General features: G+C 40.6%; 7 protein-coding genes across 12 annotated transcripts; 2 read left to right on the forward strand and 5 right to left on the reverse strand.

Annotated features, from left to right (window-relative positions):
- Positions 1-9,800: 9,800 nt before the first annotated feature.
- LOC4340822 (uncharacterized membrane protein At3g27390) lies at positions 9,801-13,779 on the reverse strand. Of its 3 annotated transcripts, none has more exons than XM_015786291.3 (10): positions 13,652-13,779; positions 13,352-13,460; positions 12,961-13,153; positions 12,729-12,865; positions 12,077-12,365; positions 11,464-11,570; positions 11,170-11,338; positions 10,853-11,048; positions 10,498-10,738; positions 9,801-10,359 (listed from the first exon to the last, which is right to left on the reverse strand). In XM_015786291.3, exons 1-10 carry the CDS (start codon positions 13,743-13,745, stop codon positions 10,125-10,127), a joined length of 1,770 nt encoding a protein of 589 aa, XP_015641777.1. In that variant the 5' UTR covers positions 13,746-13,779; the 3' UTR covers positions 9,801-10,124. The 3 variants fall into 3 exon arrangements, with proteins under 3 accessions (XP_015641777.1, XP_015641778.1, XP_015641780.1); XM_015786292.3 differs by having other exon boundaries at positions 9,801-10,378; XM_015786294.3 differs by having other exon boundaries at positions 13,641-13,779.
- A 725-nt stretch (positions 13,780-14,504) lies between these two features.
- Positions 14,505-17,783, reverse strand: LOC4340823 (uncharacterized). The gene is made up of 6 exons (XM_015786059.3): positions 17,512-17,783; positions 17,344-17,409; positions 16,174-16,248; positions 15,567-15,696; positions 15,279-15,401; positions 14,505-14,974 (listed from the first exon to the last, which is right to left on the reverse strand). The coding sequence occupies exons 1-6, from the start codon at positions 17,712-17,714 to the stop codon at positions 14,825-14,827; spliced, it is 747 nt and encodes a 248-aa protein (XP_015641545.1). The 5' UTR covers positions 17,715-17,783; the 3' UTR covers positions 14,505-14,824.
- A 1,735-nt stretch (positions 17,784-19,518) lies between these two features.
- On the forward strand, positions 19,519-25,025 carry LOC4340824 (uncharacterized). The gene is made up of 8 exons (XM_015785703.2): positions 19,519-19,626; positions 19,840-20,048; positions 21,807-21,887; positions 22,256-22,304; positions 22,410-22,518; positions 23,298-23,350; positions 23,497-23,559; positions 24,340-25,025. The coding sequence occupies exons 2-8, from the start codon at positions 19,858-19,860 to the stop codon at positions 24,685-24,687; spliced, it is 894 nt and encodes a 297-aa protein (XP_015641189.1). The 5' UTR covers positions 19,519-19,626; positions 19,840-19,857; the 3' UTR covers positions 24,688-25,025.
- Positions 25,026-29,547: 4,522 nt separating this feature from the next.
- Positions 29,548-38,244, forward strand: LOC4340825 (enhancer of mRNA-decapping protein 4). 2 transcript variants are annotated; one of them, XM_015788092.3, is made up of 14 exons: positions 29,603-30,510; positions 31,154-31,203; positions 31,296-31,452; positions 31,540-31,758; positions 32,243-32,371; positions 33,444-34,017; positions 34,114-34,362; positions 34,447-34,973; positions 35,596-35,955; positions 36,028-36,147; positions 36,669-36,839; positions 36,964-37,122; positions 37,269-37,394; positions 37,602-38,244. In XM_015788092.3, exons 1-14 carry the CDS (start codon positions 29,740-29,742, stop codon positions 37,908-37,910), a joined length of 3,921 nt encoding a protein of 1,306 aa, XP_015643578.1. In that variant the 5' UTR covers positions 29,603-29,739; the 3' UTR covers positions 37,911-38,244. The 2 variants fall into 2 exon arrangements, with proteins under 2 accessions (XP_015643577.1, XP_015643578.1); XM_015788091.3 differs by having other exon boundaries at positions 29,548-30,510; positions 34,114-34,973.
- A 404-nt stretch (positions 38,245-38,648) lies between these two features.
- LOC107275577 (F-box/LRR-repeat/kelch-repeat protein At1g09650) lies at positions 38,649-43,068 on the reverse strand. Its single transcript, XM_066311371.1, has 6 exons — positions 42,936-43,068; positions 41,547-42,107; positions 40,881-41,326; positions 39,929-40,059; positions 38,868-38,919; positions 38,649-38,768 (listed from the first exon to the last, which is right to left on the reverse strand). Exons 1-6 carry the CDS (start codon positions 43,066-43,068, stop codon positions 38,649-38,651), a joined length of 1,443 nt encoding a protein of 480 aa, XP_066167468.1.
- A 4,061-nt stretch (positions 43,069-47,129) lies between these two features.
- On the reverse strand, positions 47,130-52,510 carry LOC4340826 (ERAD-associated E3 ubiquitin-protein ligase HRD1-like). 2 transcript variants are annotated; one of them, NM_001421558.1, is made up of 8 exons: positions 52,284-52,510; positions 51,565-52,130; positions 50,790-50,966; positions 50,558-50,707; positions 50,281-50,483; positions 50,064-50,205; positions 48,581-48,788; positions 47,130-47,609 (listed from the first exon to the last, which is right to left on the reverse strand). In NM_001421558.1, the coding sequence occupies exons 2-8, from the start codon at positions 52,095-52,097 to the stop codon at positions 47,520-47,522; spliced, it is 1,503 nt and encodes a 500-aa protein (NP_001408487.1). In that variant the 5' UTR covers positions 52,098-52,130; positions 52,284-52,510; the 3' UTR covers positions 47,130-47,519. The 2 variants fall into 2 exon arrangements, with proteins under 2 accessions (NP_001408487.1, XP_015644047.1); XM_015788561.3 differs by having other exon boundaries at positions 47,141-47,609; positions 50,064-50,199; positions 52,284-52,452.
- A 1,830-nt stretch (positions 52,511-54,340) lies between these two features.
- Positions 54,341-58,399, reverse strand: LOC4340827 (protein FATTY ACID EXPORT 1, chloroplastic). Of its 2 annotated transcripts, none has more exons than NM_001421557.1 (6): positions 58,044-58,354; positions 56,220-56,418; positions 55,159-55,326; positions 54,896-54,942; positions 54,778-54,818; positions 54,341-54,690 (listed from the first exon to the last, which is right to left on the reverse strand). In NM_001421557.1, exons 1-6 carry the CDS (start codon positions 58,215-58,217, stop codon positions 54,606-54,608), a joined length of 714 nt encoding a protein of 237 aa, NP_001408486.1. In that variant the 5' UTR covers positions 58,218-58,354; the 3' UTR covers positions 54,341-54,605. The 2 variants fall into 2 exon arrangements, with proteins under 2 accessions (NP_001408486.1, XP_015641039.1); XM_015785553.3 differs by having other exon boundaries at positions 54,442-54,690; positions 56,220-56,433; positions 58,044-58,399.
- Positions 58,400-69,297: the final 10,898 nt, after the last annotated feature.

Raw genomic sequence — 69,297 nt, forward strand, 5'->3', positions numbered from 1 at the left:
CTAAAAATAAACCCAATGTGTCATTAATAAAAAAAAGTTCATCTCTACTTCATACCATGTCTCACATGTATCCAAATCTATATATAAATATTTAAAAATACTGCTTCTACCAATTAATAAGAAAAAAATCATATATGAATACCCCTCTAAAAGCTGGGTGAAGCCGATTGTAGCCGCTAAGGCTTTTTCCTTCGATGCCTTGACTCATGGTCCCGCATTGATATAGTCGTGCTCCTCAAGAAAAGTGTGGAGTATAATTTTGTAAAGGATTGTATTCGTAAATAGGTCAGTTGAGCTCTATTGTCAACAATAACCTTTTACTCGGACCACCTCAACTCAACAATGCGTACTCCTGCCATAGTTATTTCAACATAGCCGGTTGAGATCCACGCTTGTTGCCCTTTTGGGTATGAGTGAAAGAAAATGGAGGTGATGAAAATAGTTTTTCTAATATCTTGAGTCGATTTATTGTATAGAGTAGATATAATATAATTTGTTTATGGTGTTAATTGATAGTACAAATATAATTTTCTCTTTAAAAGTTAGCAGAGTTGATAATTCGATTCTACTTCAAAAAAAAACTAATAGATTCTGTGGTGAGGACCACGTAAAAAATATTAACATAATTGTGATCCTTTGCTAACATACGAGTTAATTTGGGTTTAGATTTTTTTTTCTTGTTTATACATTTATTCACCTATGCTTTGTTCACGGTGATTAATATTTGATGGAATTTATCAAAACTATTTGTGCTAATTGTTAACACAATTTGGATGAGAACGACGTTGAGAAAGGGGATATAATGTAGTTAAGTGTATGTTTTTTTTCGAATAGTAGTCTCTCGTATAGATTTTGTTTTTTCTTTTTCTTTTAATGAATATTTGTCTATCATAGGGATAGGGTGTACATATGTGTACTCATGCATTTATATGAGCTTATGAAATTGCCTTTTACATCGGTCAGCAACGGGTTGCGTGAGGCGGTGCCATGGCGTGGCTTCTTTTACTTCCTCGCTAGGAGTGGTTGCTACGTATATGCTCAATTTGGGAAAAACCTTATAGCAAGAAAAAGAAAAGTACCAAATGGGACAGATCATATACACACTCTGTTTTTTTCTTTTTATATACGCTGCATACGTATGTACATAGGAGTTGTGTATGTATGTATGGACGGATTAGACGGCCTTTAGGATAGAGGAACTACTGTCATATATCTAATTTAATGGTTGAAAATAATGGATCGCCAATTTTGAGTGCAAATCGATTTATAGATGTTTTGCTTTTTATATTTTTTTCTTAGATTCTCGCTAATTAGAGGGTCGCGTGACATCTTATAAGCATTTATAGGAGTGTAGTGATATCTTATAAGTGTTTATATAGGAGTGTAGGAATGCTATTACTCATAGCCGCAATCTACTTGTAGTCAACTATTGTTTGCGGTGGATTGGTTGCATACTCTACTTAACTATCATTTGTTGACCGTTATGCACTTAGTATTGCGCTTTATCTTTGTGCTTGATGACACACGTGCTCATTAGACGGATTCCTCATAACTAATATGAAATATGACTTGGCAATTAGTGGATAGTGGCTTGTATATAAAACTTACAAACATGGGATCAGGGAGGACATACAATTGATATTTTAGGCTATTATTGACCAATTATATTGTAAACTACATAATATGTGTTTTATTACTTAAGTAATAAATTTAAGAGTGTGTTCTAAAGTGTTTATAGGATTAGATACTCCCTAACTTGTAGCGAACACATTTCTCGAACGGCTAAATGGTGCATTGCATGGTGCATGTTATTCAAATACTTTCTATATATAAGTTTCTTTTAAAAAAATTTCATTTTTTTAATATTTAATACTCAATTAATCTTGTGGTAATAATCTATATCATTTCGTGTGCATGGATAAGCTCACTTAATGAGCTAGATCGAACGAAGCCTAAGTAGGACATTAAAAACATGGACATGATATCAAAATAATATAGTTGACCTTTAATTTCTAATAATATATAAATAAATAAAACTTATACTATATGAAAATACGTTCATGATAAATTTTGTAATATTATTTTGATGTAACATTATTTTTTTTATAGTAGGGAGTGAGTAATTTTAGGAATTAATGTTACTCACAACTGGAGTTTTTTTTTTTGAAAATACAAATCTAATTCAACAAAACATGTTATTAAGTGATATACAATTATATAACTATATAATGTATATTATTCATTTATTTAGATTATGGATATTTCGATGACATGAGTATAGTACAATACAACTGAAAAAAACTTATATTTGTACAACTATAAGCTGGAACTATTAATTGGTTTTTATCTCATGTGAGTGAAAAAAGGAAAAAAGAGGATGGACGTGGGGCACTTTGTGAGAAGTACATACTCCTATGCACTCCTAAGAACTATATGGGCTGGAAATTATGTATTTTGTTTTTTATGTTAATTAGTGAGAAAGAAAAAAAAAGAAAATGAGGGGCATGGGGCCCACGTACAAAATATGTACGTGCATGCACGTACGCGTATCGATGTACGGGAGCTGCTATGGCTTTTTGAAGATATATATAGTTGGTTTCTTCAGCTACATCTAACGGTTAAAAATAATGGATCCACCAGATTAAATGAAAATCAATGGTTGGATGTTTTGTCTTTTTTTTCTTATAATTTCTCTAAATTTCTCTAATTTATAAGAGCGACACATGGCGGTGTAGGAGTGTTTGTAGGGTGCCACATGGCGGTTTGGGAGCGTTTATAGGAAGTTTAATTTACTTTTAGTAGTATATAATAGATAGATAGATGTGTTGTGGGGTTAATATTTGGTCTTGCTAGTGTAGATAACATCTTTATCAAAATCAAGATAGGAAGGTATATCTAATTAAAAATCTCATTAATGAAAAAGGACAGCTCATATTTGTATCTTATTTTTTTAAGGACAAAGCTTTAACCTGGTATGACCTAAGAAGAAAATGGGATGCCATCCATGTCGTAATGGTCATCCATGCATCTTTTCCCCTGACTCTAATTCTAAGTTATACCCATAGATATTATTATATATCGGATGTTTTTTATCTAGGGATATTACTATATGCCCGACATCCGACTAAAACGTATAGATGGTTAAAATATTTCAATAAAAAGCTTGATGCAATATTTGATAAAGAGAGGTGAAATTGTTCATGGAATGGTATAATAGTGGCATATTTCATATGATGTTCGATACAATATTTACAACCAACGTGTGAAACACTACTTTAAACAATGTGTAGCATTTGATTTAAAGTTGTACAAGAAATCAGTGGAACGTCTTTCAAATAACTGATCCAACATCACAGAAGAAAGTGAAAATTTTATAAAATAGTACATGCATTATCTAGATAAAAAGGAATGAAACATTCTAATGCAACAAAAGTAAAACCATCAAAATATGCAACAATCATGCACCTACGAGTCTAAATCATATTCTTCCTCTCATCCAATCTCAAGATCAAGGTTCTCTTTATGTCCTTGGCACCATGTAGCCGAACAAAAAATAGACTGTGAGTACGAGTAGTTAGAATGAGTAGTGAGAAATGGAACAATAGTGTAGTCGTGAAGTGTATGTAATAAGGAGCAGTGAAAGGCTAGGAAGATGCATCTTAATTATAGCTTCGATGGTGCATGTGGTACAGAGCAAAAGAGGGTAATGTATAAGCCGACTGAAGATTCTTCACGCATTAGCACCCTTATGTCCTTGCCCAATAGCACGAGCACTAGCCCTATAATAGTAGTAGTAGTCGTTGTCATCAATGGTACTGTAGCAAAAAAATCTTTATCTTGCATGGAAACTGAAGAGTGATCAGGAGGAGGGGCAGGTTGTACTTTATCCTCAAAGCCTTTTTGCACGGCTAAAGTAAAGTGGATGGATAAGGTATGTGGAGTGTAGTGTGCTTGAGCACAAAACTATAGTGAAATGTCCGAACAACCTACGTCGGATGCCGAACAAGAAGCATTGCTGACAAACCATAGTGCTATTCACCATTTTTCCTAGCTATATGATTATCACAGTGCTATTTGTCATTTTGTTCTAGTTATTTTCTCCTTCGTTGCTTCACTCTCTCCTTAAAGCTCTAATCTTTGATGCGAATCTTTTTTTCTCAAGGGCCATAGGTAGTTTCGTTGTTTGTGTCCTCCCATGTTCTACTTAACCACTCGCTACTACCTACCACTTCATCCTCTGCTTCAATGACTACGATTAGGATACATGGAAGCTAAGGAAAGAAAGAGAGGTTGCTAATCTTGGATCAGACGACACACGCCCTTACTAGCTAGTGATGAGTTTCACACACTCTAAGCCTGGACCGCATAAAAAGAAAATAACTAAATACATAGGATTGAGACTTTTCAAAAAAATCAAACAATGTTCGAGCCGCCTGTCATAGAGAAAAAGCATGTTAAGCATGTAAGACGTGATAATCGCATTTCCAGTTGAGCTTCGAAAAAAGAACAAGTAAAATTGAGTGACAAATAAGAGAACCTTTTGAATATGTAGAAAGCTCTATGTCGTTATTCGGTTGTTTCGACCGTTACCTGGTAGAGAGAAGCCCTGGTTCCAATACACTAGGCATGGTACTTGTAAGTTCAAGTGCCTTAATTTGGTTTTGGTGATTAATGACAAATCTAATTATATGAGACTAACATTTTTATGAGCTTTTCTTTGACTAGTCTCATTTGAATATGAAAGTAAAAATGACGAGAGGTATGTGTTAAACTTCATATATTCTAACTTGGTCTCTCTTGTGGATCCAAAATATAGTGTGAGCTCCCTCATTGATCTTGATTGATTATGTGCATATGTGTTCCTTTATATCCATATGTATGCACATCTTGAGGGGGAGGTTATTCTATATTTTGTTTATTATAAGATTTCTATCTTGATTTGAAATCATCTTTCATCTCATCTCTCTATATTGTTTATATCGGATTATTATCTATCACAAAAGAGAGAAAATATTGAAAAATCTGGATTAAACAATTTGTGTAATTGTTGCTTTGGTGATAGATGATAAACCGATGTTTATGGGATTAACCTCTCTTTTACATAAGTTTTCAACAAGGTTATTTCCCGATAATGAGATGTGATAGATATGCATTCTTTGGTGATGGACCTTAATCATGACAAGGATGAAATTCATGGAGATAAAGCGATATTCTCCTTTACATTGAGAACATGGAGATCATGAAGGTATGTGTTTTTGTTTATCTTTATCATTGCTACATGCCTTCTCCATGTGTATAGGATAAACCCCATTGATTCTTCATAACTTATGCATACACTTGCCTCTTTTGTATATTTATTTGTATACATATATTTAGGGGGAGCAAATCCTATACATTTGTTGTGCATGTTTTAGATCCATGTTGTTCACCTATTATTTATATTGGATCTTTGCATTTGAGCTTGCATACGAGTATACGACACTTGTGATGTTAATGAATTCTCAACAAACATATCCCTATCTTTCATATGCAACCGGTTGGTCACCAAGTGGAGGATGACAACCGATTTGTTGGGACTAATGTTTTCCTTTGAGCCGTGCAAAGGAATATGTCTAATTGTGATGAGGCTAATGGATGACACCATGGGTTGATGGTCACCAAGCCAAGGACATCGCCATGTCGACAAGAATGAAGTCAAGATTGTGATGAAAAGAAAGTCTTAACAAAGGATAGTCAAGACCTCGGCATAAACATGGTTCAAGCGAATGGTCACGAGTGTTGATCTTGACTCAAGCATTAACCCCAAGTTTGATGGCGCAAGGCAAAGGTATAATTGAACTAATAATGTTTTCGTAGTCTTTCCCCGGTCTTGGTGTTTGGTGTAGACCGGATTTTCTAGATAGGCGCCGTACTATCAAGAGGGGTCTATGAAGCGAGCATGTGGATGATCTTGTGCCATATTAGTTCATATGCATATAGGTGCATTTGTTGGGCTTGTCTAGACAAGTTTCGCGAGTTTTCTCAAGTCCCAAAAAAAAAGAGAGAAGTGGGCACATCCTATAGGTTTGGGTAGCCTCATGTGGTTTTGTCCGGTGGAGTATCCTTTGGAGTGTGAGCCCTTTCTCGCTGATAAAAGTTGTGTTTCTTGGATAAATTGTTCATGGGTTGGATAGCTCTTTGAATAAGCTTTCCATAGAGTCCAAGAATGTCAAATTCCGAGACCCAAGTCAAGAGATATCGCCGTTTTACTAACGGTCGGTTGAGCTGAAAAGTGACATGCGGTCTAACCGCCAACATTATGGTGGTCTGACCGAAGTATGTTGTCTGGTCTGACCGCCGATCCCATGGCGGTCTGACCGCTCATCCTGATTTTGAAGGAGGTCTCGTCTTAGCGATCCAGAGCCGCCAGAGCCGCAGTCGGTCAAACCGAGCCCCTGGCGGTCTGACCGAGCTGTGGACGGTCTGACCGGCCTCTACACTGCGGTCAAACCGGCCAGGTTGAGAGGGCTCAATGATTGCCCTGTAATGGCTAGTTTTCTAGCCGTTACAAAGTAGTCCGGTCTGACCGGCCACACTATGGCGGTCTGACCGGCAGAGCACAGAGTTGGGGATTTCGACCCCAACGGCTAGTTTTGGTGGTTGGGGGTATATATACCCACTCCCCAGCAACAAGGGTAAGGTTTTGGCACTCCATTGCATTATCTTGAACCCTTGTAAGAGCTCTCACACCCTTGTGCACTTAGTTTATCTAGTGAGGTGTTGGAGAGTGAGTTAAGCCAATCCAAGTGCATTGCTTCATTGTTAGAGCTAGTGTGGCACTTGATCATCCTCGGCAAGCATCCTAGGCTTATTACTCTTGGAGGTTGCCGCCTCCTAGACGGCTTGTGGAGGTGTTGCCCGGTGACCTCTCCGAGGAGATTGTGGAGGAGGCCCGGCGCCGGTTGTGAGTGGTTTGGAGTTCACCACCTTCGGAGTGAAGGAAGAACTACCCTTGTGATCGAGGCTTGGGTAGTCCTCTCCATGGGCCGGCTCCCACCTTACCCACCCCTTGATGAAGGGGGCGTGCGGTGGCTTCGTGGTTGAGCGGTGGAGTTGGGCTCGCCTCAACGGGGATTAGGAAACCGGCGAGTTTCCGAACCTCAGTGAAAAATCTCTTGTCTCTTGTCCTATTTATTTATTGCATTTACATTTGAGCAAGTTTACATACTAGAGCTTATTTGTGCTATTATCACCTAGGCTTGCAAACCTTAACATAGGCTAGCTTATTTGTGCACTTACTTGAGACTAGTTGATTTAGGTTTTGAATTGTGCAAAACCGTTTTGATTTACACTTCCGCATACAAAACTCGGTTTTAGCCAAAAGTTTTAAAACCGCCTATTCACCCCCCCCCCCAGTTAGCCTCCTTGATCCTACAGTACTCTACATGAATTGGTTATGACTACGATAGGGAAATGCCATCACTGGTAGGATGTGCTAAATACGCTAAGGAACTTCGGTCTTTAGCATCTTATTGTCAACAGCTTAATGGAAAATAACATAAGGGTATTGAAGAACCCCTTACCCAAAGGAGAACCCCTCAATGATTGCCTCTACGAGATATATGACAAAAGGTGGCTGAGAAAAGGAGGGTACGAGTGCCAATGGCAGCTAGAGAGGGGCATCGATGTGGAAAGACACAAATCACCACCACCAACTCACTATAGCAGGTGCATAACTCCACCCACATAGGTTCAAATCCCAGTGTCTATGAATATTACTCATACACATGTTCGCTTTCAATAGGAGGCTTGGGATGACGCTGGTCTCCGTCTCTTTAAGTATATACAGGACGTACTCACATATGCGTGGGTGTGTAATTCGTGTGTGGTGGTGTGTATGCATGCATGTTTGTTGGTATTTGATATGATCACAGAAAAATCCGCAAGCATACAGATACCGAAGTAGCACTTCACCTTAGAGTATTCCAAGGGTATCGAATTACAGGAAATGTATAATATAAGAAACATAATTTATCCAAGGACAACAACTAATGCTAGAGAGGATTGGTTAACTATCTTAATTTTAAGTTAAAGTAAAATTATATCAATTGTTGTGGGCACAAGCCCCCCCCTGTTCTGCCAAGAGAGTCTGACCTCCAACTCTATGATGTACCCGAACGTGAAGGATTAAGGACGAACAGGGCTGTCACTACCTACCGCTTACCTATACAACCTATTGAGCATACAACAAACGCAACTAACATCTAACCTAGACACCATGTATATGTTATTGATTATCATGTCGTGTACTCGCATATGATTGACTGGAGGTACATTTCATCGCATGTCAGGTGCATTTTCATCCAAAAACTCATGCATACAAACAATTCACCATACTCATGGAAATGGTTAGTAATAAACCCTACCAATATATTTGGTGTTTCATTTTGTTTAGTTTTATGCAAGAGTTAATGGTTAAATTTGGCATTTAAAGACCATCAACAATACCCCCCACACTTAGCCTTTACTCGCACCTAAGTGGTCATGGATTACAACAGATATAACTCCTCTTGAAGTGATACCAACATACAAGTTATTTCAAGTCATGCCTCCAAGAAGGATATGTCGATAAAACAGTGACAACATCTGATTCAAACAAATGAAAGGTTTTCACCCCGAAGAAATTCCTTGAGACGACAAAGAAACAAAGGCTCCATAGCAATGCCTTCAAGAAGGTGAACAGCGCTCGAGGGTGTCACCGTTGCTAGTGCCGGCAAGCCACACAAGGCTTTCGCCTTTAGAGTACCATCCAACCACCGCGTGCACGAGGAAAACCACCCAATGTACCTGCACACCCAAAGCCACCACCTGTCCAACACAGCCACCGACACCGGTGTTGGGTTTTCTTAGCCACCGGGCACCAAACTGTCAGAGGCGTCCGTCCGTCGCCCTGGTCAACTTCCATCACTGCACCACACCATGGAACTCCACGTGGAGAGGAGGGGAGGAGTTCCACAGAAAGAAGTGGGTCGAACGAAGAGCAGCCAAAGCTCCGGGACCGCTTGCCAAGATGACATGCGATGCCGCCGCCTGTCTTACACGAGTCTCCATGCTAAGCGACATAGCAAGCCCGTCAGAACTGCCGAACAACCACCAATTGGTAATCTAACCCGCTGGAAACCCAAGGCCTGGATTTGGAGAAGCCGATGGTGTCGACGGACGACCACGCAGGCCACCCAAACACCGCCAAGAAACCCCATTGTCGCTGCTGCCACCGAGGAGCCAGTCTCGCCAGATCTCCTCTGGGATGTGCCGGATCTAAACCTTGTGGGGCTAGATTCGGTCGTCCCCCTCGCCACCTTCACCACTACTGCCAGCCGCCGCCACAATAGGGGATCCAGCCTCTCGCGCCGGAGATACACTCGAATCCCACCGGAGACGCACCGGATCTGGACCTTAGTTGGCTAGGTCCAATCGTCCCCCTCGACGCCTTCGCTGCCGTCGCCGCCGCCTGCTCAAGAAAGGATGGAGGTGGCCGCCGGCGCCAGACGTGAGGAGAGCCAAGCTCGAGCCTTCTTGGTCGCCTCAAATCTGGAGAAAAGGGGAAGGAAGAAGAGGAAAGCAAGAGGGAGGGAGGGAGGCGCCGCCAGCAGCGGTGAGGCAGGCAAGATACGCTGTGGATGCTAGGGCGTCGGCCTTCGCCTCCCAGGTCGCCCAGAGAGGCGACACGGGAGTCAGTCACCTAGCTAGAATATTAGCCGCTGGTCTAGAGGTGTCATCGTTGCTTCCAGTCTAAACATCATTGGACCCGAACCAGCACAAAACTCCAAAATATGAACATTAGTTGATTTAAAATAAATTAAAGTGAATTAATAATCTAATCTTAATACAAAGTATGAACAGAAAGTCTCACATTAGCACCTAACCTAATCCCAGATCCAACTCCAAAATGTTTTGAAGTTAGATTTGAAGTTGGAGACTTGGAGGTGCCATACAGCCAAATAGGACCCTTTTCTGCCATCTCTTACAGAGTTACAGGATGTCTCCAGTACATTAACATGCATAGGCAGTTACCAGAAAAAAAAAAGGCCCAGCAGAATGCATGATGGAAGCCAGGTAAATTTCGTGTACACAAACAGTAGATATCACACTGCATCAATGCCCACTGCTGCTGCGCCCTTTGATGAGCCCTCCCCATCTTTGTCATCAAACTTGCTTCCAGGAGCAGAAGCAGCATCAGCCTCGATTTTGCGCTTCACGCTCCTTGAGCCGTCGATCGCGCCTGCCTCGACCGCCTCGAGATACAATGCCTTAACCAGATCGATGAATCGTCTCCTGAAGCTCGGTACCCACGACAAATTGACAACAATGCCTTGCAACCTGTTGATGATGAGTTTCTCTTGTATGTTCCAAGTAATTTGGTTCAATTTTACTAGCTACCAAAAGCTAACCTATAGAAAGAATTGATGCATAGTAACATTCTTTTTCAAATACTAGTGAATCAAGAGCATTGCGTACCTTCTGATTATCGCTTGCAGCCGAGCTCTCCTTATATTATCGCTTGACGGGAAACCACAATCGTCCCAGTCAGATGGTTTATCATTGTTATTTGTCATGATGAGCCTCCTTAAGCATAGTTCCTCATCTTCAGTTAGCTCTAATTGCTTCATTTGCTCCTTAATAACAAGAAGTGGTCCAAGCATCCAGTCAAACACTTTGTCTTTAGGCCAGTTGAAGTTTGTCACTTCAACATCGTCAGCTACAACGACAGAAGAATAAAAGAGAGATGGTGAATCATTAAGATCAGATTACTTAGGAATAAAACGCATTGAACCATGAATTTGAAAATACTATGGGTTGAATGCAGTCATACATATGAGCAAACCATGCGAATCATGTTTTGCAGATCGTATCAGGCATTGAAGGATGCACCAGGCAGGCAACTTTATGCTTAATTTCTTGCATTTTCCTTTGATGATACATTCTTCCATGTCCTCAGCACTAATCAATCCCTCACCCAGTAATATCCTTCCATTCAGCTCACAAGATCGGAAGAGCCAATCCCATATCTGAGGAAGTAAATAAAAGGGAAACAGATAAATTTAGAATTTTCAGCTGCGCCCTTAGTCCCTAGATTGTAGTTTTAGAACAGGGACTTAGATCATGCAGGAGGAAGAGAGATTCAAATACTTGAATTGGTCTAAGCCGCTGGATAGCTTCCATAAATGTCTTTGATCGCTGCAAAGCCTTCATGGTTTTATGGTGGTGTTTCTTTTCTCCCAATGGAGATGTAGCATTGCGCACTTCATTGTTCTGACCAGTCTCGTTATTCATCCTATCGGTTTTTCGGTACTTGGGCCTGTCTGTCAAAAGTAGTTTACTGGCAGCTAGAGTACATATCTATGCATGGACACAAATAAGTAAAGAGAGTTCACATATGAATGGTGTGTTGCAGTGGGAATATTTGTCAAAAAAAAGACGCACCTTGGAAAACATGAGCCTTCTCTTAAGTAAAGCATATCATTTGTGTATTCGTCGAACAATGCTACTGCTGAAACCATATATGCTAGTCCCATTTGGAGAGAAGCCTCCTGTGTGGATTCACAGAAGGTCACAACGATGCAAGTAAGTTTCATGTCACAGACCGAACATGTCACGTGCTAGGATTATTTGGGACAAAAAGGGGTGAAGCTGTGAAGGGAAACAGATTGGATTATAATAGACGAAGTAGCAGGGAATGGCCCTGAACCTATACGACATGACGCTCTCCGTCGTGTCGAGAAGGCAGGGCTGATGGAAACTAAGACAAATCTTGATCTAATGCCTAACTGACCTGGGATAGGATCCCTCCATATATAGATGGAAGACTCCTTAACCTAATCCTAACATACCCTGACTCTATCCAACTGAGCTACGTACTTATCGTGAGCGGTGGGGATATCGTTCCCATTGGGCCTAGGACTCCCAGACCCAAGCCCATGATATATATTTCCCTTCACCCCTTTTCATCCCAAATAATCCTAGCACGTGACAGAACATAAGAGTGCTTCGCAAAACGAAACGCTACTACTTTCATCGGAGAAAATGCTAACCATACCTGATAAGCAATTAATCCAGCACGCATACCAAAAAAGAAGCTGCTAAGAAATGAAGCAACTACTGCCCCAATTACAGCAAGTGGCCATAATATGATAGACAAACCAGCGAAAGGAACACAGACTGTTTCTAGAAACGGTCCTTCCCTTCCAACCAAGTCCTCGCACAGCCTTTGCCATCCTTTCAACAACATGCAGGGGCTTTTCCACAATGCCACTCCACTTATCATGAATACGTCGAAAGGAACAGCAATAAGAACAGCAAGCATGCTGTGTGGTAGATAAGACAGTCTTCACCAACAAAACAAATTGTATTAGTAAAAGAAGTGCTCAAGCCATTTGATACATGATGCAGGTTTGGCAGAATCAAGTCCAAAAGGATCTATGGGTACATGGTTAGCACTATATTCTTCTTCCGAAAACAACTGTGCATTCTGAATAAGATGAAAGTATGTCTGAATGGTCGTTTTAACTTATATAACAGATTATGAGTGAGTTGCTGTAAGACAGCATGATACGTTCATGTTTGCCTTAGTTTTTTATTTTCTTTTCTAGACTGTGCGTGTCCCTGGTTGACACTGAGGCCAGGTGTGATTTCATTTCTAATGAAATTCTTCCCATTATCTAAAAATATGACAGATAATGAGAACATACTTGATGTCAAGAGGAGTTTCATTATCTCCCAATTTTCTTATGAGCTCATCCATAAGAGAGAAGTATGAGTGGAAGCAGAAATCGGTAGCATCACGCACCACCGTGCAAGCTCCGGCTGTTGTACTGACCGTGCCATCCTAACATTATGCATCAATGTTAAACCACTACAAGATCTTCAGTTGTACATCTGAAAACTAATACATGTATCAGAACTTCAACGACGCCTACTTACCAAAAAACAATGGGTGAGCTTGTCCGCGACACCCTCACCCACAGCCTCGAAAGTTGCCATTAGTGGAATGAAAACTCCATATCCTATACCACCCAGAAGGCTCCCAGAAATAGCAAGTACTGGCAACAGGAGCAAAGGCAATGGCAGCAGTATCGCAGCAAGGATCTTCAAAACTAGTCCAATACGCTCCGCTCTGAAATCTCATAAGAATTTTTTGTAAAGACTAAAGCTCATAAGAATGACCCCATGATGCACACTAGGAATTAAACATTTGCTACAGTTTTACCACAATTCAAGACTATTGGCCACTACTTGACATTTCATATACTGAAACTAACTAACGAAGGATCAGCCGCAAGTATTGGTGCCAATGCAGAGGAAGTTACCATACTTCAGAACACAGTAGTATGTCCATATGAAATGAGCAGGCCACAGGCCGATAATAACAGCAGAATTCCCCAAAAAGATGATGGCGGCAGCAATTGGACCAATTAGCACAGCTGCACAAAAAAAAATTAAAAAACAATCAGAAGATCATTTCAGATTCCATCCATTCCACACCATCTGAGGGCTGAACAACTCCTGCTTGCTACAAAACAATAGCCACCGAGCAAAATACTACTACAACAAAAATAACCAGCAGCAAAATTGTCGATGTGAGTGTGTTTTTTTTTTTTTACCTGAAACCTACCTTTGATGGAACCAAGGAGGAGGAGCAAGAGGAAGAATGGCAGGAAGGAAACAAAGCTCCAGAGCTTGGAGAGAAAACCCACAGGAACCTGCATCCTGGAGAGGCAGGGACCGGTCCAAAACTCCCTTGCAGTTCAGGCTGCAGGGCAAGAGCTAGAAGCACACAGCCCTAGCTGGCTCGTTTCTAGAAGTTCCTAGAACCTTGTCTAGTTGTCTTCCTCCTCTTCTTTCTTTTGCCCTGGGAGAACAGCCAAGCATTGAAAGAAGCTGGAAGGAACAGCTGAAGTAAGGAGAAGAAAAAAATAGAGGGAAAGAAAAAATAGTGAACTTGCCTTGCCTTGGAGTTTGGTTGTACTGGTCGGCGAGAGGGGATGAGGAGGTGGCGTGTTCTGTAGCTGCTGGGAGTTGACACGTGTCGTCTTGCATGGTCCAGGTCCACATCCGCTGCTGGGACTCGGGCTTTCTATTCTTGGACGGCGTGGGGCCCACTGCAAACGGAAACAAAAAGAAAAGGCGGCCGCGTGGTTACCAAATTTGCCACAGTAGGTGCTCACAGATTTTTGGAATTCTAGAACAGCAGAATATTGAGCACTCATTCCATGATTCCATTGTTCAAGGGTGCCATCGTTTGGCATAACGGTGGAATAAGCCAAACGGCATATTTGTAAACGAAAAGTAATTTGTGAATAAAACTTTTATATATGTGTTCTTAGCGATCTACAAGCAAAGGCTGAAAAATAAACTTCGATGAAAAAACCTCAAAATCAGCTTCCAATTTAATGTTGAAAATTTAAATTTTGGCTGATAAGCATATGAATATGCCAAACGATGGGGAAGAATCTCAGAATTAAAACTAGAAACCCCAACAAAGGAAGGAGGGGCCAAAATGCCATGTTAATTATTTCACCAAGAATAATAGAACGGTAGTACATCATGTTAAAAATACAGCAGCTGGGAAAAAAGCCTACAAGGCTACAGGATTGCCATATGATTGACAAAAATGGGCAATACATCTATGTGGGTGTCTTTGGAGGAACACTTGATGAGTAATTTTCCTTGCCAATTGTGTTCAGGATGATAAGTGGTGGCAGGAAACTTGTACACAGGTCAAGCAACACAATGCTCATTGTTCAAACTTCAGAGTGTCCCAGCTTGCCCCAATCAGATAAAAGGGCTATCTTATGTGAATGATCATCTTGTTGAAGAAAGCCTTGTGCTCCGGAAAATACTCCAGTAACTCATCTTTGGTCACCCACACGTGGTCCTGGCATTTTCCGATATCATATTTCGTGGCACCGACCACTTGTGACTTAAAGAAGAATCGCTGCAAGAAGTATACTTGGATTATGGAACTATTACATATGACAACACATCCAACCAACGGTTGTATTCAAGCAGAGAAGTATAAACGGAATGCTAAAGCTGATGATGAAAAATTGGTAGGCAAACTAAGGTTAGAGTTCAAGATGGTGGCATGTGGATAGAATAGTCACTTTCAAGTATGCAAATAATTAAAACATCTGAACTCTTATGCTTTCAAGTAAAAGTTGTGCAAAGCCTATTCTCTTAAAAAAAACATAGTGCACAATGCATTTTTTCCCAAATGATGAAAAACAAGAAATAAGCACCTTGAATGATGAAATGCTTGAATCTTCCTTCTGGTCAACTACCATATGAGCCATTGGCGCGTTGCCAACAAAATACGTATTGTTGAGTCCACCAAGAACAGATTTTAATGCTGATTCAGCACACTGAAATAAAAAAAACATTATGTATAAGAAAATAATATGTGGAATTGGTTAGTGTGAGACAAAAATTCAAAATTTGATGTTCAACAGAATGAAAGATGATAACACAAAGAAATCAGAACCAGACTACAGCATAGATCAGATAATGGAAATTTTAGATGTGCATACCAATCGCAAAGTGTCTTCATTGTCATAAACTTTTTCTGGAAAATGCCAAACAGGCTTGTCATCAGGAGCCCCATAAGCCTTGCCATACAGAAGGAGATAGAGTCTATTATCAAGAGCTCGTTGTAGTGACCTACAGAAAACAATTGTTTAGTGCAAGCTAAGTGCTAGGCTGCCAAGACAATAAAATGAGCAACTCAGCAATCCCATGAGAGTATATTCATTAAACACATAAAGTTTTAAGTTTCAACACAATTTCATAATGCTGTGCTTATATGGAGAAGAAAAAAATAACCCGCACAAGAAGAGGATAGGATTTAGGTCATTTTGTATCCGTCAATATGGAACTTAGGTCATTTTGTATACTTTAAAACAGCTAAACAGATAACATAAGTTTCTGTAATATCCATTAAATTGCAGAACAAGACAAATACAGAACATACATGACACATAACTGTTTCAACAAAACTTAGCACATGCTTGCACAACAAGAGGGTGACACATATTATCAGTGTTAACAACAGCAAGGCATGACTTCATCAAGCTGGAACTGCCCAACAAGATAGAGAAACAGAGTATAGAACTACAGGAATGGGAGTTCAAGACTTACTTCCTGTCGTTTGTTTTGTCAGCGTCTGTGATTCTTGGAGCAGGCACATAATCTATCTGATAATCTCCCTTGCCCCTAAATGCAAAAACCATTTAGTTATCATGTTTCCACATATAACGTACAAAATATAGGGTTAGAAGTCTAGAACTGAATAAGGTCTATACACAAAGTATTCATGTATCAGATTAAATTTTTTGTATATTCCCAAATGCTAAAGAAAAGTATACAATCTATTTTTGAAGCAGATAGCTCTAATTGAAGATATCAATTTCTGTTTCTGCTAAGCTAATGCTTAATTCACATGAAATGGAATGTGCATCCTTTGCGGTTGGTCTCCTGAGCTCCGTTCCAGATTGTGAGATTGAAACAACAATATTTGAAACAACAATATTTTTCAAGAACAAGGTTTCTATTCAACATCAGTTGGTTGGCTCACTCAACCTCTCAAACCAGGACAAACTTGGTGATCACTTGACAGTTAACATTTATCCATTGGATCTTATTATCTACAGGTTGCAATAAGATATTAAGATGCAACTACTAAATAAAACAGTGTCTATTCGTTTATCAATTTTAATGCTCCATGTATGATGTCCATAGATCAGAATAAACTGTAAATTCCAAGAAACCCATATCATCATACTCACAAGGCACAACCAATCTAATTTGTTCACCGGTTTACAGACGCTAGTTGACAATGCTTACTCATAATTGTTTCCCATGCTTATTCATAAAGATGCTTAGCATATCATGTCAGTTTTTTGGTTTTCTCCACAGTTCCTGGGAGGTACAGTAAGGTATATGCACCTCATAGTGTTGGAGGTATATACATCTTAGTGGTAGTGTTATACAGTAACTTTTGTTACCAGGAATGTTGTACCTCACAATCAGCACCCAAAACCTACCCCCTAAGGACAGTAGAAACACTCTGATGGTGTTCCTTCTGCACATTCTACCTTCTCTATTTCCAAATCTTACACCAATTTAAACTTAAATTTGCTACTATCCGCAGCTACAAAGAAACAAAATACACAGCGCATTTACTTTACTGCATTATACACATGCACTTGTTGTCTATCCTAAATCAAATTCGATGTAACCAGAAATGGCAGTCATGCGAATTAGTTAAAAAAAACATATGATTGGAACAAGCGAGGGAGAAAAAATCACCTCGCGTCGGCCTTTCCCAGCACGTCGTCGGGGTACTTCCGTCTGTACTGCTGCCTCCACCGAAACCTAGCAGCAAAAATATATATATATATATATCCGAAGAGTCAGACTAACGGAAGCCATTCGACGCGGAGAACCGAGAGAGGGCACGGGTAGATCTGGGAGTACGAGAATTCTTGGAAGGCGTAGACGACGGGGTGGATCTTGGGGATGACGACGGGGAGGCGCTCGAACAGCACGGACGCCACGATCTTCCCGTCGTCCCCTTCCGCCGCGGTGGCGGCCGAGGGCGAGGCGGAGGAGATGAAGCCTCGCGCCCGCAGGAGCGAGCGGAGGTGGGGGCTCGACCTCGCCGGCGATCGCAGCAGCATGGTGCCGGAGTGAGAGGGGGAGGGGAGGGGAGGCGCCGCCGCAAGGGGGGGTGGTGCGTGTGTCAGTGTGGGGGAAGGAGGAAAGAGGAGAACCCCTGCTTAAACCCGGCCGGGCCGTCTGGGCCTTCTTCACGGGCCGAATGGGTCCTTCTTTTTTTCCTGTGTTTTCTGTATTTCTTTTTTCAGGCATCGTCTACAGGGATGCAGATCAGCAAGAACAATACTAGTAAACACACGTGGAGAACGTAAGAGAGAAGAGAGAAAAAGAGTGGACTACAGATTTATAGCCACTTGCATTACGGATTAGATGACGTTATACGTATATGAGATGTGGATCAGAGATATTAATGATGTAGTATATATTTATAAATAACTATTATATGAATAGGTTACTAAATTAGCTATAAATGATTTGGAGCTATTACTTGGCTATACTATTAAACTTGCTCTCATTAGTAGTCATGGCAAATATGTGGGTATAGGCCCAAGCGTCAGTGTATGATACTATACCAGTAATACTGCAGACAATTCCCACTGCATCGGAGACACCCAAAAATCTATCCCTGAAATTTTATTTTCAAGAATCCTAAACAGAATTTGGTGCATAAAAAAATTCTCCTTTTGAATATATATGGCCTAAAACCGAGAAATGAGTCCTAATAAACAATCCTACGAGCTCCCCTTAGATTCACGAATTAGGAACAGGGACTCTTGAGTTGTGGAGAGTGAGATATGTGAAGGTGGGGTTTTCAAATTTTGAGCACCTCTATAGGAAAACTATAGAGGTATGTGGATAGCGAGATATGCTGAGGTAGCCAGGTAGGGTTTTCAATTTTTGGGCATCCTTTTTCAAAAGAAATCCAAAAATCTATGAGTGGAAGTAGTATAGGATAGTTCATAGATGCACTGAAATTTTTTTAAAAATTTCTCATAAAAAACTTATAGATTCATAAAAAACTCATAAAAACATGTGCGATATTTTTCTTTCATTTTTTATAAGTTTTTTATGAGAAATTTTTAAAATATAAATGCACTGAAATTTTCATAATAAAATACCTCCGCTGACAGCTGAGAAAGATCGGGAGGAGATGACGGGTGGTCCCATGATTTTTCTATTTGTTTTTCTAACTAACTACACATCTACCATGTGATGCATTGTAGACAAATACCAGTTCAAATAGTCAACGTGTAGGTTAAAATCATTTTTATTTGGAAAAGAGGTGAATTATATAGTTTTAAAAGTTGTGTATGTTGGATATTCAGTTTTAAAGCTAAGGATGTAGTTTAATCAAAAGGATTGTATCATAGAGCTTCAAACATTAGTATGTTTTTTAATGTACCTTAGCTTGCTCTATTTTACTTTATTTTTAACAGTTTTATTGTGTTTTAGGTCCATCAAAGATGGACCAAGGTAGCCAAACAAACCCAAACATAAATGCTTGGGCCTATTCCAAAACAAAAGATTGCATATAACAAAATTCATGAGGAAATCTACTCAGACATTACACCTTACACCGTGACTTACAACGGTTTAAACTATGTTTATACTTGACTTTTGTTAGCACGTTTTTAAAACTGCTATACAATATATTTCGTACGAGAATTTCTTTCATAAAAAGTGTTTTCAAAGATAAAATAAATCCGTTTTAAAAATTTTAATTTTAATTATTAATACTCCATTAGCATTTAGTTATACTTCGTACTTACTCCGTATCACGTTTATTGTTTTGCGTGCGCCAAATAATCCCGTTCCAGAACGGCTCTTGGAAGGGAACAATCGAGCAAGTTCTTCACCCAAAAGGCCAGAACGCCCCCAAAACCAAAACCATTCCCCTTCCTACACCTCGCCACCTCCCGCACACCTCGTCGCCCTCCTCCTCCGCCGGCGCCGCCGCCGGCGACAAGGCTGCAGGTGAGCGCACTCCTCCGCTGCACCACCACGGACAGCCACTGTCCACCGCAGCAACCCCCGCCGTAACCCTAAATCTCGGGCACCTTGCGCCAGCGCCCTATCTGCTCTTCCCGCTTCTACGAACCCTAGCCGCAACCACCCCCCGGCCCGTGCGGTGCGGCGTCCTACTCCTGCGTGCTTGGTTCTGGCTAATAATTGCTCCCATCCTTGCAGTTACTCGAAGGGCTGGCAATGGAGGGTGCGGCGGTGGAGGACTCGGCGGCGGCGGCGCCCGTTGTGGCGCCGGAGTCCGCTGCCGAGGGAGACCAGCGTGTCGAGGGCGCGGCTGGGGAGGATTCGGTGGGGCCCGCTGTGGCGCCCGAAGCATCCGTCGATTCGGATCAGCATATCGAGGATGCAGCCACGGAGGACGGGAAGCATGGGTGAGTGATGCAAAATTACGCTGTTGTTGATTGGATCTGTAGAACTAGCTTTCAATGAGTGTTAGCTAGCGACTAGATGCGTATTTAGTTGGGCATTATAAGGATATCCATGTGGTGTGTGCGTAATGATTGAGTGCCAGCTGCTACTAATGGATTTGCGCGACGCTGTTTCTTTACATCGTGAAGTTAAACTGGCTAGATAGATGCATATCAGCAACCATGAATAGCGAATGCAAGAAAAGCGAGGAGTGACTGTAGGAAATCATGCAAGGTCATTTCATCATCAGCATGAGATGATTCTACCCATTGCATAGGCAAATAATGCACATATTTTCAGTACCCGATGGGTCTTTGTCGCATCCTTATTTTGTCTCCTCGCTTACAACATGGGTTGCAAATGAAGTGTACATCCAACACCTTTTCCAGTGGAGCTTCTTGTCTACTTTAATAGATTTATCAAACTGCGCCATCTATGCGCCACACATTCCTTTTGCATACCGAACCAAGATGAAATAGATGACGTTGTGTTTTTTTTTAAAATTTGCTTCCACTGTTGGCTTGTAGCTTTGTTCAGTATGCCTGAATGGGACTAATTTTCTACTTTCTAGGTTCCTCGCATCCAAAATGAGCTTGTATCTTATAGTAATTTCTATATATTTTTAACATATTCCCTACCGTTTAGGCTTTTAATTTGAATGAAGGATTATTTAAAATAGCATATGGCTTTATATCAAACTAAACACCTTTAGAGCATATTTACTCCATTTTATAATATGGGCACACAGTTTCTATGCAACTACTGAAAGCAGAAGAATCAGGAGTCTCCTCCTTTTCTTCATCAATTGTATTTGGTTAAATTTACTGAAATATGTAATGATTAGTGTACATTCCCAACTCACTATAAGCTGAACATTTTTTTCTTGTGTCACATCCAATAGATAATATGTCCAGTTAAATAGGGTGCTTCTTTCATAGTCTAGAAACTTCAACTTTGGCCACTGGTTTGCAATGACTTTCAGAATAGCAGTTTGATGCTGTTTTAGGATATGTTAATATCATTTTTCATATATTCAATGATATGTTGTAGGTTAAAATTCGAATACTTTGACTACATGCTTTCCACAGTGATACCTTTTTGTTGGAGGGGACACTTGCAATGTTTTCACGTTGTTGAATAATGTTGAAATTTCATAAATTCGAGATAAATCCATCTGGGCTACGGTGCTTGTTTGACTTCATATGAAATTGCATTGCTTGAAAACATATTCTTATACTAAATGCCTGTGCTTTGCTATGGATAAATTAAAGGTAAAATATCATAAAATTTCCTAAAATAAGCAATAACATTTTTTACATGAAATATATGTGTTACCCACTTTTTTTGCTATAGGGAGTACTCACCTTAATTTTATTTTATATGTGTCTATCGACTTAGTTTTAGTTTTTATATAATATTAAGAAGTCCAAGGGGTAATATGTAAAAACTACAATAGGAGTAGGTGGGGTGGCAGATTCACTGCCACCACCATTGGAGTCTTTTTAAGGAGTATAGAATTTCCTTATTAATATGGCAGCATAACTACTGTATTGGCGTTTCAATTTTGTTGATTCTTGGAAGTAAAGTAGATAATTTATTAACCTTACAGGTTTTGAAAAGCAAAAAAAAAAAAAATTCCACGTATTGGTTTACAATTAATTGTATCCAGCTCCTTCTTTTGGCTTTGTTTCTGAAAATTAGCAGAATGTATTTTGTTGCAGATCTACAGAGGAAAATTTCGATGTCTCTCCTGAGGAAATGAGATCAGTCATAGAAATTATAGCTGACACGGGAAAGTTCTGGTATTACTTGATCTACTGTCCCTTAGGTTTCATCCCTGGTCAAATTTGGATATCTTAGTCTTATTTAAAGGTCTTTGGATATTGAAAACAATGCATCTGCTAATCTGCCATAAAGATTTCAGTTTTATTCATCATCTTGAACAGATGATTTGTTATAATAGGTTGGTAGCTAGCAGCCTAGCACCTAGCATTTGAAAATCAGTACTAATTTCAGTGCTAGTTCTGCTGATGCTTAGTGAACCAAAAACACATTAAGCTGGTTTAGTTAAGTTTTAATTATCAAGAGATTGATGCTTGTTGATAGCATCAGGGAAAAAACAAGTAGTAGGGTATTTCTTTTCCCTTGAGATTAACTTCTTACTTTTCAGGCATGATTGGAGCTTTCTCAAGAGATTGCTGTCTCTCCAATTGAAGCAGGTATGGGGAGGTATGCCACCAAAAGGAGTTTATGTTGAGGATTATTGTTCTTAGTATGTTTAATCAAAGTACAGTACTTCAACATTCATTGTTCCTGGTATGAAGGTCTTGGCTGAATATTCTGAGGGTCAAGTGGTGAGCCAAGAGGATGGGCAGCTACAGAATTCTTTCTCTGGGGAGACATACTCCGAGCTTGTCATCTGGCTCAATGATGGTACTGTTATGAATCTTTAATCTATACTACTTAAAATATTAGTAGTGGTGGTGTTCATTCCCACATCACCTTTACCACTGACATGTGGGCCCCACAATCTATACTATTACATCACCTTTCAATGAGTTCTCCCTTTTCACTATTAGCTCTCCCCGAATTTCAAAATCACTTACTTTTTCCATAAGGAAAATCATAGTATTACTTGGACTAAATAAGTGCTTATTAATTGATTTAATAAGGTAGAAACTTTCGGTTGCAACGCATGGGCTCTAGGCTAGGCTAGTTTGTTAAATGTTCACATTTCTTCTCTCACTAAATGCAAGTTTAGATTCATCACGGTTTGTAATCTTACATTGATTGTCTTGTAGTTTTTGTGCATTACCGTAGCTTACAGTCATCAATAACTTGAAATACATTTTAACACTGAAGGACCAACGTTTGAAATATTGACTGTCTTGCATAACTTGATGCAAATTATATTTTGTTGTAAATGATTAAATAGCTTTTGTACTGTAATGCAGTGGTATATTGCATTGTTTTGTTCATTTATGTCGAGCATGGTTTAGATGGGAGTAGCATTTGGTGGATTTTGAATCTTTTTTGTTAGTATTCCATAGTGTGTTATACTAGTCCATTGAAAATTGTTCTTTACTGGAGGTCATACAAGACCTTGCACCTTTAGTGTTTTTTCTACAGGCCACCTTTCCATCATTCCTGACCTGCATTTTATCGAGCATACACAAATCACTAATTTCTTTTTAAAAAAAAAATGTTTGCAGCTCTCTTGAGGTTCGAAGAAGGTCCTCCATTTACACTGCAAAGGCTATGTGAGGTTATGAATAATCTATTTAAAAATTCTCTTTAGTGGTTCGATGTTGGTAGTGCAGTTATTTCGAAAGAATGTTCTGTTGTTTCATAATCTGTTTTGGACTTGCATTGCTTTGAATTCACATACTTACATTAGTTTTATATTTGCAGATTTTGTTGGATCCAAAAGGAACATATACTAAACTGCCAAAGCTTGCTTTGGCCTTGGAAAAGGTTTGTTAGCTGAGCTTTCTGTTTTGCAGAATATATCAGATTATGTGGTTCCTTTGTTATGTTGCAGTGCAATGTATGACTTTAATTTGTTGATCTAGAGCCCAATTAGATCTACCTAGTGAACTACACCTTGAAAATAATGTCTAATAGCTTACAACTCACTTCACTCAACTCAAATAGATCTTGTGGAGACAAATTTTTATCATCATGTAAAAGAAATCAATAGACCATCTGTGGGTGCATAAATTATAAATTTTTATGTTGGACCTCAGGTTTTCCTTTAATTGTGCCACTAACTGAGAATCTAATGGCTGCATTCCTCTGCATAACTTGGTTGATTAAAATGTGTGAGGTTATTTTGTATCTCCGCCCATTTAGGTAAATATAGCCTTTTTTATTACTAGAATGCTCAAGTTATATATTTCTGGATAACCTAGCCATTTCGTGTGTATGATAACAATAGATGCAACATAGTGACAATGCTTGCATGTTTTTTGAAAGATTTAACTGATGATCTTGTCAAAAAAAGATTTAACTGATGTTATGATCTTGAAACCAAAGTACAATATTTTCACTCAAGGTAATGTCTTTGTATATTAAGTTTTGTCTAGACAGTATCACATAGGTCACTGAACTTAATCTCAGAATTGAAATCTGTTATAAGAAGGGCAGATCAAATCTGTTTTTGTTTTCCTTCAGTGCACATTATCATGCAAAATATTACTGAGTTTAATCTATCAAGATTTCTTCATTACCAACTGTAAGCTCTCTTATTTGCAGAACCTCCTGGTCACATCTACAATGACCAAGTGCACTGATCCATACCCAGCTGCTCATGTGTCAAATTTAGAAGCTACAGTAATGACAGAGAACACCAGCGCTGTTGAAGTAGAACCTGAAAGGCTGCCGGAACATCCTGCAGCAGTACCGAATGGAAATGTAGGAGGTGATGCTGATGCAGAAATGGCTGATGCGGAGGTTGAGGAGCCATCGAATAGCCACGATGTCGAGATGCAGGAGGACAAGCCTGACCAGATTTCAAATGTTAACCCTGGTGCTACCTCAGATGCTGCAGTTACTGCAGAAACAGTTGATGCTAGTGAAAAATCATCAGATCCGCAGACATGAGCTTACAACAGAGACCAGAAGCCCTAGTGCATGTCTCATTAGTAATCATTGCCACCCTTGATTCAGCAACTTAGCTCGATGCAGATGGCAGATTGTGCTATGTGACGTTAAAGTTTTTGTGGGCCATGATAAACATGGGGTAGGTGAGTATAACGACCATTTTAAATCCTAAAAAAAAAGAAATGTATTTTGAGTAGAAATGGATGTGAAAAATTTTCACTGATTGTCGTTCCGGTTGTCAAAATATGTTGTACCCCAATGTTAGTCAAAGGAGTTGTCGGCTGCCGTTTTGCCCTTGCACTGGTGAAATTATGCATCACAAGAATGTGAGCTTACTATTTTTCGTCTCCGGTTTTGCTGAAGCAACTTTAGCAGTGAACCATCACAGGGCGAACAAAATATGTTGCCCTGTCTGAAATACTTGTTGTCACTGTTGCTCTCTTCTGTGCTCAGCATGATTTTTTTTAAAAAAAAACTATAAATGCCTAATGCTGCTTCTGCTTCGTCTAGCTCATCGATGTTAAAACTGTCTTTTCTCTTTGAGAAAATAAATTACCTCTGTTTGGGACGTCACTAAGTCATTTTTTAAAATGCTCCTGTCCTAAATAGTTTGCATGCTTCCAGGGATTTCTTTTTGTGTACGTCACTCACGTTGTCATCTGCCGTCGTTATCTTTGAGCCTTTCACCCCCATAATTTGATGTGCCTCTAGTGTTCGTGTTGCTATCAAATCATGATGCAAACTTGGCTTTCTGTTGGTTTTTTATTGGTTCATGCTTTGGGACTTTGGTTAAGAGAATTATTGCAAATCATTCCGTAGTGGTTTTAACTTGGGGGAAGAGTAGACCACCATTGCTTAATTTTCTCACTATATTCTGCTTTTTTTTCTTTGGCGTAACGCAGAAGGGTGCATGTTAATTCATGATCTTAGCTGCTCGGTATATGTTTCCTGTACTATTTCTACGTATTTGTTACAGATGATGCCTATTGAATGAAGATCCATTCCGTCATCACTATTATCTTCTGTTCTGTTTTTTCTCGTTTGTTGGCAGATGTGTGTTGATGTTGTCTAATGTTTTGCAAAATTCTACCTAGTTTACCATTCATAAAAGTGATTCCATCCTCTGGCTGAATATGGTGGAACTTTAGTCCTCTCTGTGTGCATTTCATATGAATGTCTTCAAACCTTAAGAGAACTAAGTTGATTTCCCACGCTTTGCTGTTGGAATTATTAAGCAATTATCAATATTTTTTTTTTCGACGATCATGCTAGAAGTAAAAAAAGGGGGGAAAATAATGAAACATCAGGGTTTATCGGTACTTATCATAAACAAACAAACGATATCTGTGCTTTAATGTGAAACATATTGATAAGTATATGTTAAATATTATAAAAAATGATAGATAGATTTGTTAAAATATTATGCAAATGATGTGAGGGGTGATAATTGGATATGCTTGCATGATTTGTAGAATTAAATAAATTGTAGATGATGTTGTATGCTTGTATGAGGTTAAATATATAATTATAGTGGGTGATGATGTAACATGGTTGCATGTTAAGCTTTAGACTTAGTGAGCTATAACTTTCTAGAAAACATAGATAATATTGCCCGATTACTATTACCAATTTACAAAACACAAAAAGGATGGGAGAATTCGCTAGAGTAGTTGTCATAACTAGCTACTACCTCCATTTAAATATAAGGATTTTTAGTTTGAATAGAAAATACTAGTGTCAGGTCAAAAGAAAAATACAAGGATTTTTGGGTTGATTAGAAAATACTAGGGTCCAGGTCAAAAGGTTTTATTTTAGTTGTCAATTTTTTATTTTTTTTTCAGTTGCTTAGATTCCATTTGTAACAATTTAACTGGCTTTGGAATTATTGCAATGATTGGAATGGATAGGGATTAGTGCAGAAATGCTTATATTGTGGTACAAGATTTGAATTCTAGAAACCCTTGTATTTTGGAAAGGAGTAATTGACAATAAGGATTTCATTGGAAATTGAGTAATAAGTGATAATTTACCATAGGTAATTTACTCTAAAGGGACAAAGTTAGACCTAAGTTTTTATAAAGTAAGATCTTTCCGGGGTTAAATTTTTTTCTACACATACAAATTAGGATAATAGGACACAAAATGACTTCCACTTACCACTAGGTCTTGCAAACTGTAATGCTTGAGGAAACTTCTTGTTGACATGTACACCATATAAACTTTGTTGCATGCTGAATTACTAACTAACCTCAAAGAGATAATGTGGATGTTATTTTCTTTTACAATATTAACGTTGCAAAAAGCTGTGCTATAACAAGCATAATACATGCTCTGTTGCTTGAGATTTATTGGGTCGCATGTGTTGAGATGTCATGAAGGAGAGGGCACTTGTTCTTATGTGTTCATTTGGTGGTATCGTGTCATGCTATGAATGGAACTGTGATAAATAACATTTGCTTGAATTTGAAAGTCATTGTCAAACTATTGGCTATTGTACTTGAAGGTGACATTGTATGGAGTACCATCTTTTTTTTTCTTTTCTTGATGGAGTGACCTTGCTCATCTCTCTATCTTACCCGTGTGCAACCTAGGATTCAGGACACTTTTTTTTAACTACGTCTGTTGACTCATTATGTTAAAATCTACCAAATTCAAGCTTTCATGCTTCCTTTTTGTTGTTTAAGGTGGCTATCAAAATTTTGAGACTTGTCTACTGCTGGCACTGTAATCTATTTTAGTATCTAATACTTATTTTTGTGATAAACTAGAAATACATCGGACCCTGTGGGTTTCTTTACAATTTTATAATTAGATGTTAGTTAGAGAACTCCATATGCATGAACTATGAACCATTTCTTTGAATGTGGAAAGCTAAGAAGAATACAAAGTAGAAAAGACATAATTAAAATGTGGTGGCTTGTTCAATTCTAAGTGACAAAACCACTTGGAAATTGTTTGAAAGAGAAGTTTAGATGTTCACGAGAACAATGAAGGAATTCTATAATTAATACTCTCTCCGTTTCGAAATGTTTGACGCTGTTGACTTTTTAGCACATGTTTGACCGTTCGTCTTATTCAAAAAAATTAAGTAATTATTAATTCTTTTCCTATCATTTGATTCATTGTTAAATATATTTTCATGTAGGCATATAATTTTACATATTTCATAAAAGTTTTTGAATAAGACGAACGGTCAAACATGTGCTAAAAAATCAACGGTGTCAAACATTTCGAAATGGAGGGAGTATGTAACTCCCAATATAATAATTGCAAATAGATTTCAAAGGGTGAATTGACTATTGTCATATAGACCGTTTCTCTTTTGCTACAGAGATTGTCTTTGACAATATGCTAACGAACTAAGTGACATAAAATTACTTCTATGATGCAAGTGACATATAGTCACTATTTTCAACTGATGCCGTGTACATAAAACTAGGCAATATTTTATTATATATAATGGGCCATATACATAAAACTAGGCAAAATTTTATTATATATAATGGGCCATATACATAAAACTAGGCAAAAATTTATTATATATAATGGTTAAATATTGCCTCAATGTTTAATTTTTCATCTGGCATGTTCTCTCTTTCTTTTCCTCTCCATCTAAAATATTAGGGCTTTTTTTAAGAGTTTGTTTGTTTTGGAGTCAATTTTTGCCTTACAGTTTTGGCACAATTAAATTTGCTAGTATAGACTTTGAATTAAGCGTGAGCAAAAATTGATATCAAACTAAACATTCGTTTGATATTTTAAAAGTTATAAAAGTTCAAGTAGGGCAAAAAAATTTTGACTTCCACATGGACAAACCCTAAGAGTAGCAACTGATTTACAAGCACGTGTCAAGAGATGTGAGCATATCTACAAAGTGATACATGTAAGAGTGATGGATGCAAATCCTCTGTAGTACTGCTGATGCAGTAGCGGTGGCTGACATGTGGGTCCGGGCTCACACGTCAGTGTCTGCTATGCATCAGCAGTACTGCAGACAATCCCCACTGAATAGTGATGGGATAGGCATGAATGCATGCCAGTAGAGTGAAGGCCCTAACACTTTTGCATGGGGAAAATTGTCGTCTATTGATTTACAATGATGCGTATATTGGTCGTGCGATGCGAGAAAACCTAAAAAGTAAACATTAAAACAATTGAATCTAAATCAACGTATAGAAAATCCACATGCATTTTCAATGTTGTCGCATTTGCAAGAAAGACTTACCTATCTTAAAGATCGTATATTTTAAATGTCTCAACATTTATCATTTAATAATATGCAGAATAAATTATCTCCCATCGTATCTCTTCAAGGCAGAAATGAGCGGTTTCTTAATAAATTATATCTTACAAACTAAAAATCAAACTGGTTATGTTGAACTAGGAACGATATTAAGGCCTTCTTTTTACCCATGAGACTTCTCGTTGATGAATTGATTCTTTCAAAAGTCATGCAAAAGTATATCGTGAAATTGATAGAAGAGCTCCGGTCTCCAAACTCCAAAAGCCTATCCTCCCACTCGCATGAGATATTTGATGATTTAACACTCCTTAAGGTCCCGTCGTTTGGCTTATTTCCTAATAAGCCAAAACGGCTTATTAGGAAATAAAAATGAATTTGTAGATGAAACTTTTATAAATGTGTTTTTGGTGATTTAAAAGCCAATATTATAAAAGAAACCACATTGAAAATATCTCAAAATCAATATTAAAATTAAGTTTGAAAATTCAAATTTTGGCTTTTTCTTTGGCTGTTAGGCCATCCGATTGGAGCCTTAAAAAAAAATGGTTTCGATTATTTCACTAGAGGCAACCATACTGCTACCAAATCCCGCACTGCAGTACTAAAACCGCAAAACCCCAGGGGCCAGGCCGCAAAATTACAGCAACCTCTTCCTCTTCCTCCGCTCTCTCTCCCTCTCTCTCTCCTGCGCACTCGCCTCCTTCCTCCACCTCCACCACGCCCCACTCCCCCCTCTCCTCCCCTCTCCCACGCGGCCACGCCGCTCCACTCCCCAGATCTCGCCGCAGCCTCCCCTCCCCTCCTCTCCCATGGCGTCTCCCTCGGGGAACCCTAACCCCACCCCCAACCAGCCCTTCGAGCTCAACCGCCTCTTCAAGCAGCATCCCCCCGCCTCCGCCTCCGCCTCCGCCGCCCCAAACCCTAACCACCACCCCGCCCCCGCCGGCATCTTCCCTGGCGCCGCCGCCCCCGCCCCCCACCACGGCGTCGTCGTCCCGCCGCCGATGACGTCCGGTGGCGGGCCCTACTCGTACCCGCCGGCCACCCCGCCTTTCCACCGGGGGCCTTACCTCCCTCCCTACCCCAACGACCCCCACCTCGCCTTCGCCGGGAACCCTAACCCCCCCGCCGCCGCCGCTGCTCCCAACCCGGCGGGCGCCAGGCTCATGCAGCTGCTCGGGAACACGGCGCCCACGCACCTCGAGTCGGCGGTGTCCATGCCGATGCCGTCGGAGTTCTCCGCCGCCGCGGCTGTGGCGCCGCCCGCGCCGCTGCCCGCGATGCCGTCCGCGCCGCCCGCGAGGATGCCGAGCAGCAGCAGCAGCAAGATGCCGAGGGGGAGGCTCCTGGGGCCAGGGGACCGGGCCGTGCACGACGTGGACTCGCGGCTGCCAGGCGAGGCGCAGCCGCCTCAGCTGGAGGTGACGCCCATCACCAAGTACACGTCGGACCCGGGGCTGGTGCTCGGCAGGCAGATCGCCGTGAACCGGACCTACATCGTGTATGGCCTCAAGCTCGGCAACATCCGCGTGCTCAACATCAACACCGCGCTTCGCTCGCTCCTCCGCGGGCACACACAGGTAATGAAATGTATGACAGCTATAGATATGTTATAGAGTACTTAGGAGCATTTGTTATTGTTTAGTGCACTTTAAGTGTTCTTTTATCATCTCATGGTGCTAGTATCTCAAACGTGGATTACGGATTTCTTTTGTTTAAGCATGAGCCATGCAAGCATTATACTATACGTATAGACAGTAGCGTGTGTTTGGTATGATCTTCTTTGCTCTTTAGCAGCATGTGCCTCTATAATTTTTACTATGGAGGCATGTATTAGAGATTTTAGGCTGAGGAATTGACTTTCATAGCACACAGTGAAACTCTGAATTCAGAATTTTCATTATCAAATTACTTAATATGCTTACTACATGCTGCAGAAATTCAAAGTGAAACTTGAAGTTGGCTGCAACTAGAGCCTGAATGTTAATACCTAATCACATTTGCAGTGCACTAATTCTCCTTCCATATCCTGATGGGGTGCTTTTTTTTAACATTTTGCCATATAAATTTCTACTACCTATGTGATGAAAATGATGTTTTGATGTTATGCCAAATCTTTTAGTAGTTTGGCATTTTCTTATTTAATTAACACTCTTGATCTTAGTTAGCAATGAAGTCCATTTCTATATTTATGTTTTGAATTCTTTTTTGTGTTTGCTGTAGAGGGTTACGGACATGGCTTTCTTTGCGGAAGATGTCCATCGGTTAGCAAGGTATGTGTAGAGAGGATGACATTTGGTTACTGCCACAATCTCTATTTCTCTCTCTCTGTGTGTGATTAATAACTTGTTTGATTATTCTGCAGTGCAAGTGTAGATGGGCGGATCTATGTATGGAAGATTGACGAGGGACCTGATGAGCAGAATAAACCACAAATCACAGGAAAGATTGAAATTGCCATACAGATTGTAGGAGATGCTGAAACTTACCATCCAAGAATATGTTGGCACTCCCATAAGCAAGTAAAGTCTCTTCTACATCACCAATGCTACACTAAATGTCTTTGACTGTCTTTTATGTTACTGATTTGTGTACATTTTGTCCTGTAGGAGATTCTGTTTGTTGGAGTTGCTAACTGCGTCTTAAAAATAGACACAACAAAAGTAGGAAGAGGAATGGACTTCAGTAGAGAAGAACCTCTTAAATGCCCACTCGACAAGCTGGTCGATGGCGTTCACTTGGTTGGTAAACATGATGCAGATATTACAGATTTGTCCCTATCTCAATGGATGACTACTCGTCTTGCTTCCGCATCAAAAGATGGCATGGTATGTAACGTTGCATTGTATTTTCTTGTTTCTTAGAACTTATGCTTACTGATAAGCTATAAAATAAATAAATGGTCCCCAATAACCGAAGATCCAAGATGAAACTTTCTGATTACATTCTCTCTCATTCACATGTTAATTGGACATATTTTTGTTTCCACTTTTGTTAGCTTTGAAAACATCATCAACTGCCATGTGATACCTTTTATATCCACTTTGACTGAGTAATCTATATGGAAGGTGCTTTCATGTCTCACCAAATCTGGTCAGCAACCTATGCTTGGTATTGGTGTCAATGCTATGTTATTGGGTATAATATTTGCTTTCCTGATGTACCAATGCAAAATTTGCAGCTTCTGGCATCTGTTTTCTCATTTGATGAGAATTGGTTTTCATGAGATACTTCCATTGTTGTTGGACCTATCAAAACATTATCTTGCATTTCTAGTTTCATTTTGTAATGTGTACTTTCTGTTTCCTACAGGTAAAGATCTGGGATGATCGCAAATCTGTGCCTCTGTCTGTTCTGAAACCACATGATGGTCAAGCTGTTTACTCTGTTTCTTTCCTTACGGCACCTGAGCATCCCCAGCATATAAATCTCATCACAGCAGTATGAACTCTTGTACTATTTTGATATTTTCATTTTGTTTGTTTTGTCTTCTTGTACCTTTTTTATCTTATTCATTTCTTTTTATCATCAGTGGTCTTTTAAATGTCTGCTTGTATCCAGCAGGCATATTTGCTTATTAATTTAGGCTTTCTTTTCTGATAAATGATGATGACCATAACTTGTTCTTCTGCTTATACTTTATTCAACAATGTTTAAATATATTAAAAGTTCTCATTAAACCTTGATCAGGAAAAGTAGTTCTTGCATTGGTGCCTGCAAAACTGGAGGTGAATAATTTGGAAGGAAACATGGTTGATAGTTCCTAATCATATTTAAGCCCTTTTTTTGCTCGATGATTTACAAAATGATGATTATGCTATTTAGGCTCTGTTCGCCATTCCAGGTTCCCAACCGGGAACAGTAGCACGGAAAACGGAGCGATTTATTAGCGCGTGATTAATTAAGTATTAGCTAATTTTTTTTCAAAAATGGATTAATTTGATTTTTTAAAGCAACTTTTTGTGTAGAAACTTTTCGCAAAAAACACACCGTTTAGCAGTTTGAAAAGCGTGCGCGCGGAGAACGAGGGAGAGGGGTTGGGAAAAGGATGTGCCGAACACAGCCTTAATGGTGATTGGGTGTTGGGTGTGGTCATCATGAGGTCTCATATCACTCAGAAGGGAGAATATCCCCTGGTTCATTATTGTTGTTTTATTATGATAGCCATATGAATTCCTTTTTTATATACTCCCTCTGTCCCAGAATATAAGGTTTTTAGGGTTGGACATGGGTATTAAGAAAGTGGGTAGAATTAAATGGGAGAAGGTTGTGATTGGTTGAGAAGTGGAGGTAGGTAAGAAAATTGAATGGTGGAGGGCTGCAATAGGTTGAGAAGAGAATGTTGGTGAAGTAGTTGTTATATTTTGGGACAAACCTTGAGGGCTATAAGTTGTTATATTTTGGGACGGAGGGAGTACAAGGCAAAAAGAACATAAAACTTAAATATGCCTATTTGTTTAGTATCTCTCTTTAATCAAATTACTTCAAATAATCTTTTCTGAAAATATTGTAGGGCCCTCTCAATCGAGAAGTAAAAATTTGGGCTTCCACTAATGATGAAGGTTGGTTGTTGCCAAGTGACTCTGAGACATGGAGATGCACTCAAACACTGGAGCTCGTGAGTTCTCTGGAACATAGGTTTGAGGAAGCATTTTTCAACCAAGTAGCAGTGTTGCCACAAGCTAGCCTTATTTTGCTTGCAAATGCCAAAAAGAATGCTATTTATGCTGTGCATGTTGAATATGGCCCAGATCCTGCTTCTACTAGATTGGACTATATAGCGGATTTTACAGTTGCAATGCCTATTCTAAGTCTGACAGGAACACACGAAAGCCAACTGGATACTGAACAGATAGTTCAAGTGTATTGTGTCCAGACAATGGCTATCCAGCAGTATGGATTGGAATTATCTCTTTGTTTGCCTCCTACAGCTGATAATCCTGGGTTTGGTAGAGATCCAGCTATTTCTCATGTGTATGAGAGACCTCCAGCAGAAGTAACTGTGGTGGAGTCATCCAAGGAAACTAGTCTGATTGATTCCTCTGTTGTTGGTCCAACTAAACCAGCAAGCAATAATCAGGCCCTAGGTAATACATTTGAAACTTCACATCCAAATGCTTCCATTAATTATGGCACTGTTAAGTTTGTCATCAATATCTCACCTGGTCTATTTGCTTATGCAGAAGCGAATGTCCCTTCGCAAGTTCAATCCACAACTCCTCCATCAAGCATTGACCTTGGATATTTAGAAGAAGGTGCCTTGAGAAGAGGTCCTTCAAGAGGTCCATCTCTTGGTGATCGTGATATAGACCCGTCATCTCTTGATTATTCAAGTAAGAAAAGGATGGATTCTGATGGTGCAAGTGGGCAAGGTTCATTTGGTAGGAAGGATAGTTTCGGAAAGGAAGAGCCAAGAGGCAGCCAGGGTGATGGTACAAAAACCTCAGATCCTCGTCCTATGTTTAAGGTGGGAGGAAATGCTACGCACTTGATAACTCCATCTGAAATTATTTCAGGTGTCCTTTCGTCTCCAGAAACAATTGCTACTGGCAGTTCTCAAAATGTAGAAGTGGATGCTAAACATGTGGATGGGAGAAAATCAGAGCGAAGTGTTGAACTTGAAGCTGTCAAGGAGACACAAATTGTTCATGAGAAAAGGGAGAGACCTCCCAAGACTGCTGAACAAACTGTAAACACAATCAGTGAACGCTTGGTAACAACTGACAAATACAGTGTGGAAGATTCACAATCTCGGAGTGCTGATGGATCAGTATCTACACTTTTGAAACATCCTTCTGGTGCTGGGGATGAAAACACTGTAAGTGAAGCTCCAGAGAAAACTAGTGATGGTTATGCTTCTAGGAACTTGCAGTTAACCTTGGCTACCAAGGAGGAGAAAGTTCTTCATCCTCAAGTTTCTAGGCAGTTATCTCCTTCTACAAGCACTTACAACTCTGCTGATTCCTCTCATGAACCTCCAAGCAACGTAAACCCTCCTATTGATAACGTTCCACAAGTTGGTATTCAAGAAACACTACAACAGGTGATTACATATTTTTGTCCAATCTATTGCAATGGAACTTGTCTAACATATCATATTCATTTACAATATAATATTGGTAGGCTATGCCCAATAGCTGGCTGGCTTCCGGATCATTTTCTCTCAATAACTACCCTTCCAATTTTAAAAACAAATTATAGATAAATTAATTTTTGGTAACCCATATTTCACCCCTACTACACACCTTTCACACATGAATATTGCTGTTCAGTGGCCGCCTATCAGTTCAAGTTAGTTGCAGTAATCTAAAAGTATAATTTTTGGCTTTGATTGTACCACTGGAGTTTGTGTAACTTGTCTTTGTTTTGGATCGCTAGGAAAGAAGACTAGTTAGTGTCATTGACATATAAACTTGGAATAGTTGTGAGATGTGATATTATATTGTTCTTGAATATAAATAGCATACACCAAATGGGCCACCATATTGGACTCTCCACCTTTGAGCTACACTCTTATTCTTTTTGTTAAATTGTTACACCACAATCATTCTTATTCTAGAAAACCAGTATGTTGAACACATCACTATTTTCCTTGACTAAGGGTAAGGATGGCTTTCAGTGTGACAGGAGTTAAATTTCCTTCTATTAACTTGTGCATGTTGCAGCTAATGGCCATGCATAGTGACCTGCAAAAGCAGCTGAGCACAATTGTATCTGCTCCTATTGCAAAGGAAGGCAAAAGGATCGAGACATCTTTAGGTCGTAACATGGAAAAGTCCATTAAGGCGAACATTGATGCCATGTGGGCCCGTTTCCAGGAGGAAAATGCAAAGCATGAAAAGGCTGAAAGAGAGCGTATGCAGCATATCACTACTCTCATCACAACTGCTGTAAACAAGGATATTCCTGTTATGCTGGAGAAGTCCCTAAAGAAAGAAATATCTTCAGTTGGACCTGCTGTTGCACGGACAACAGCTCCTATCATTGAGAAATCACTATCTTCTGCTGTTTCTGATTCACTCCAGGTTGTAGCTATTGTTTCTCTCTGATGTTCTTTTTTTCCCTCAACGCCTCTCTCATTGCCCTTCTACTTTCAGAAAGTTCTTGGTGACAAGGTTGTGAATCAACTGGACAAATCCCTAAGTACAAAACTTGAAGCTACAGTAGCTAGGCAGATCCAAACGCAGTTTCATACGTCTGCCAAGCAGGCCCTTCAGGTATGCATATTATAAGCAGTTAAGTTGTTGATTCCAGATGGGCATGTGATATTATTATTCCCATGATTTATGTTGAGTTCATGACAGATTTGTTTCACTGAGTTATATTTTCTTGTGCATCACATATTTTCGGTCGCTTTATTGTCAGAAGAAAACCATCTATGCATCGGATTGTGTAGGATGGAGTTGCATTCAAGTATTTGGTACTTTGGTTGGGAAGATTGTACACGCCAGTCGTTCATAATATAATCCAAAAGATAGTGATATTTTTGTTTTGTTTGACCAAACTGTGACATAATGGCATGCAGCATGAACATCTCTCAAGGATTTGAAATTCAGTATAGACCAAACACCATAATATGCCTCACTAACTAGTTCAGTCGAGGCGTCAAGCACCAAGGAACTCAAGTTGCATCAACATATATCTATGATTAATATGATACAGGATGATTGCACGAGGGAAAAAACTTTTATGTAGTGTTTACTCAAGTAACTGATTGGTTTTAATTTGATCCTTTCAGGATGCTTTGCGCTCTAGCTTTGAGTCAACAATCATTCCAGCATTTGAACAATCTTGCAAGACAATGTTTGAGCAAGTAGATGGTGCATTCCAGAAAGGCATGTCTGAGCATGGTGCTGCTATCCGTCAGCAGGTTGCAACAGCACATACTCCACTAGCACAAACTCTCAGGGTAAGTTTGCCGGCTTCTTTCTTGAGCATTTATTGCATAGAGTGCCAGAAGTGACACAGAGATGAAGGAAACATGCCAATATCACTCGCACCATCTTCTGACCTCATATTTGAATTTATGTCAGGAAACAATCGCTTCAGCATCATCGATAAACCAGGGTCTTGCATCAGAGTTGCTTGATGGACAGCGTAAGCTTTTGGCACTTGTTTCATCGGGGGGCTCCTTATCGCATAATACAAGTGTTCTGCAGCCTAGTAATGGACCAGTGGCTAGTCTCCCTGAGGTATTACAGTTTCCATGTTATCTGTATGTTTCATTGTTTTTATTTTTGCTGATCTGTAATGAATTAATACAGGCACATTAATCTTGCTCTTACTCATGCATCGTAAATAATGAAGCATTTTACAATTGTCACTGTTTCAATTTCAGGTCGATGCTCCACTGGATCCTGTTAAGGAGCTAAGCAGACTGATATCTGAGCGCAAATTTGATGAAGCATTTACAATGGCTCTTCAAAGAAGTGATGTCTCCATAGTGTCTTGGCTGTGCTCTCAGGTATTATAGCCTCGACTATGGTTATTGAGCTATTCCCATTTTCATCCTTTGCGAACAAACCAAGTAATGTCTATTGTCTGCTGACTTGCAACTCATACTTAGCGCGTGCTGGTGTGGATTTGATGCACTTTTGCTTCACCATCCGAGCTTTCATTACCATAATTTGCACCTGCTATGGATGTTTGATATTCTTAAATCCTCTGTCAGGTCGATCTGCACGAGTTATGCAGAATGAACCCCATTCCTCTCAACCAAGGGGTCCTGTTGGCCCTTTTCCAGCAACTAGCATGTGACATCGTCAATGACACGCCCAGAAAGCTTGAGTGGATGACGGCTGTTGCTGTTGCAATCAGTCCAACAGATCCTATGATCGCTGTGCATGTGAGGCCGATATTCGAGCAGGTCTATGGCGTTTTGAACCACCAACGGTCACTGCCAGCAAGCAGTTCCTCGGAAGCGACCAACATCCGTTTGATCATGCACGTAATCAACTCGGTGCTGCTGACCTACAAGTGATAACCATCTTCAGTAGCGTGCTCTCTCAGTAGCTGCTGTAAGTTTGGGCAACATTCTTGCAATCCCTGTACAGATAAAATTTTGAAAAGCGAAGTAAACCGATAAAAGTTGTGGTGATGGTGGTGATACATTGTGGCTGACAAGCCAAGGACCACTAGTCATTAGCATGGTGGGCATCTGGTGTAAATTGGTCCGTTGTGTTCCAGCCCGTTCTGAGCTGACATTTTTCATGTGGGTCTGTCATCTTGAACATGTTATTCAGCGCATGCAGAATATAGCTCTGTACTGTTAACCTCTGTTGAGTTGCTAGTTTAAACCGTGATTTTAGTTCCTAGTTTAAACCGTGCATGAGATGTTTGTTGCTGACTTGCTGTGGCCCATGAGTGATGACCTGAATTGAAAGTGATAGACTGAAATACTCCGTTCCGTAATATGGGATTTTGACTTTTTGCTTGCACTGTTTTGATCACTCGTCTTATTCAAAAAATTTTGAAATTATTATTTATTTTTTTGACTTACTTATTATCCAAAGTATATTTGCACAAAATTTTTTTTTGAATAAGACGAGTGGCCAAACAGTGCAAACAAAAACTCAAAATTTCTTATATTATGGGACGGAGGGAGTAGCGTATTACAAGAGCAAAATCACCAGAGACCGACAACTGGGCATTTTCGTATCACCTCTTACAACCGGCATTCCCAATAAAAGAGGTTCTAATACTTACTGCAAATATGTTCTCATGGAACAGACCCAATATAGAAGTTATATACTAATCCTAATAGTGCTCTCATAGCACTAAGCTCCGCCTGTCCATCCATCCTAATATCACATTTCACCATTTTCCGGCTAGCCTTCTCCTGTAAAATAAAAGGATTGAAAACTAGTGCCACACAAAGGAATTAAACCTGAGTTTAAACGGGCGCCCTGAAAAGGATGAAAGGCAACAAATCACGCACCACAGGCAAGCCAAGCACAACACCTCCAGCCATGCCACGACGGCCTAGCCTTCTGTGCCATGTACAGATACAAGAAAATTATTCATATTAATAAATAATATTATTACAACTAAGGCAGCTCAAAGCTTGTCTGAAACGTTGTTGTTCAGTGCATATCCATGCATATACAGAAATGACACAAAAGAATTCAAATACAAAACCCCAGTAAACTAGTGATCTTGTGCAAAGTTCAATTGAAGAGGCGCGGCCGGTCAGCCTCTCAACGCAAGAGTGCCATCTCGCCCCCCTTTAATGGAACAAGACTCTCTGTGTAGGGAATCATGTTGACAAGGTAGAAATCCTCCCCGACAAAATCCAAGCCGCCTGATCTGGGATTCCTGTACTTGAGCCGATCCACATGGGCCACTTCCTCTACAGACCTCTACAGACCGGCTCACTGTTGGGATACGTGTAGGCTACGATAGCATAAATCAAAATTTTCTATCGCGTAAACCAGGAATCATGCAAGTATTAGATCATAGATCGTTACCACTCGACGCGCTGTGCAGCGGAAGAAGACGCTGAGAAGTCGAAGGAACTCTCGCGAAGTAGCGCGCGTCGATGTAGAGGAAGTAGTCGATCGCACCGGCTCGACCTTCTCCTCCTCGTGTGTTCTCCTCGCCGTACTCCCACGCCGATCAGCACCGCAAACCAGCGGCGCCTCTACCGGTATCCACACGTACAGGGACGGAACGCCACGCGCAGATGTGCTAGCACCTGCGCGCGGCTAGGGTTTTGCTCGGGGAGGGAAGTGACGGCTAGGGTTTCTCATGTGATGCAATGCCTCCGCCGGTCACACCACTCACGAATATATAGGATCCATCACTCGGGTCTCCAAGGCCCGTAGGACTCCTATTCAGATCCCTATCCGAATTAAGCTTATATTGGATCTCTATCCAATCCCCTTATTCCGGCCCATTAAGCGTGCGACCCTGTAGGTTCATATATACTCGGCTGTAACCCGAAAACTCCTTTTCGGTCCACGCGTCAACAGCGGCCCCTAGCAGAACGTATTGACTCACTGGGCATACATAAAGATCATATCGGCTGAACCTCTAGTGTATACTAGTATGAACCCCTTTGCCTCACGATATCGATTAAGCTCAAGGCTAGATATGTGCCATCCTCTAATAGCCCAATCATTCACTCGAACCTGTTGATAGAATATTTAACTTGTGATTGACTCCTCAATCACCTTTGGCATGGTCATGCACTTCCATAATCTACAACATCAAGGGGCCCAGAGATATCTCTCCATAGGAGGGGCAAATCCCATCTTGATTATTCATATCCCACTACATGTTTCATAGCATACCCGAAAACTACTTTTATAACTACCCAATTACGGAGTAGCGTTTAGCAGTCCCTAAGTAAGCTACTACACATGTTGAGAACCATGATAATCTCAGGTCTAAGGATTCAACACCAACACTCAATGAGATCACTGATGACACAACACATATGGCTCTTGCAGTGTCTCATGTTGGGTCTATCCAACAACATGTTCACCAACATGTGTCCACATTATTAATTTGGTATCTCTATACCACGATCCATGAGACATGATCATCAATTAATACATGTGCTGATCATATAAACATATTTGTTCCACATATGATATTTGATCAGGGATCCTTTAGAAATAGTAACAAACAACATTAAGAGTCTCATGAAAGAATCACATATTCATTAACCAATAAGGAGTTATCTATTTCAAGGAACATTGTCGGATAAATATGTAAACATAGTATGTGATACAATCATCTCTATGATTGCCTCTAGGGCATATCACTAACACTTACCTTGTCGTAGCGGTAAATATGAAAACCAAGTCCAAGGAGCAGGAAATGATCAGCGAAGTCGAAGAACAGTTTGAAATTCCACCCCCTCATCAGGTAGATTACCGATCGTGTAAAGACGATCCCATTGGTGGCTGATGTCATCAGACGGAGAAGGTGATGATTTCCATATCACCATCTCTGTCCCGAGGTACTGAGCCAGGCACAGTTCTCCTCCTAGCTCGACCAGGTCGAGCCGTGTTTCGTCAGATGGTGAAACAACATCGTGGAGTACAAGACCGAATGTCTCATCTTGTAAATCGAAGCGGAGGAAACCCTGTGGAGGAGGAGGGCTTCCCTCCTGGAGGAGTTCCTTGCAAATGTGCCAATACAAGGAACCCTTGAAATACATAGGGTCTGCCGTAACCGGGTATGGTGGATCCTCCGCTATGGTCCTCCAACACGAATCACGGTTGCCGATAGTGAACACCTCCATCCCGGCAGCATCGTGAGCCCACTGATTGAAATCGATGGATCGGTCGAAGGACCGAACAATCTTGTAAGTGTTGGTGCCAAGATCAAGGCCTAGGCCTGCAGTCTGGAACCTGCTCTTTTGGCCATCAGGCAGCTTGAGGACATCACCTGTAGTAAGGGGTTGCAATTTCAGAACGAAAATCTCAATTTCACCCTCCCACCGACAAGCACATATCTCACCCAAAATTTTCAAAAATGTTTTCGAACCTCCGTGAATTTGGTTAAAATTTATTCAAATCCATTCAAAATTTATCAAACTTTCAAAAGTACCGGAATTCCAAAAAATTTCAGTTGCCACCGAAATTTGCTGGAAAACGAAAGTGTAAACCCTTGCCTGTAGCTGGGTTGAAGACGTACAACCTGGTATTGGTGGGGAATATAACAAGCCCATCATAGTGCGACATGCCGTAAACCGACCTGAATTCCCCATGTAGGTTGGTCGCACGCACAAGGTGCGCATCGTCCTGCTCGGTCTCCTGCCAACGGTAGAAGGTGATTATGTTGGAGAATGTGGTTGGCCAGGGCTCTTCGTCGTCGATCATGCTGTCAAGGGTGTGCGGGGTGATGAGGAAGGACGGCTTCTGCTCGTGTCTGGAGACGGCAGACTGCTGCTGCTGCTTGAGATGCGTGGTGATGAAGGACGGGTTGGAGATGGTGGCGCGCCACGCCCTGCACACGGATTTCGACCGGGAAAGGGTTTTGACGGGGAGGCGGAGCAGGATCTCGTAGACGAGCTCGTTAGGGAGGGATGATGCGCCGGGGTGGCAGTGGTGCTGCACCCTCCTCCTCTTCCTCCTCTTGTACGTCTTGATCAACGTCGTCGTCGGCTCTTGTGGGTTGCGATCTATAGCTTTCTTATTATTCTTCGTGGCAATTACGTCCATGGTACCTAAATTAAACACACCAAAAAAAGAAGACTGGACTCGTGAATGAATAATATGGGTGGAAAACTATGAGCAGAGGATGCGCGATGTACTTATATTTATGAAAAGATAGAGTGACAGCAAACATGAAAACGAGTCGGAATCGCCAATCTCGGATGAATTTCGAGACCACGCGGCCGACCTGTCCGCATCCATCTCATAATCGAATTTGCCATGGAAAATGGAAATCCAAAATCGACTGCTGAGTAGATAGATAGGTTCTTCTTTTTTTTTTAAGAACTCATAAATTTATTTATATAATGAGGATTACAGACGGAGTTCAAAGAAAATGGCATCCCAGTACATGGCAATAAAAGATAAGACATAGAGAACAACATCACCCATTTAGAAGGTAAAGCCAGCTGAACTAAGAAAAACATCCTCCAAGATAGTCCAAACAACAATAATGAACGTGATCGATAGGGGACTATGGCATTGCCGTGATGACCACGTCCACGAGCCCCTACTGAAGACGCGGACACCGATTGACAGACTGGTGACCCCTTCGGCTGCCTCCACGGAAACCGCGCTATTGGAGGTTTGTTGATGAGTCATAAATTTATCTTAAGCTTCATCGGACCGAACAAAATATTGTCAAGGAGTTCTCCATCAAATCTGAAGAGCACATACTGCAATCCTATCAATAAGAATCGACTAGACAGTCTATACTCAACCCGAATGGAGTCCTCAACTTGAATACTACTGCAAGGAGAATTGAAGAAAGTCTCCGTACCCCAACTTGCCTTAAACATGCAAGAATTAGGATGGCGGCATTTGGCGGAGGTACGCGACACCAGAGGTCGAAGGGATAATGTTCTCGCAGAGAGCTTCAACAAGCAGGAGCCTGAGCAACCAACCAACAAGCTTGCCACCAAGAGATAGATTGGTGGCCTTCCCGCGTCTCCGCAAACCAAGTTGCAACGACATCACCGAGAACCCACCGGCAAAAGCTCAACCTTTCCTCTACGTGCACCATTCCTCGTCCACGCGTAATATGGTAATGACCGATCTCCACGTGAGTCTGTGTACAATTGTGCGAGCGAGATCGTGAGCTGGATACGCGAGCATGCTGGGACTATGAGTATATACCTTTTAGCATGTTTAAATGTGACTCTTATGTTGATGCGAAAACACGAGGCCTGGAAGATCTGCTTAACTTCAGTGCAGGTCCAAAAATCTTGCTTTTAGGTTCGTGAGTGTGACAGTTGATTTGATCCTGCAATCAACAAGAAATAAAGACAAAGAAACCGCAGTTAAATCCATAAATGAAGCCGATCGGCCAACCGCTGATGACGTATCATTTATCTTTGAGCCGATGTCATATGTGAATCGATCGGCAATCATGAATAAGTAAGAAAGAACTAAATCTACTCGATCGGCTGTAGATATTAACAATATATAATCTTTATGTCGATATATACTTAAATCAAGTGATTGGGATAGATCGGTCACCATGTCGAGACAGTATAAATCACTTAGATCGAAATATATATTATCAATGAGATTATAGATGTTCATAACATGGCCGATCAGATAGATCTAGCATGTATCGGCTAATACTCTAATACCACTCTATATTAAGATATTAAAGCAAGTAAAATATATCAAACAGAAGCCTAATATACCTAAATGCAACAAGATCTTAACATAAAGGGCGGATTTAACATATCAATGAAACATATAAGCTATAAAGTAGTTAAATCAGGTAAGATCGACTGAAACCCCGATACTACCCTAATCGGCAACCAGAATGCAGGCTAGAGATTGAAATTCTAATCATGACTTATAAGGTCAAACTCAACTGATGCAGCTATAAGTACAAAAGGAAGGGCAATATCTAGACAATCAAGCCGCTGGTTGTTTCATAGAGTGGTGGATATCCTGTATAATCTAGTCAACATAGATATTTAACCTAATCAGCTGCCTTCCAATAATAGATGTTAGCCGATTGAAGGTTAGATAATGATATTGTCGAAGATTATACAGAATATATGATAACTCGACGAATTACATAAAAAAGATTAGAGTATCATAAAGATGGAAGCACTAATCCCGAGCCATAACAAGTTTTACCTCTAGTTAAAGATCGAAACCGATGCAGCTCAACCCGAAAGCAAGAACTCATCGAAACAAAACGAAAGTAAAGGGTGGCGATGCGCCGAGATTGTATTGAACGTGTGTTAGATTCATTACATGGGGCTCGGGGTCTATTTATACCCGAGATTACAAAATATGTCCATATCGGACACGACTCTTATCTCTAACAAACTCTAAAATACCATAAGTCTTTGCGGCAGACTTTTGCCCAAACATATCTCTAAGGAAATTACATGAAATATCCTAATTAATAGATACAATTGCCTATCCGAGAGCTTTGTCTCCATCGCGGCAATCCTCATAAAACACCTCGATCGATTCTAGAAACATCTTCGAGACCATCTTTATCTGGATCGGCTGCATCATCTCTATCGGCTATATCGGCTACCCTCTGTCCGATCCATTTCAGCCGATGCAGACTCCAGCCGATGCCTTCACAGCCGATGCATTCTCTGTTTTTCGAATTGATCTCTATATCGAATCCGCCTCGATCCCAATGTCAAACCTGGTTCATAATTTACCAAATTTGGTCGTCAACATCTTAGCATTTGACAATTCATTTTACCCGTAGCAAAGCAGAGGCATTTGCTAGTTTAATAAAAAGTTGACTTCAACAATTTTCCTAATTACCTTCCTAGAAATTAGAAACCCCTTCCCCGTCCTTCTCGCTCTCCACTAGTAGGGAGCCGGCTCCGATAACACATGCGGGATGCAGAGAGAACGGTATATGGAGAGGGATCATGCATGAAGGAGGTGGACAGTGATTTATGTTCTACTAGCAAAGTGCATGTGCGCTGCAATGGGAAAAAATTATAATAAACGTGAGATTATTGAGTTTAAATTCGTGACCGGAGATAACATTTTGTACTTTTTCAATGAAACCTTATATTTCTTTTCATATAGCGTGCTAGAGTGTACCATGGTGGAAGAAACTTTTACAGGGAAAATGACATAAAATAACTTTGTTTAAAAAACCAACCAGATCATTTAGGGCCCATTTGTAAGTGGTTGTTTATTAGATTGTCAATGCAAATTGTTTACTTAATTAACATGATGAATTTCCTATGCATTGCAATGGGTGAATGTGATTAGGGCTGGGCATTGGTCTTTTCCGTTAATTTTGGGTGGCAGCGGCCATCCGCAGCTGAGCGTGGTCATGCTGGCAAGTGAGAGTGGGAGAGTGGGGCTGATATGCTTCTTAAGGTCATGAACATGGATGCAGAGAGCAATGACATCTAAGGTAGCTAGAGTAGGGATGACATCTAATCAACATGGATGTGGAGAGCACTGCGATGATGTTGAGCAGGTCAGCAGTCATTCTCCTCCATAGCCGCACGCACACACGAGTGCCTCGCCTCCTCCAGCATCGTTGTTGCCTGCTACCCAACAGGGTGCGAACAACGCCGGTGAGCTCTCCCTCCCCCCAATCGGCCTTCTACCCCTCCCTCACCTAGTTTCCTCCTCCTCCTTCTCAAGCCAACAGTTGCAAGGTGACTCTATCCAGCTAGATCCCCGTCTCTAGGGGGCTTAGAGCAAGTTTAATAGTACTGCTAACGGTTGGCTCCAAAACTATCTATGTCAAGAATAGAGTAAACTTGTAAAATACAGTAGATAATAGTTTAGCTGTTGTTCAGCTACACACGGATATCCATGTAACTATCTGTATTTTAATCTATCTTTCCCACTTCTCTCTCTCTGGTCATCCCTATCCACTCATTCCTTCCCATTCAATGTTTTCTCTCTCTCTCTCTCTTAGCATTTCACAGCAAAGACACCAGGAATAGTTGAGCAGCAGTCGTCTTGGAGCGCATGTGGAGCATGAGATAAATTAGTCACCAACTTATCTCCTCTTTCTCTCTCTCTCTCCATTATCCCCCTCCAACTCACTTGTAATCTTACGTGGAACAGATATCGCCGGTGTTTGGACTGTTATTGTATCTGCTCTTATCACCCTCTCTCTTCTTATTTCTCTCTTCCACATGGACACCTAATCCTACATGGCATCTTTATAGCCGACACGTACTTGCTTGGCATGCACAATGCATAATGCCTAAGCTAGTTCTAAGGTGGGTCTCGGTGTTGTATATTGCCACCCCCACAATGTATGTGTAAAAGGTGAGTATTAAGGTGGACACCACATTTCAAGAGAAAGAGTAGAGGAGAGAGATGAAAGATATACTCCGTCCGTTCCATAATATAAGGGATTTTGAGTTTTTGTTTGCACTGTTTGACCACTCGTCTTTTTTAAAAAAAAAATTGGAATTATTATTTATTTTTTTTGACTTATTTTATTATCCAAAGTAACTTTTCGTTTTTTATATTTACACAAATTTTTTAAATAAGACGAGTGGTCAAACAGTATAAGCAAAAACTTAAAATCCCTTATATTATGGGACAGAGGGAGTATTTGTTTATTTCTTATGTCTAGACCTTATAGGGCTTAATACCCCCTCTATTTCCACGTTGTGGATAGCCGAAGACCCAAAAATATAAAGTTTAATCCTAGTGTGAGATGCGTAATTTTCACATAAATTCAGTGTTGTAGGAGCAGAACATCGACTTAGAATCGTGCGTGTTATAGTTGTTTCCATATAAATTGCATAGCTTGAATACAATCTAAATATCCTTAGATCAAAACACAAATCAGATTATATTAACTCAAACCAAATATTGATCTAATTTAATCAGATTTGGAGATCCATTGGATAAAATAATAATAGATATACACTTAAAAGAGAAAAAAAATGTTTATTTGAGCATAAATGAATGATACGTAGTTCATTCCCTTTAAATAACAATGAAGCTGCCATAAAATGAGTGAGCATTCTCAAACCCAAAACTGGATAAGGATTTTACATAGTGATGGTAAGAAAAGAATATTGAAGCACGAATTCAGAAGAGCGACTTAAACCATATTCACATTTATTAAATTCAGTATTGAATGTCTGGACAGTATAAATCCAACTATAGCGTACAAACAAAAATGCCAGAAAAAAGAGGGAGCATACTGATGGTTCAGATTGAAGAATCATGTTGCTTTTTCCCAGATGTGCTAATCTGAAATTAGTCGTAGTTACAACACTGCATCTCTACTCAAATGACCACATTAAGCAAATAAATATCTGATGTTGATAGGAGGCCTCTAACATGGACATACAAATGAACGAGCCTACCAAAATCGAAATAAAGCATGGCATGGGAGTTTCTCCTCGGGTATTTGCCAAGTCACCATCTATATATCCTTTGTTTGTTCAGCCCTCACCTTCCCCTTATTTACAACTTCAGTCGCTTTTTGTGTGCTCACCGTTTTCATTGTTAGTCGCTGATGAAGTAGCCCCATGCTGAAACATTTGCAGCTGGATTTGCAACATCTGGAAAAAGGAAATGATGTTATGAATCCTGTTGGGTATAAACAACTAACATAAAAGAATATTACTGTTCAATGTTATTCCGAATAAGTATGCCATTGGAAAATAAGGTGAAGCATATTTTTTTTTGCTATTTTGGCGCATGGTAACGAATGCCAAACTGAAATGATCTAGTTCTCTATTCTCGTTATCGTTAATTAGTCTAATGAACCATGTTTACTGTCTAAAGTTAGTTGATGACCATAATCAAGCATTTAAAATGCAGCAATGTTTACACTTGTATGCTGCATACCATTCTGCAGTGCACCTCAAGATATGTCCATAACAAAGGGATAGGTACGTCAAATAACTGATATTACAAAATAAAACTGCTTGCTGGCATACCTATAGACTTATATTACTTCATAGCCGTCACATGAATATGGTCAAACAAATTAGGTGCATTCATTTCAAATCATTTTACATAACACCCACTTGAAATTAGGTGCATTTGAAATTCAAAATCAACCCGTATCAAGATAAACATAAGGAGCACAATCCTTAACAAAAACAACAGATAAAATAAATAGGAAAAGGAGAAAGGGCTATGTAGAGCATAATTCTCTTTCTCACTTAGCTAGCTCATTTTATATTTTTCATTCGAGTTCAGTGGTCTCATTTTATATTTGGAGGTGAGAGCTCTTACTAACAACTTTCAGCCTATGTGCGTGCAAATTCAGAATGTTATAAAGTTATGCATCCATATGACACCCAGTTTCCCATGAATCTAAGTCATCAATGTCTAACCCAATGGCTCATACCAAGCATGTAACTTGAGTGCAGTTAAAGATGTGTTTACAACAGACATATCCAGAAATTTGCATGCAGCCTGCATAAGCCTCTGGTTTGTATTAACAAATGTGACACTTGGTAGTGCCAATACAAAACATATATCATGATTTAAGTTAGCTTTAGGAATCAAATTGCATCCTTACCTCTATCTGGCTCTTTATAGCATTTTCATATGCCTTCTGCAGTGAACTTTCAAGTTCCCTGGTAGTTGTCACTGAACTAACAGCACCACGTGCATAAAAAGTAGGCGCTGAAGGATCGGCAGTTGCATGGCCTTTTGGCGATTGATTGGAAGTACTTGCTTCTCCTGATTGTGGACCATTTGATGTAGACTGTGGAGGAGTTGAATACCTATGTTGAATACATGATACTTATCAGTGTCAGGACACACAGAGCAAATGACAAATGATTACATCTTGCTCAGCTTATAAAAAAAAAGTATTAGAAACACATTTCATTAACCCAACCTTGGTTACAGAAATACCTTTTTTTGTGGGAATTGGTTACAGAGACAGTTAAGAACAACCAAATATGATTAACTATGTAGTACTCCCTCCATTCCATAATATAAGGCACAACCACTTTTCTTAGATGTTCCATAATATAAAGCATGCATGCAAGCATACAATTAATTATGACATCTTCTCTATTAAATTATTACTTTTTAAAATCCTCCACTCTCATGTTATCTAATCCTATTGGATGCATGCATTATATTTATTAGGATGATTCAAACTATAAGATGATAATAATTATTTCTTGGTCTTTGGGTTAAGGGTGGTTGTGCCTTATATTTTGGAATGGAGGGAGTATAAGCAAATGCTATGCAAATAAAAATCACAGGAAAACTGTGAATAAATCGTGCAAATTAACTCTTCTAAGAGTAAATTTCACAAAACCAGACTATCTTCAGGTAAATCATCACAAAAATCATGCTTTTACACACCAATTTTAGGTAACCATATTTCCTTCACATAACATTTCACTACTCTTTAAGGCCCAGGCTCACTCATTGTTCTCACAAGCTTATCTTATTTCCATTTCTAATGCAAATGTATTTATCACGAAAGGTAAGATATATGGATTACAGATAAGCATGGGTTGAGTGAAGTTCCTTTTTTAATACGACGTCATGTGGAAAATAGGTACTAGACATCCTTAATCCACAATAAAATACATTGGGGCATCGACAACTACATTCATGCAAGCAAACAACAAAGAGATAGTGAGACCAATGAGTATGCTCAGCCTATTGGAGATGACAGCAACACTCAAAGGCATAATGTTAAATGTCATGAGAGAGAGAGAGTATGCCTAGCATTGGAAGAATAGGCAAAAAAAGAACAAGCTCTACAATCATTATACATCATATTAATGAACCATCAGTACAGCACAATTAAATTTATAATCATCCAACAAAGTTCATAGATATGTACTTAGTCACAGAAAAAAAGGCAGTTTGCAAAAAAAAAAAAAGAATGTCTAAACTTTGTAGAAGTCACAAGTTCCATTATCCACAAAAGAATTTTCAGATTTGGCATTTGTTATCATAGTTATTACCAAGTCTGAAATGGAATTACAAAAAAGTTTGCAGTAGTCTCTCCCAGCAAAAAGTAGAATCAGTACCTGTTCAAATTGTTCGCTGGAGGATAAGCAAAGGATCTCCCATATAGGGAAGCAGCCGAAGCAGCTGCTTCAAGTTTTGCTTGGCGCCTGCTTATGTTCTCACCTGCTGCTCGTTCTGAACCTGGTGTGCCATTACCTGGAACTATTTTTTATTATGTTGAATTAGAACAAAGTATAAACGTTGTGCAAAATGATACAAAAAGGTTTAGACAGTCACCAGGCTGAACTCCAGGATGAACTCCATGCGGACGTGCTGCAGTACGCCCATTATCTGGGGGCAGAATTGGAGCTCTACATGTAGGGCAAGTGTGTTGGCGTTCTAACCATGACCTCAAACAATGGACATGGAACAGGTGCCCACAAAGCAGCTTTTTTGCTGTGGTCATCTCCTCACGGCAAATAATACATGTAGCATCACTCCTGAATATAAAAGATTAAGTCACAAACAATTTTCGTTAAAGAAATAACTGAATTAAAATTTCAATAAGACTCACGCATTGAGCTCATCTGCTGTGGCATCTGGAAATCTTTCATTCATGTTGGAAGTTATCTTTCTGTAGCGTACATAATCCGCGATACGGATTCTGAAGTTGCGAAATGTCTCATACAGCTCACGTATCAAGTGCAGTGGGACACCATAGTTCCTGATATATCAATATAGAAGATCAATTACCCAGGTTGACAGTACAACACATAAAGCAGAAATATCATCTTAAGAGAACTTACAGGAAGATAGCTATGAAGAAGAGCATATACAAAGACAAGTGTACAAGGTCACTGATGAGCTCCAAGTAAAATGTATACACTGCCTTTTTCTCCCATTGACCTTCCATTAGCATGTCACTGACATAGAATATATATTTCACGAATGTCGATACTGTGGATGTTGCTAGTATCATGTACCTGATATGCACATCCTTGAGTTATTATGAATCTCAATATTGTGAAATAACACAAGAAGAAATCATCGGCAGATAGTCAGATACAGAGAAGAATAGCATCAGGCAACGGTAAGATTAGTCAATATGGTTATGTATTGTGCAAAAGGCACATCCCACGCTTCAAAAAAGATAAGTATTATACAGCTTATAAATCTTACTAAAATCTAATGTCAAAAAAGAGTCGGACATGGTGATCTAAAAAGTTCTTAAAGCACTGTGTTTTTTCAAACAAGCAAAACTCAACGAGATCATCATAGATTAGGAAATTGGAATATAAAAACCAAATATCTAAATGAAAGGATTTATGAGCATATTAGGCAAATTTATGCATAGCTAAGTGAACACACTAAGTCAAATTGAATCTGTTACCTAAAATCAATACGTAAGAATTATTTTAATTGCTTCATAGTCCGGTATGCTATAAATGCAACTTACAAAATTAACTTGACATCTAGCAATGAAAATCCATATACTACTCATAGTAATAACAACTCTTAAGCATATGTTGTCTAAGAGAGCATACAAATCCAAAAGCGAGAAGTAAAGAAAATGGAGCTTACTCAAACGAAAAGAAGATTGCAACAGACGCCTCCCGCTTGTGTATGAGCGACCTGAGCGAGTTGGACAGGAAGAGGCAGTCGACGACGAGCAGGAACAGCATGAAGGAGACGATCCTGGCGTGCGACAGCATGGGCACGGAGGGCGTGGTCTCGATGTACTCGACCCTCTTCTGCGCGAGCCAGTGCAGCGCCTTGACGAGCAGCAGCGCGGCGACCATGGCGAGGAAGGAGACGGAGAAGTCCTGCCTGAAGATGGTGACCGCGAAGAGGATCTCCACCACCTCCCGCCACGCCTGCTCGTTGAGCCGCTCCACCTCGGCCTCCCGGAGCGTCCCCAGGAAGAGCCGCTTGACGAGCTGCCAGGCGACGCACATGGCGACGAGGCCCGTGTTGAGGAGCAGCACGAAGCAGATCTTGGAGGTGGAGAGGTACACCATCGCCGGGTAGAACTGCTCCCTGCTGCTGAACGCGTAGTACACCGCCGTCGCCGTCGCCATCAGGCTGAACGCCGCGTACGTCTGCAGCCGAATCATCTCCGCCGCCGCCGCCGGCGATCCCGCCACAGGCTGCACCACCACCCACCACCCACCGGATCACAAAATTAGCACAACAAACAACCAGCTCATCACGAATCAAAACTAAAAAAGAAAAAGGGACGGGAATCGCGACGATATCGCGAACCCCCCACAAACCCTAGACCAGATCCAAGCTGCTCTTACCGATGCGATTGCGAGCACGATGGTGATGGCGGGTGGATTCTCCGGCTCTAGGAGGAGGAGGAAAGATTGGGCGGAGACATTGTCGCGGGGATTTTTTTTGATTCGTGGATAAAGCCGCCGCGATTTTGGTTCGAGAGGGTTTGCGGAAAAAAAAAATCTTGTTGTTGTTGTTTTTTTTTTCTTTTCTTTTCGGTTTTTGTGTTTTTTTCTTCTTCCTCTCCGGGAGTGAAACGAACGGGTTTGATCTTGGTGGGAGAATGGGCGTGAGGCGAGAGTGGTTGTGGACGCGGTTCACCACGTCGGATGAGAACGCGTGGGTGGGTCGTAGACTAGTAGCTGGTGTTGCCCGTATGCGGGTGGACTTGGTTCATGGAACGGTTGTGGGGTGCGACGATGGCGTGTCGCTGGCCAATGGCTTGTCGCCACGTGGAGATTGACACGTCGACCTGTGCTTTTTTTTCTTTTTGCCCTTGGGAATTAGTTTATAGTGTAGGAATGTTAGGGGTGGTATGTCTATGGACAAATGAACTCCATCAGAAGTTTATAGTGTAGCGTCATTTTACGCCATTTGATCTGCTCAGTTGCTGTAAAAGAGCTGACGTAAAATAAAGATACTTAGAAAAATATATGTTGTAAAATGATGTAAAATGACGCTACACTGCCTAAACTTCTGATCGAATCTAATAGCTGACGTCATTTTACTCATTTTACGACATCATTTTTTAAAAAATAAAGACACTTAGAAAAATATACATTGTAATTTTCAATATTTACACATAATCCTTTAAGCACTATTCGTTTTGGAGGAATTTCAGAAGATTTGGATTCCTAAAGATCGAAGCGTATGAATGTCATTCGATTCCTAGGAATGTAGAGATAGGAAAACTAAAGAATTTTTTTTATTCACACAAACCTTATGAAAAAAAATCATATGTGCATACATTCTTATTCTTTCACTTTTCCTATTCCTATATGTTGAAATTCCTCCAAAACAAATAGACCCTTAGCAAAAATGCAACAGTACAAATCAACACAACAAGGAAAAAAACAAAAGAGATACTACTAGAAACGTATAAATACATCATGAGCAACTTGTGTGTGCCTAGCGCATACAAAGCTTCCCATTTTTTTTTGGCTTATCAGCTCCAGCTAAACTTTATATTTTGAAATTTAATTTAGAGTAGACTTTGAGAGATTTTTTTTATCATAGTTTACTTTTCAGCATTAATTTTACATTATATTGGTTGTTTCATTTATTTTTCTACATCTTATCACTCATGGAGCAAATGATGAGGCTAAACTAAAAAAAACTAACTGAAGTCACTCGAGAAATGTGATGGCAGTTTTCTAACAAAACCGAAAAGAGATTTGGTAGTCAATACTGAAATTTGGCAACTCATTAGATTGCAATATTGTCCACGAGCTATTAGACAACACGTCAAGTGCAAAGATAGTGCAATCAAGCCAAACTCTGAAAAATGGAATAGAAATCTAGGAGTATAATTTCTTATGAGAAACAAAATCAAACAAAAATCAACTGGCGAGGGAACTCGAGTTTTATCTATGCAATAAAATTCATAAAAGTTTAACCCACAACAAAAAAACTAAACGTTTAACATTAGGGCAGCAAAAGGCACACCACACATAATGAGATTGAAGGTTGTCGGAAGCTAGAGTAAATAATCGAGTGGCAACGTCTTATATTCTGGTTGAAAATTCATAACGATCTTGTCGAAATTGAATGGCAACTCAAAAAGGATAGGAAAGAAAAGGTTGGCATCTTTATTTGAAATCAATAGGCAACTCAAGTTGCCAGAGAAAATATTGCAGCAACTCGAGCTTATACAAACGAACACGTCAAAAACTTCAAAGAAAAACCAGGTATCGAAGTCTGGTTGAAATTAAATAGCAACTCGTATAATCGTATTACAAGAATCAAATTGCAGCTTGAATCCCTTGAGGGTTGAGCCACATTTCGGGCTATCATATCAGAGTAGCAAACCTCACCAGAACTTAACACAGAAACTCTGAAAGAAAATACGAGAAAACACACTTTTGGATGGACATAGCTATATATGCCCATGTGGCCAATGGAATTTTGTGGTAAGAATTCAGAGAGAACTTTTGTTTACGTCTGTCCAGGAAAAAATAGTTCATGTTGAGGCAGAAAAAAATTTTCTTAGGTCTTCTCGTTATGTACCCAAATGAGCTAAGGTAGAATACAACTTATTCTTTTCGCTGTTCACCAATGGAAAAGAAAGGGAAAAAAAAGCAAACACATTCCTATATCAGTACAACTATGATAACACGAAAGGACACGACTTATTGAGCAACTGCTGCCTTCTTCTTTGGTGGTGGATTCCCCCCAGCAAGTAGCACATATGAGTAGAAGCAGATCATAGCGGCACTGGTAACACAAGAAATAGTAAGAGGAGGAGCAAAAGGCTGAAATGAACAATTCATTCAGGCAAGAAAAAAGATAAGGGGGGATTACCTGAGTGCAGTGTAAAAAGCCCAGGGAAGCAGTTTCTTTGTCTGACATAACAGGATTGATAAATCAGAAAAAGAGTAAGATTCAGAATTCTTGAGAACAAAGAGGAAGTGTCACTTACTGTGGTGTACGCCTGGAAGTGCTTCCATGCTACCGCAGCAGCAACAGCTGCAAATGATGAGCAGAGCAGGTTATTCACAGTCAGAACTACAATCTTGCTTATAATAGCAATCTGGGTTCAATTTCGAATATTTCTGAACTCGCAATCGAGCATAAACAATGAAGAGATATATCCTATTATACTATCAGATATTCAAGTCACTGCAAAATCATAACTTGATTCATTGAAACCTGAGAAGATGTTAAGTTAGGAAATGGCGATACCTGCTTGTGCCAGTATGAATGGCAAGCTTGACTTGCCACTCCTCCAAACCTTAAGGCTAAGCACACCAAGGGCCAATATTGCAAGGCCAGGTGCAACACCGAAAGTAAGACTTACGGTACTCCTCCAAAACAGAAATCCAACAAGGCCCATGGAAAATAAAATTCCACCTGAATTTGAACAATTAAATGTTAGTAGGACTCATTATTATAAAATAGAAAAAGGTCTCATTAGCCTCCTAGAACACTATGATCAGTCTATTTAACCTCTTGAAGTATGAAACTGAGCATTCCTAGGGTATGAAAACAGGTTTAAATAACCCCCCCCCCCCTATAGTGGTTTTGGAGGTGCTTTCACCATAGTGGTAGCAGACGTGCTAATGATGTAGTCACTCACTTGGGTTGGCTCTGGTTAGCAATGACTAAGGGTGTTGGTGCCAGCCACAGCGAAAGGTAGTAGCTAAGGAATAAGATGGAAGTCCACAATCAGTCGATGACATGTAGGAAATTACCTAAGTCATGGCGAAACCACCTCCAAAACTTCATATTTTAGGGAATATAAATCTGGTTTCATATTTTAGGGGGAAACTTTAGAGGACAGAATGGACTTATTCCTAGAGAATATAGATGCAACAAAAAATAGGATAACAGTATTGGAGCATTTAACCAGCCTCCACAAAAAGATGACACATACAAAGATTCCTCAACTAGATTCCATAGTAGAATGGCAGAGGGCATTATGCCCTTTAGTTAGGATGTGTTTAGTTCATGCTAAAATTGGAAGTTTGGTTGAAATTGGGACGATGTGATGGAAAAGTTGGAAGTTTGTGTGTGTAGGAAAGTTTTGATGTGATGGAAAAGTTGGAAGTTTGAAGAAAAAGTTTGGAACTAAACTCGGCCTTAAAGGATTACTTTAAGATCATGAAATGCAAGAATTTGAGGACATCATAAATAATAACAGAACTGAACCAAGCTATGTTTTTAATAAGAATCAAGTAACAGTCAGAATGTCAGAATTATAAAATCAATACAGAATGTTGCTTTGAAGGAAGTTGAAGTCATACCAAAAGGGATCCCTAGGCAAAAGTCATGTATTATTGCACCCTTGTGTTGAGGAACAGCCTCTTGGTCTATGTCTATTTCTGCATTAGTAGGCGATACAGTGGTTGGCTGTTGATTTTCATCTTCTGTATGCTCCGCGACAGCATTAGGATCAACAGGACTGCTGGTATACTCCGCCTTCATGCACATTGCTATCAATGGCTGCAAGGCCATAAACTAGACATAAGAGGAGGAAAAGTTTTCACAAAGATAAGGAAGAATGTAAAGACTAGTGGGCAAGGTATGCCTAACTTCGTCTCAGAAGGAAGAATAGTAAGTTACTTGAATAGGAGAACTGATATACATTCATCTACAGACATACATAAATTCATGGGATTCAACTAAAGGCCATTTTGTTTTAATAAAATATGGCCTCCAGGGTTCCAAAGATAACAAAAACATGATATTGCAATATCAAACAATTCATAATTATCTCAGCACAAAACTTTGCTGCCAACAAAATGATCTTTGCTTAGACATTGAGTGGTCTGCAGGAACCAAAAAATATAGATCGGAATCCTGCAAGGTGCAGGAATTTAAATATTAGAAGACGATCAGCCTGTCATATAGATACTATCTCGCAGCTTACCTAGGCTTGGTTTGACAAATTGTCTTTTAATGTCAATCATCATAAATGGAATGTTCATTGGTCTATACAATATACGCTCATCTGCCATGTGCTATCGTCCATTGCATACTAATATAATCTTGATGGCCCAGCATGTATGTTCACTTCTCCATATTGAACCCACTTGTTTATGCCAAAAACATGCCAACAGAAGTTACACGACCTGCGGTATCCCATCCAGGGATCTCAACCGCAGCAATACACTTGACTAACACAATTATTATGCTCTTTACATAGATGCTAATGACTGATATCCAACAGATGTGCTACTACAGCATTAATACCACTGCTTTAGAATCTATGTAAATGAGTTCTTGAGAGAGTATGGAAGTGCTATCATGAATGCTTTTGTGAGACCAGGTAGCCATAAATACCTCATAATATCTGTTATATAGCAGTATGTGTTTATAGGATTTATCACAATATTACTCCCAAAAGCATATTACATTTAATTACACAAGGTTTGTACGAAAAGGTTATAGTTCCCGAATCCATTCTTGGAGGGGAGACGTTATTGCAGAGCACAGACTAGCTGGTTAGCACATAATACAGAGGAATCACTGAAATCAACAGGAATTCGCCAGCAGACATGGCAACAATAGGAGTGCTAAAGCACGACGTGATGTTCCATTATGTGGTGCCTGTAACGTTCCCATTCAATTGGCAATGTAAGTAACAAAAAAATGGGGAATTTAGTTATTTCTTTGCTTTCTAAGAAGGTTTTAAGTTAAACATATAGAGAAAATAAAAGAAATATTTGTTACCCGAAACTGATGTAAAAATACATAGGCTAGTGATAGTTGACCTCTAATTTTAATTTCATGTTTCTTTTTAAACAAAAACATTTCTTGTTGATGGAAATGATACGCAGATCTCCTTTGCATTCTTGGTAAAACGGAGTCTCAACGTGTTTGGTTTGTGTATTCCTTTCTTAACACAATGCATTTCTAGTTTCTACCCTGCAGGCCTGCACCATGTCATGAGGTAGTACATTTCTAAGGAATTCAAACGCGGCTAAAATCACTCGATGCGCTGAAAACCTCCAGCGGCGCGGTCTGCCTCCCTTAATTTTGCCAATCCATCACAGCCGCGAAAACACTTAAATTCCAGATCCAGGAGGAGGAGGAGGAGAAAAAGAAGTTACAGAAACCTCTCTCACCTTGGGCAGCACGACGCCAGCGGGAACCCCGCGGAGCGATCCCCGGGCGATCGACGCCGGGACCGTCGACGTAGCGAGCGGCGCGAAGCGGAGGACGCCGCCGGAGGGGGCCGGCCACCTCCTCGCCGCCGCCGCCGAGGGCCCGCGGAGCTGCGCCGCCACCGCCGCCGCCATGTCGATGTTCTCTCGGTTTGGACTTCGGTTCCCGACGCGTGGAAGCCGGAAGGGGAGAGGAGAGGGAGGAGTCGTCGTGCTCGGCGGCTAACTCTCCTTCTGTCTCCTACTCTCCTGCCTCTCTCTCTCTCTCTCTCTCTCTCTCTCTCCTGTCTCGGGGGGTGAAAGTTGAGTTGTTGTTCGTCGTGGTCGGCGGCGACTGCTGGGGTGGGGGGGGGGGGGGGGGGGGGGCGAGCGGCACGTGGGGAAGCGGAAGTGGGTGGACGGCTTGTGGGCCCGAAGGGACGGCGCACTAGCGTGGGTTACGTTACGGGCTGCTTGGCCCGGTGGGAAGGGGGTGGTTGTTTGGTTTGACCATTTTGATTATTATTATAATTGTATTTATTTATATAATAAAAATAAATGAATATGTGAAAAAAAAGATATACTTCTCACGTCAAAACTGTAGAGGGAAAATATTTGGTTGATCATTTAGTATTCCCTCTTTGTTATAAATATTTGACACCTAGAATAAGATTTGGTCAAAATTTTTAGATTCACATCATCAATTTTATTTTATGTTATACTACTAAGTTTATAAAATATGTAAATAAATACTCCATCCTTTTCATACTGTACGGTGACTTGTTTCTAAGTCAAATATTTTTAGTTTGATAAAATTTATAGAAAAATATAGTAAAATTTTCAACACAAATAAAAATGATATTAAAATATATTCAATGTGTCAACGGGGTTACCCATATGCCGAATGAATAGAGTATTGGGGTACGTTGGTACGAGGATCTACACGATACGACATCAGGCAAACAAGAAGACAAGAATTATACTGGTTCTGGCCCCTCGTAAGGTAATAGCCCTAATTCAGCTTATATGAGATTGATATGGAAAAACCACGGATTACAAATAGAGAACCAACAATCTCGAGATTACCGGCGAGACCCTTGTTGAGATGTTTCGACGAGATCTCCTGGTGAGTACACTTCACGTCCTCCAGATTGTAGGCTACAGTGGTGGTGGTGTTGGCCTTATGATTCGATGATCTGGACCCCTCAGGGGGTGTGCCTTTTATACCCTGAATCACCTTAGTCTTTAAGTAGAACTTGAATGCTATAGACCCTGCACGATATAGTATAAACCCAATCCTCTCCGAGTATGATTCTGCTATTCACTTGCCCGTGAGGATAATTTCCATAATCTCGTGTTAATTTCTTTATCGTATACGGAAATATATTGTACACACGAAGGTACGCCATATCTGTATATTCCATAAGTCGTAGGATAGGAGGTATGTCTTATCCATAACATGACACAATGTTAGATTTAATAAAACGAAATTGGTGTTGTAGATATTGATAATTTTTTTTATAAACTTAGTTAAAGTAAAGAAGTTTGAATAGGGAAAAAGTTAAAGCGTCTTATAATATGAAACAGATTGAGTACATGATATTATTATAGTGATTTTCAACACAAATCAATGTATACCTCTTTTTAGATTACACATTCAAAAAAATATTGATGGTCATAAGTTCAAAAGTTTAACCGAATGATGGCCAAACGTCAAATATTTATGACTGGGTGAAGTATATTAACTAACTATATACAAAATTTTAGTATGTTATCTTGAAAAAGGAATATTGAAAGGCTTTTTATAAGTCAAAGTTCTATTAGTTTGATGAAGTCTATAGAAACACATAGCAATATTTTTAACGCAAATTAAGCATACTATCATAATATATTCAATGTTAGATTTAATGAAACGAATTTCATATTGTAGATGTTGCTAAAATTTTCTTCATAGAAGTTTAACTTAGGAAAAAAAATCAAAACATCTTATAATATTAAACAGAGAGGGAGTAGATTAAACTAGCCTGAAGCTAACTGCTGGTCAACTTTGCATAGAAAGAATTATTAAAATTTTGAAAAATAAATTTTATGAATCCAGTTAAAATGAGTTGTGCAAATGTTGCAGCATTAATTGTTATTTTTGAAAGTGCATTAATCCCCCTAGTGGGTTATGGTGATTAATGACAAATGTGGTTAAGGGACTAATGAGTTTATTAAGCTACTTTCAGGTGCATTAGTCCAAGGTGTGGAAGATGGATGCTTGGAGACCCCCCAAAAGTATAAAATCAAAGCGGACCGGAACTCGAGGAGTGCATAGGATAATTTATTTATTGCAATCGAGTTTTAGGAAAAACCGTACTATTAAGAGGGGTTCCAGGTGGTGCTCTGAGATATGGTGCTCTTAGTGTGAACCAAGTGACAATTTTCCCTAGAAGTCATTTTTGCAAATACTCCATCTGTCAAAAAATGCAAGTCTGGAACTTCCTGTCTTCCAGGTCCGGAAGTTCCGGTCTGGTGAAAGAGATTTTCCTATGTATTGTTCCGAAGTTTCTGTCTTCCAGGTCCAGAACTTCCAATCTAATTTCCAGTTCAAAATTGTTAGTAACGGCTAGATGACGTCACCTAGCTGTTATATCTAACCAGCTTGTTTCCAGCTCTTTCTTTGGCCATTCCACTTTCCCTTTTCGACCCCAGAGCTGTTGCTAGCCTCTCCCAAATATTTCTTGCCTTCTCCACTCAATCTTGAGCCTAATTCTAGTGAGAAAGAGAGATTGAGGGGGAGAGAAGAAGATTTGGAGATGTGTGAAAACTAGGATCTTGGGTGAGCACTTGGTATATCTTGTGGGCTGACATCTCGGTGCCTATTACTCTTGGAGATAATCTCCTAGACGGTTAGGTGTCACCCGCGAGAATCCGTTGCATATTGTGGATGTCTCGGGTAAGTTTGTGAAGGATCTCCTCTCCTCCGAAAGGGAACGAGGTAAGTTAATGAAGTTCTTGTGCTGAGATTCTAGAGGTTTTCCAAGTAGAGCAACCCACACTTGTGGTGAATTTCTAGAAGTAGGTTAAGTTGGATCTTGGTGATCACTCAATTCTAGAAATTTGCCTAGGGGTGTTTGGGGTTGAAGGCTGAGGATTTCCTCTAGGGTTTTTGTACAAGTGAGGCAAGGGGTTAATTGAGACCCAGCTCTTTGGAGCTCCTCAACGGAGAGTAGGATCGCTTGATCCGAACTTCGGGAAAAAATCGCTCTTATCTCTTTCTGTGATGTTTCTGTGATTGTCTCTGTGATTGTGTTTCTGCTTAGAATACCTGTGAATCATCTTGGGAGAACTGGCTAAGTTTACTGTTCTGAATCTTGAATTACATCCAAGTCTCTGTTATACCCGGAAGTTCCTGTCCAAAGAACACCGGTAGTTTCGGACCTGGAAAACGGGAAGTTCCGGTGTTCCATATCAGGAAGTTCGGGGTCTGTTTGAATTTTACCGCTGCGATTTATTTTTAAGTTTTCAAGGACAACCTATTCACCCCCCTCCTCTAAGCTTCATCAGCACATTCAATTTTGTCATATGGCCAAAGGCTTGACGTATCACGGTCCTTTCTCAGCACAACAATGTTGTCTAGCTGTCCAAACTACAGTGATATAGCTTAATTGTAAAAGCATCTGCAATGTAGGGGTGCTAAAGGAGAGAGAAACAAAAGACTGTTGGGCCTTTTGCATGGGTACTAATCCAAAGGAGAGAGAAGAAATTGTCTCAAGCCAAGAACCAGGTAAGGGCAAGTTTTATAAAAGAGGTAGATGCTACATCTAATTTTAACCAGATCATCAACTAATAAATATAAAGGTAACATGTATAATATATTACATCTTTGATAATTCTAATACACTAAGTCCCAATGTTTATTTGCCCAATCACTCTTCCTCTCTCTCCTTTTGTCTTGAATTTTGTGTAGGGTTGCCTCTTGCATGTCTTCTCTCCTTCACCTCACTATTTAAGCTCATGTGGCATCTAGGAGATTATGCTTGGATGCTTATAGTATTTGCCCTAACAAGGGTATCTTTGGGACCCATAAGAGACAACAAACAATAGAAAACAATGTTGAGAGAGAAGATGCTCTAGTTTTCTTAGTATATTCCAAGATGATGCAAACTACACGGATTTTTTTCAGCGTGATGTTTGTGCATGTGGCGGAGCTTAGGACCCCTAAGTAAATGATACATTGCGGATGCTCATAGTCAAAGTATAGCTTATTATTAACAATTCTTAAAGAAAATGTTTAATTAGTTTGGTCATACTATGTTTATTTTCTAGTTGAAGTAACAGCGAATCGTGGTCTAGGCATAAGATGCATACGACTTTAGGGTCTGAAGAGGCATCGGATGTATGGGATGGATGTGTGCATATTGGGGGGATTTGTAATTATGACACTGCAAACATTAACCATTGCTATAATGATATTGGACTCACATTTCATAGACACAGATGGACCCATTTGTCATCCACTCAGAGTGTCAAAACAGCGAAGCCCTCATGTTTGCAGTCCTAATATTGCAATTTTCTCGTGCATATTGGGGTGATTTTTCAACAAAATATTTAGTGAGTCCATGAATTTATTGCTAGTCTCTATACGTCGAGCATGTAGGGTGTGTGTGCGTGTTGATAACTTCATTGCGTAAAGGTGGTAATTCAATACGACATAACACATGCCACCAGTGAATGGTGCATAAAATTAAGACTCTTTAGTCAAAGAAAACAAACTAAGACCCATTTTATGAAGGGAGAACAAAAATAAAGTGGAAAGTGCCTTTGTGTCGCATTTTGTGTAGGGAGAACAAAAGTAAGCTCATCTTGCAATCACTGAAAATATCAACACAAAATCACCTTTTAAAAAAAGGCAAAATTTGCTACAGGACAATCAAAAAATATGTAATTGGCTAGGAGACACCACAAAAACGTGACACGGCTGATGGACACTAAAAAATGGTGTAATTGGCTATAGGACACTGAAAACAATATTTTATAATTTCCGGGTTAAAAGGGGTGAGAAACTTTCCGAAATGGCGAGGTTGCCCCTAGCGCAGCTGCTGGCAAGGTTGTCGACGGCGAGCTAGCTGGCGGCGGCGCCCACGCACCAGGAGCGGCAAACGAACGGAGGCAGACGCGGTCAGGGAGGGACAAGGGTCGGCCACGCGCGAGGCCTACGACGGCGGCGGCGCGGAGCGCGAGCAGGAGGTGGCCGCGCGCCAGGCCGGCGATGGCGGCGGCGCGGAGCACGAGCGGCGGCGAGGTTTCCGTTGAGCACGCTGCGAGCAGCGGGGATTCTGGTTCTCAAATTCCTGATCTTGCGGCGCCACCGGACCGCGGCGAACATCACGGCGATGCACAGGGCCACGACGACGACAGGTAGAGCAATCTTGAGGAAAAGATGAGCTCGTCGGGTGGAGTTGCCCGGGGCTGGACATGGCGGCAACCTGAGCTGCGCCGTGCCGCCGCAGTGCGCGGCCGATGTTCCCGGCAATCCTCAACCCGGTCGTGATCGCGAACACGCCGTGGACAGGAACCTGGCCGTCGAGACGGTTGTAGGACAGGTCGAGCTCCATCACCGAGCTCATGGTCTCGAGGCTCGCCGGTATGCCGCTGGACAAGTCGTTCTACGAGAGGTACAGCTCTTGCAGTCCCGGCGGGATGCTCCCGGACAACCTGTTGCCCGTCAGGTTCAGCCTACTCAGAAATGACGACTCCGCCGGTGGAGGCGCTCTTGGAACCTGTCATGGACCGGCGAGCCGTGGGAGGTAGATGGCGCCAGGGGCAATCTCGCCATTTCAAAAAATTTCTTACCTCTTTTGACCCGAAAATTATAAAATATTGTCTACAGTGTCCTATAGCCAATTACACAATTTTTGTAGTGTCCATCAACCGTCTCACGTTTTTTCGGTGTCTTCCAGCCAATTACACATTTTCTGAGTGTCCTGTAGTAAATTTTGCCTTAAAAAAATCCCATGTTTTCTCTACTCAAGGATAAATATTCCTTTATGGTTCCTCCTTCTACTAATACATCCAAAAGCACCAAGCTAATAAAATCCACGTACGGATGCATGATATACTAGACTCAATTCTCTGTTACTATGAGAATTTAGATGGTTCATTTGCAAATATTATGAGGTCTAAGGTTTGAAAGCAAACCATCACCTTTATTGTAAAAAACATTTGGTTTATGTTCATTCCACTGTAATGTTCCACTAGAATCCACATGACATAAGTCATGTCCATCCCACTGTTGGAATTAATAGATGGGCTAAGGCCCATTCGAAGATTAATTCTTTGGAAAATCATAAAAACCCACCTCATGGGATGGCATGCATGTAGAGTTTAGTACCACCTTGCTTATTCTAGGAGAGAGGGACCTCCTTAAAAGGGAGGATGCCCTCCTAGCCAATTGAAGCATGTGTGGTGGAGAGAAGAGGGGAAACAAGCGCGCGCTCGCTCGCCTCGCCTGGCAGGCGACGCGCATGCACGGCGTACGCGTCGAATGGTCCGCAAAATTGGCTCCTCACCTTTGCGCAGATGCAGTCTCCTTTTGCAGTTTTGTTTTGCTGCAGGAAATTCGGATTTGTTTTGTTTTGGAAACATTCCGAAAAATCCGGTGCGTGAAAACGGCATGGAGCCAGGATAGGTTACGCGCGACTTATCCGGTTCGGTTTACGCGGCGCCCTGATCAGGCGATCTATCTCTATATAAACCGAGCCGCCGCCTTCACGCAACACACGCGAAATCAATCTAGGGTTTGCCTCCTACTCTGTAATGCGCCGTCACTCGTAGACTACTCCATCCCGCTCGCCGGCGTGCACCGGCGATCAGGAGAGCAGGTCTCCGGAACCTCTGCCTTCGACGTCCTGCACCGGGAGAAGGCGGCAATAAGGTTTTTGGGAAGCGCTTCGCGCGACTGCTCCCTGTTCGTCCGTGACGGCTCGCCTTCTTCTCCGCTCGCGTGCTTCGCGCCTTCATCGACGCTCGCAACCGCGAGTAGTTCCTGCCGAGCAACCGGTCTTTCCGCCACCTCGGTACGTGTTCGATATGTTGTGCATATTTGATTTATTTATGTTTTACTGCTTAGTTTACATGTGTAGATCTAATGATGTGTTCAATCTAGTTTACATCTGCAATGTCATGATTTATTTATGGAATAAATTAAATCACTATGTGCTTATAATTTCAACAATCCAAAACCTTATTGTAGGCACTGTGATTTTACAATGGCTAGTTTTGCCGATGCACTGAGGCCGGATAAATTCACCGGTGTGCACTTTAAGAGATGGCAGATCAGGGGCACTCTGTGTCTGACGGCTATGAAATGCTTCTGGGTGAGTACTGGCAAACCTGAAGGAAATTCTTACTGCTGATCAGCAGAAGCAATTCGAGGAAGCCACTACTCTCTTTGTGGGATGCATTCTTAGCGTTCTTGGCGATCGTCTGGCCGAGGTGTATATGCATATGACCGACGCTAAGGAGTTGTGGGATGCACTGAATACTAAATTCGGTGCTACTGATGCTAGATGATCTGTATATCATGGAGCAGTTTCATGACTACAAGATGGCTGACAACCGTTTTGTAGTCGAACAGGCTCATGAGATACAAACCATGGTTAAGGAACTCGAACTCCTTAAGTGTGTCTTACCCGACAAATTTGTGGCCGGGTGCATTATTGCGAAACTACCTCCATCATGGAGAAGTTTTGGTACTGCACTCAAACACAAGAGACAAGAATACTCCGTTGAGGGGTTGATAGCGTCTCTTGATGTTGAGGAGAAAGCTCGGGAAAAAGACGCCGCATCTAAGGGCGATGGTGGGCAGTCCAGTGCCAATGTTGTGCACAAGGCCCAGAACAAGAGCAAGGGGAAATACAAAGCTCAACAGACCACCAACTTCAAGAAGCAGAAGAAGAACAACATCAATCCTAACCAGGATGAGAGGACTTGCTTTGTGTGTAGGCAACCTGGTCATCTGGCTAGGAAGTGTCCACAACGCAAGGGGATGAAGGCACCTGCAGGGCAAACTTCTAAGTCTGCTAATGTGACAATTGGCAATACTGGAGATGGAAGCAGGTATGGTAATTTACCTACTGTTTTTTCAGTTAATCAGTCTACTAATTGGTGGGTTGATACTGGGGCCAATGTACATGTTTGTGCTGACATCTCATTGTTTTCTTCTTATTAGGTCGCACGGGGTTCCACTGTCCTAATGGGGACTGGGTCACATGCTTCTGTTCATGGTGTTGGCACAGTAGATCTGAAGTTTACTTCGGGAAAGATCGTGCAGCTGAAGAACATGCAGCATGTCCCTTCTATCGACAGGAATCTTGTTAGTGGCTCCCGTCTGACTAGAGACGGATTTAAGTTGGTTTTTGTGTCTAATAAAGTAGTCGTGTCTAAACATGGATATTTTATTGGTAAAGGTTATGAGTGCGGAGGCCTATTCCGCTTTTCCTTTTCTGATTTCTGCAATAAGTCTGTGAACCATATTTGTGGCAGTGTGGATGATAAGACTAATGTTTGGCACTCACGTTTATGTCATATTAATTTTGGCTTGATGTTTCGGCTTTCCAGCATGTGTTTAATTCCTAAGTTTTCCATTGTCAAAGGTTCTAAGTGCCATAGTTGTGTGCAATCGAAGCAACCTCGCAAGCCTCACAAGGCTGCCGAGGAGAGAAACTTGGCACCTCTAGAACTCCTACATTCAGATCTTTGTGAAATAAATAGGGTGTTGACGAAGGGTGGAAAACGATATTTCATGACGTTGATTGATGATGCTACTAGATTTTGCTATGTATACTTGTTAAAAACGAAAGACGAGGCTCTAGACTATTTTAAAATTTATAAGACAGAAGTTGAAAATCAACTTGACAGAAAGATAAAAAGGCTTAGGTCTGATCGTGGTGGAGAGTTTTTCTCAAACGAGTTTAACTTATTCTGTGAGGAACATGGCATCATACATGAGAGGACGCCTCCCTATTCTCTCGAGTCTAATGGGATTGCTGAAAGGAAGAACCGCACACTGACTGACTTGGTGAATGCCATATTGGACACCGCGGGACTACCTAAGGCATGGTGGGGGGAGGCATTGTTGACCTCGAATCATGTGTTAAATAGAGTTCCTAACAGAAATAAGGACAAAACACCATATGAGATATGGATTGGGAGAAAATCATCACTTTCTTATTTGCGCACATTGGGGTGCTTGGCGAAAGTCAATGTACCAATAACAAAGAAGCGCAAACTTAGACCTAAGACTGTGGACTGTGTCTTTCTGGGATATGCTCATCATAGGATTGCCTATAGATTTTTAATAGTTAAATCCGAGGTACCTGACATGCATGTTGGTACAATTATGGAGTCTCGTGATGCTACCTTCTTTGAGAGCTTTTTCCCAATGAAGGATACACATAGTAGTTCGAGTCAACCCTCTGAAGTAATTTCCAGTTTAATCACACCACCAGAACAAACTGAACATACACATGAACATGTCACTGAGGAGGATGTCAGTGAAGCTCCTCGAAGGAGTAAGAGACAAAGGACGGCTAAGTCCTTTGGTGATGATTTCACTGTGTACTTCGTGGATGACACTCCTAAGTCAATTTCAGAAGCATATGCATCTCCTGATGCAGACTACTGGAAGGAGGCTGTCCGTAGTGAAATGGATTCCATTATCGCTAACGGGACTTGGGAGGTGACAGAGCGACCCTATGGGTGTAAATCTGCGGGGTGCAAGTGTGTGTTCAAGAAGAAGCTTAGGTCTGACGGTACTATTGAAAAGTACAAGGCTCGGCTTGTTGCTAAGGGCTATATTCAGAAAGAAGGCGAAGATTTCTTTGACACTTACTCACCTATTGCTAGATTGACCACAATTCGTGTGCTACTTTCCTTACCAGCCTCACATGGTCTTCTCGTTCATCAAATGGACGTTAAGACAATTTTTCTTAATGGAGAGCTGGATGAGGAGATCTATATGGATCAACTTGATGGGTTTGTAGTTGAAGGTCAAGAAGGCAAAGTGTGCAAATTGTTGAAGTCTTTGTATGGTCTGAAACAAGCTCCTAAGCAATGGCATGAGAAATTTGACAAAACATTGACATCTGCAGGCTTTGCAGTCAATGAGGCAGATAAATGTGTGTACTATCGCCATGGTGGGGGTGAGGGAGTTATTCTGTGCTTGTATGTTGACGACATACTGATATTTGGGACAAACCTTGAGGTGATAAATGAGGTTAAATCATTCTTGTCTCAAAATTTTGATATGAAGGATTTGGGAGTAGCTGATGTTATCTTAAACATTAAGCTAATTAGAGGTGAGAATGGGATTACACTCTTGCAGTCCCATTATGTGGAGAAGATCTTGAATCGCTTTGGCTACATTGATAGTAAGCCTTCTCCAACACCTTATGATCCTAGCTTGTTGCTTCGCAAGAACAAAAGAATTGCTAAGAATCAACTGGAATACTCCCAAATCATTGGCTCGCTGATGTACCTGGCTAGTGCAATAAGGCCTAATATCTCCTTTGTTGTGAGCAAGTTGAGCCGGTTTACCTCTAATCCGGGAGATGATCACTGGCGTGCACTTGAGCGAGTAATGCGCTATCTGAAAGGTACTATGGAATTGGGGCTTCACTATACTGGGTATCCTGCGGTATTGGAGGGTTATAGTGATTCTAACTGGATCTCTGATGTGGATGAGATCAAAGCCACTAGTGGATATGTCTTGACATTGGGTGGTGGTGCTGTTTCGTGGAGGTCTTGCAAACAGACCATTTTGACGAGGTCAACCATGGAAGCAGAACTGACGGCACTGGATACTGCTACTGTTGAGGCAGAATGGCTGCGTGATCTATTAATGGATCTGCCTATTGTTGAAAAACCGATGCCGGCTATCCTAATGAACTGTGACAATCAAACGGTAATTGTCAAAGTGAATAGTTCTAAGGATAATATGAAATCATCTAGACATGTGAAAAGACGATTGAAGTCTGTCAGGAAATTGAGAAACTCCGGAGTTATAACGTTGGATTACATCCAAACAGCTAGAAACCTGGCAGATCCCTTCACGAAGGGACTATCACGAAATGTGATAGATAATGCATCGAAGGAGATGGGTTTGAGACCCATGTGAGTTATACTATGGTGGTAACCCAATCTATGTGATCGGAGATCCCATGAATTAGAACCTGGGAAGAACAAACCATTA

Source organism: Oryza sativa, chromosome 6 (genome assembly GCF_034140825.1).
Source record: "Oryza sativa Japonica Group chromosome 6, ASM3414082v1".
Classification (NCBI taxonomy): domain Eukaryota; kingdom Viridiplantae; phylum Streptophyta; class Magnoliopsida; order Poales; family Poaceae; genus Oryza; species Oryza sativa.

What these genes read in the sequence shown, in the direction of transcription:
- LOC4340824 (XM_015785703.2), top strand. Translation starts at nt 19,858, where the DNA reads ATGGAGGGTGCGGCGGTGGAGGACTCGGCGGCGGCGGCGCCCGTTGTG. An exon ending in TGTCTCTCCAATTGAAGCAG is followed by an intron (nt 22,305 to 22,409) that starts GTATGGGGAGGT and finishes CCTGGTATGAAG; the next exon opens with GTCTTGGCTGAATATTCTGA. An exon ending in CACTGCAAAGGCTATGTGAG is followed by an intron (nt 23,351 to 23,496) that starts GTTATGAATAAT and finishes TTATATTTGCAG; the next exon opens with ATTTTGTTGGATCCAAAAGG.
- LOC4340823 (XM_015786059.3), bottom strand. Translation starts at nt 17,714, where the DNA reads ATGCTGCTGCGATCGCCGGCGAGGTCGAGCCCCCACCTCCGCTCGCTC. An exon ending in ATGAAGACACTTTGCGATTG is followed by an intron (nt 15,402 to 15,566) that starts GTATGCACATCT and finishes TTTTTATTTCAG; the next exon opens with TGTGCTGAATCAGCATTAAA. An exon ending in CAAGCATTTCATCATTCAAG is followed by an intron (nt 14,975 to 15,278) that starts GTGCTTATTTCT and finishes TACTTCTTGCAG; the next exon opens with CGATTCTTCTTTAAGTCACA.
- LOC4340827 (XM_015785553.3), bottom strand. Translation starts at nt 58,217, where the DNA reads ATGGCGGCGGCGGTGGCGGCGCAGCTCCGCGGGCCCTCGGCGGCGGCG. An exon ending in CTGGCGTCGTGCTGCCCAAG is followed by an intron (nt 56,434 to 58,043) that starts GTGAGAGAGGTT and finishes TCTTATGTCTAG; the next exon opens with TTTATGGCCTTGCAGCCATT. An exon ending in TTGCCTAGGGATCCCTTTTG is followed by an intron (nt 55,327 to 56,219) that starts GTATGACTTCAA and finishes GTTCAAATTCAG; the next exon opens with GTGGAATTTTATTTTCCATG.
- LOC4340822 (XM_015786291.3), bottom strand. Translation starts at nt 13,745, where the DNA reads ATGCAGGTTCCTGTGGGTTTTCTCTCCAAGCTCTGGAGCTTTGTTTCC. An exon ending in ACATACTACTGTGTTCTGAA is followed by an intron (nt 13,154 to 13,351) that starts GTATGGTAACTT and finishes ATGAGATTTCAG; the next exon opens with AGCGGAGCGTATTGGACTAG. An exon ending in AGCTCACCCATTGTTTTTTG is followed by an intron (nt 12,866 to 12,960) that starts GTAAGTAGGCGT and finishes GCATAATGTTAG; the next exon opens with GATGGCACGGTCAGTACAAC.
- LOC107275577 (XM_066311371.1), bottom strand. Translation starts at nt 43,068, where the DNA reads ATGTCGTTGCAACTTGGTTTGCGGAGACGCGGGAAGGCCACCAATCTA. An exon ending in CAACCCAGCTACAGGCAAGG is followed by an intron (nt 41,327 to 41,546) that starts GTTTACACTTTC and finishes CCCTTACTACAG; the next exon opens with GTGATGTCCTCAAGCTGCCT. An exon ending in ATGATCTTTATGTATGCCCA is followed by an intron (nt 38,920 to 39,928) that starts GTGAGTCAATAC and finishes TACATGGCACAG; the next exon opens with AAGGCTAGGCCGTCGTGGCA.
- LOC4340826 (NM_001421558.1), bottom strand. Translation starts at nt 52,097, where the DNA reads ATGATTCGGCTGCAGACGTACGCGGCGTTCAGCCTGATGGCGACGGCG. An exon ending in TTCTTCATAGCTATCTTCCT is followed by an intron (nt 50,708 to 50,789) that starts GTAAGTTCTCTT and finishes TTGATATATCAG; the next exon opens with GAACTATGGTGTCCCACTGC. An exon ending in CCAGCGAACAATTTGAACAG is followed by an intron (nt 48,789 to 50,063) that starts GTACTGATTCTA and finishes TATTCAACATAG; the next exon opens with GTATTCAACTCCTCCACAGT.
- LOC4340825 (XM_015788091.3), top strand. Translation starts at nt 29,740, where the DNA reads ATGGCGTCTCCCTCGGGGAACCCTAACCCCACCCCCAACCAGCCCTTC. An exon ending in GATGTCCATCGGTTAGCAAG is followed by an intron (nt 31,204 to 31,295) that starts GTATGTGTAGAG and finishes ATTATTCTGCAG; the next exon opens with TGCAAGTGTAGATGGGCGGA. An exon ending in TTCAAGAAACACTACAACAG is followed by an intron (nt 34,974 to 35,595) that starts GTGATTACATAT and finishes TGCATGTTGCAG; the next exon opens with CTAATGGCCATGCATAGTGA.